Here is a 72,089-nt window from a genome sequence, read left to right as displayed (position 1 = left end):
ACGGAAATTTCTAGGGAATTTTTTCACTACAAGCAAACTTTCTGTTTTGGAACAACAACTCCTAAACTTGTAAATTAAGCATGGTAAAGGCTAACCATTGACATTTTTATTGAACTAAATGATGCAAAACATTAATGTAAATAAAAGCAAGCAATTTCTACTAAAAGAAAATGATGCTCCAGGCAAAACACATATCATGTGGTGAATAAAAGTATAGCCCCAAGTAAAGTTACCGATGGATTGAAGACGAAAGAGGGGATGACTTCCCGGGGCATCCCCAAGCTTAGGCTCTTTGGTGTACTTGAATATGGATTTTTGGTGCCTTGGGCATCCCTAAGCTTAGTATCTTTCCACTCCTTGTTTCATAGTCCATCGAAACTCTACCCAAAACTTGAAAACTTCATAACACAAAACTTAACGGAACTTCGCGAGATGGGTTAGTATGATAACGAGCAAATCAATCACTTGGGTACTGTCAAAACAAGACTCATAATTATTTTCAAAAAATGCCTACTGTATCTTACTATTTCCTAAATTTATATTACTCAATATAATCTATGGAAACACCAAAACAAGCAAACTATGCATTGAAAACTGAATCTGTCAAAAATAGAACAGCCTGTAATGATCTGAATGATAACCATACTTGTGCACTTACAAAAATTCTGAAACAATTATGAAATTTAAGGCAATTTGTATATCATGCAGCATAAAAAAGAATCAACCTAAAATCACTCTCTGGATAGAAACTAGAAATGATTTCGTGAGCGCAAAGTTTCTGTCTTTTTCAGCATGATCAAACAACTATCACCCAAACTAATCATAAAGGCTTTACTTGGCACTTTATTGAAATAAAAGCTATAAAACATGATTAATACAGTAGATTAATCATGTGAACACACAAAAACAGTAAGGATACATATTGGGTTGTCTCCCAACAAGAACTTTTCTTTAATGCCTTTCAAGCTAGGCATGATGATTTCAATGATGCTCACATAAAAGATAAGGATTGAAACATAACGGAAGCATCATGGAGCATATGACTAGAACATTTAAGTCTAACTGACTTCCTATGCATAGGGATTTTGTGATCAAACGATTTATTAGAGCAAGAATTAACTAGCATAGGAAGATAAAACAAACATGACTTCAAAAGTTTCAACACATGGAGAGGAAGCTTGATATTATTGCAATATGTAGAAGCATATGATCCTCTCTCATAATAATTTATGTAGCATCATGAATGAATTTAACAATATAACCAGCACCTAAAGCATTCTTTTCATGATCTACAAGCATACAAATTTTACTACTCTCCACATAAGGAAATTTATTCTCATCAATAGTAGTGGGAGTATCGTAAAAGACTTGAACACTATGAATTGTTTCCACATTAAAAGAGTAATGTTCAGTAAAAGGGTACTCATAATTGTGACAAGTTTTATCATCTTTCTTCTTTATAACATAAGTATCATCACAATAATCATCATAAATAGGGGGCATGCTTTCATCATAATAATTTTGATCATTCAAAGCGGGGGAACTAAAAAGATCATCTTCATCAAACATAGCATATCCAAGCTTGTGGCTTTGCATATCATTAGCATCATGGGTATTCAAAGAATTCATACTAACAACATTGCAATCATGCTCATCATTCACATATTTTATGCCAAGCATTCTATGTAATTATTCTTTTAGCACTTGAGCACAATTTTCATTTCCATCGTTTTCACGAAAGACAATAAAAAGATGAAGCATATGAGGTAACCTTAATTCCATTTTTTTGTAGTTTTTTATTAATAAACTAAACTAGTGATAAAACAAGAAACTAAAAGACTAAATTGCAGGATCTAAAGATATACCTTCAAGCGCTAACCTCCCCAGGAACGGCGCCAGAAAAGATCTTGATGTCTACTAGGCAACCTTCTCCTTGTAGACGTTGTTGGGCCTCCAAGTGCAGAGGTTTGTAGGGCAGTAGCAATTTCCCCTCAAGTGGGTGACCTAAGGTTTATCAATCCGCAGGAGGCGTAGGATGAAGATGGTCTGTCTCAAGCAACCCTGCAACCAAATAACAAAGAGTCTCTTGTGTCCCCAACATACACAATACAATGGTAAGTTGTATAGGTGCACTAGTTCGGTGAAGAGATGGTGATACAAGTGCAACATGGATAGTAGATATAGGTTTTTGTAATCTGAAAATATAAAAACAGCAAGGTAATTAATAATAAAAGTGATCACGAACGGTATTGCAATGCGTGGAAACAAGGCCTAGGGTTCGTACTTTCACTAGTGAAGTTCTCTCAAGAATGATAACATAATTGGATCATATAGCTAGCCCTCAAGAACAAAGAGTCACTCCAAAGTCACTAATAGCGGAGAGCAAACGAAGAGATTATTGTCGGGTATGAAACCACCACAAAGTTATTCTTTCTGATCGATCTATTCAAGAGTACATAGTAAAATAACACGAAGCTATTCTTTCCGTTCAATCTATCCTAGAGTTCGTACTAGAATAACACCTTAAGACACACATCAACCAAGACCCTAATGTCACCTAGATACTCTATTGTCACCTCAAGTATCCGTGGGCATGATTATACGATATGCATCACACAATCTCAGAATCGTCTATTCAACCAACACATAGAACTTCAAAGAGTACCCCAAAGTTTCTACCGGAGAGTCAAAATGTGTGCCAACCCATATGCATAGGTTCCCGATGTCACGAAACCCGCAAGTTGATCACCAAAACATACATCAAGTACTCACACGAATATCCCATTGTCACCATAGATAGACACATGCAAGACATACATCAAGTTTTCTTAAAGACTCAATCCGATAAGATAACTTCAAAGGGGAAACTCAATTCATTACAAGAAGGGGGAGGGGGGAGAACATCATAGGATCCAACTATAGTAGCAAAGCCCGCGGTTCATCGAGATCATGACATCTCAAGAACACGAGAGAGAGAGATCAAACACATAGCTACTGGTACATACCCTCAGCCCCGAGGGAGAACTACTCCCTCCTCGTCATGGAGATCGCCAGGATGATGAAGATGGCTACCGGAGATGGATTCCCCCTCCGGCAGGGTGCCGGAACGGGCTCCCGGTTGGTTTTTGGTGGGTACAGAGGCTTGCGGCGGCGGAACTCCCGATCTAGGTTTATTTTTGGAGGTTTCTGTATTTATAAGACCAGATGGCATCGAGAACAAGTCAGGGGACCCACGAGGGAGTCACGAGCCCCCCAGGCGCGCCCAGGGGGGTGGGCGTGCCTCCCTGGCTCGTGGCTTCCTCGGGACTCCTCTCCGGTATCTTTTTCTTCTGGTATTTTTTATATTTTCCATAAAAAATCACAGCAATAGTTTTATTCCGTTTGGACTCCGTTTGATATTCCTATCTGAAAATGTCAAAAACAAGGAAAAACAGAAACTGGCACTGGGCTCTAGGTCAATAGGTTAGTCCCAAAAATAATATAAAATAGTATATTCATGCATATAAAACATCCAAAGTTGATAATATAATAGCATGGAACGATAAAAAATTATAGATGCGTTGGAGACGTATCACTGTCCAAGCATGTGTCATCCTCCATCCGCCATCTCCATGTGCACCACCGATAAGACAAATGAAGTAAAGGTGCGGTCTTCGGAGAGGAAGAGTAGAACATGAGAGATGGACCGGCCCACATGGGACATAAGGCTCCGCCGCCTCCCATGCTCTACTCATCCTTGGAGGAGTTGGGCAGTGTCTGTTGCCGACAAACGTGAGGTCCATGAGGAAAATGGTGGCGTCTTGGCTCTCGTCGTCCCACCGGGCCGCCTGATGGTTCATCAGCAACAAGTAGGAGGTGCAGTTGCCGTTGTTCTCCTCCGCGGTCGCCTGCAACTGTGCCTCCGTGGCGGCAACTTCTTGGCGAGCGACAACTTGGCAGCAAATGGCAACGTAGATGGCACGCTGCTCCACGACGAAGTTCGGGTTCGTAGCGGCCATGGTCGCCAGGGCATCCTGGCTCGCGCGCTCGTCGTTGATCTCACTCAACGCGAGCCGATGTTGCTCCAGCAAACGCTCTAACACCGACGTATGCTCCGACCCAGGTTGCCCCTCCACCATGTCGATGTTGTAGTGCGCCTGTGCCTGCATCATGGTGTAGCCGAAGAGCATAGGAGGCGATCCGGGGTGTGTCATCGGAGCCCGTAGCGGCCACCTCCTTCTTCAACTTTGGAGAAAGGTTGTCCCACGGAGCATCGTCGCGTGCAATCATGGCGGATGTGGTGCATGGCAGGAGGATGTGGAGCGGATGTGAAGCGGATGCATTGTGTTGTGGAGATAGCTGGATGTGGACACCCTTAAAAAAGGGATTCAGGTGAGGTCAGACGTCAAAGCGGGAAGCGAGAGTAGGTTTCTTGGCCGATGAGTCTGCTTAATGGTGGCATACGGACAGACGAGGCGTCGAACGGACGTGATAGATATGAGTGAGAGGTTGCGTCCGCTCTCCAAGGGAAGCGGACGCTCTACAACGGCATGAACGCGGACAACTGGCGTCGGGCGGGAAGCGTGCGTGGGAAGGGGGGAGGGTTTTTTGGTGGGCTAGGACGGTCAGAATGGGTCTAAGAAGCGGCCCGGACTCACGCACCTCCCCCACATTTGTCTCCGGTTTACGAAAAAAATTACGTCCAAACAGATACAACACCGCGTGAAATGACTTCCACAGTCCGAACCACATGATCAAACCACCAGGGAAGGTTTACATGTCCATCATGCAGATGCCATGATACCTGCCACGGGTGGCAATGTTTTCTCAAAAATGAATGGACAGAAGAACTTGTACATAAAGTATGACGTCCTTTTCTCACTATTATGCGCACGCTTTAGGTACTAGGCTCTAGAATACACATTTGCTTCGTCACCGCTTATTATGACACCAAACTTCTGGTACTTTATGACATCTTTGTTTTATTAAGACCCCGACACCTACCGTCGAAAGCGAGAAACAGAGCATCATGCGAGCTGAGCTGAGCTCACATCACAAGCAAGAAACAGAGCAAACAAAGCTTAGGGAGGCTTGTCTTAGATTTCATCGCATAGCTTCATATATTCCACCACGCTGTCGATCGAAGCACATCCGCAACCAGTCGAGACAAGATGACCACGAAGGAGCCGATCCCGCTGCTGACGCCGCACAGGATGGGGAGGTTCGAGCTCTCCCACCGGGTGGTGCTCGCGCCGCTCACGCGGTGCCGCTCCTACGGCAACGTGCCGCAACCGCACGCGGTGCTGCACTACTCGCAGCGGGCGACAATGGGCGGCCTGCTCATCGCCGAGGCCACCGGCGTCTCCGCCACCGCGCAGGGGTTCCCTGATACCCCTGGCATCTGGACGCAGCAGCAGGTCAACGCTTGGAAACCCATCGTCGATGCCGTCCACTCCAAGGGCGCTCTGTTTTTCTGCCAGATTTGGCACGCCGGAAGGGTCTCCACAAACGGTACGTTAGGAATCCGTGACATTTTGTGTTGATGAATTTTACCAAGTACGGTGACACTTTTTTTTAGCTGATCCTGCAATTTATTTGTGGCTGCTAATTTCGGGTTCTGCTAATACGGCAAACAAAGTAGATTTCCAGCCGGATGGGCATCCGCCGATCTCCAGCACGGACAAGCAGATAGCGCCTGATGCTGAGTCCGGCACGGTCTACTCCAAGCCTCGACGGCTTCAGACAGATGAGATATCGTTGATCGTAGATGACTTTAGACGAGCCGCTGCGAATGTCATTGAAGCGGGGTTCGATGGTGTGGAGATCCACGGAGCACATGGGTTTCTCTTGGAGCAGTTCATGAAAGATAGCTCAAACGACCGTACTGACGGGTATGGTGGCAGCCTTGAGAACCGATGCCGCTTTGCCGTGGAGGTGATTGATGCTATCGTCCACGAGATCGGTGCGGATCGTGTGGGAATCAGATTGTCTCCATTCGCTGACTACATGGATTGCTTCGACTGTAATCCGCATGAGCTTGGTATCTACATGGTACAACAGCTCAATAAGCACAAAGATTTTCTTTACTGCCACATGGTAGAGCCTCACATGACCACTGTGGATGGTCGCATACAGATACCCCGTGCACTATTGCCCTTTAGAAAAGCATTTAACGGCACTTTTATTGCTGCCGGAGGGTATGATCGAGAGGAAGGAAACAAAGTGGTGAATGATGGTTATACTGATCTCGTTGCCTATGGAAGGCTATTTCTTGCAAATCCGGATTTGCCAAAGAGATTCGAGCTAGATGTCCCCTTGAACAGGTATGACCGGTCCACCTTCTACACACAGGATCCTGTCATCGGTTACACGGATTATCCTTTCCTTGATGGCTCAAATGCAGAGTAGTTCATTCACCCAAATTCAATTACTGATGTGCTTCGTTAATATAGTATGCGATCATTTATTCAATTTGTGAGTTCGCGTGCATGTGCATTTTATCATTTTCACACACAAAAAAATTGTTTTCCAATGTAATGTCATTATATACATATCTTCATCTTGTGACAAATTTTCCTACGTATTTGTTTTTATTTCGTAACAAATGTGGATTCAAATTGTTCTTCATTTAAAAAATAAATGGGAGAGATATGTGGTTGCAGTATGTAATGATTTCGCTCACTCATTCAAATTGTTCTTCATTATTTAGGTTCTTGAAGTGATGGTTTTGGATACACCCATCCATATTTATTGGGATTTATCCCTCAGGTAGGGTAGAGGAAGGAGGGCATTGGGCTTGGCTACCGATGGTGTAGCCACATCTGTAGTAGAGTAGCGGTAGCGACATCACTGCGATTCTCGATGCCCATATTTCTTCCGTCGCTCAATCAACTATTTATTGAACATGCATTGCTTTGCCAGAAAACTAGTTAGGTCCACGGAGCTATACATGTTCTCATCTTGCGATGAGGCACCGAAATAACTCAGTGGACTTAAATACCACTTTCTCCCCTTCACGAATCATCTTGCTCTAGGACAGTTAAGCCACAAGATAGAAACTTAGGCTCTAATACCAATTGAGGAAATTAAGATGGACATAGAGGGGGTGAGTAGATATAATTAAAATAATTAACTACTTATTCACAATTTTATGGACGTGTGGGTTATAAATGTGAGCCTAATAATTGCTAAGGCTAGTCAATTTCTAGCTATATGGTGAGCAAGCAACACAATATAATAGCAAGTGCAAGGTTAAGTAACCAAAGTAAACCACAAGTAAGAGTTAGGGTTAGCGATAACCGAGACACAAAAACATGGATGTATCCTAAATTTACTTGCTTGGAGGGAAACTAGTCACCGTTCAAGGAATGAGTGTTACCACAAAGGCACAACAACACCGCGTAGGCTCATCCTATTCTCCTTGAGAAATCACCACCAAGGCGATTGTCAACCGCTAGTGGTATACATTGAGGGGGCGTCCAAAACTTCGACAAACTCTCCGTGGATAAATTACAAATTGATTACTCACCAAAAACTCCTACCACATAGGAGTCTTCAACCTTCAAGAATACAAGATAAGAGGAAAATGCTCAAGACTTGATCAAATCATAAATTTGTTTGAGAGAGAGAGAGAGAGGGAGAGAGAGATGGAGAGAGGGAGGGAGAGAGGGAGAGGGAGGGAGGGAGGGGGAGAGGAAGGGGGAGAGAGAGAGAGGGAGGGAGGGAGAGAGAGAGAGAGTAAGAAAATGTGGATAAATGCTTGGGTGATATCCCTCTCAAGAACTCTCACAAATATCCTTGGAATCTTCTAATTTTGTGTGGGGAGAAGGAGAGACAACTTTTCACAGATCTAGGCTTCTCCTTTTTGTGTTGGTCAACCCCTGCACGAAGTGGGAGAAACGGTGGATGGGTATATATAGTAGGAGAAGAAGACTATCCACTTGGGCTCAAAATTTACAGCTCGAGGAGTCCAACCAGTTTTCGCTCAGACGAACCATCCGCTAAGGCAGGCTTGGTCAAAACTGGTATGCAATGGAGAAATACCAACCGCAGACAGTCCGGGAAGATGCCAGTCTCACAAATGGTTGAATAGACAACCCTTTAACCTCTCTCTGACACAATGTCTACCTCCAACATATTCCTCTCAGTTGTTGAGTGTGAGTAAGTTAGACAGACTAACGACTACCGATACAAAAGTTCTCTCTTTTTCTTAGAGAACGTTCGCACTTCATTGATTACTTAGACAATATTACAAGGAGTCTCCGGGATACAATCCGGAGCAGAATGAAAAACACTTAAACTAACAGAGTTCATACATGACTTAGCAAACAAATGTGTCGCTACATTCAAATGCCGACGAAGGTGTTTGAAGATCACCAAATCAAAGACTTTTCTTGTTGCATACTTGATATAAACCACAACCGAACTAATAGAAGATCAATCTTGGATAGAAGAATTCAACCGTTGCACCAGTGGCAAGCAATCCGAGGCGAAAATTTAAATAACATCGGAGAAATGTTCATCACGCACCAAATAAACTGTTCTTCGTATAGCAATTGCTTCTACCATCTCAGGCTCAAGAATACCAGAAATTGGTTAGCTACATGCAGCCACACAATGCCCCTCACAGTCCCTCGCAACGACCCCGACTCCCGATCTATTTAAATCCGAAAAAACTGCAACATCTGAGTTGAAGAAAATAGTACCTAGCGGCGGCGGTGATCACTCCGAGTTGGAGGTATTGATCTCACGCGTGTGCCCAACAGTAGGACTGTATAAGTGCTGCAATATCATAAAAATATAAGCTTTGATCTTCTATGCTGTGCAACGGGGATGGGGGCATCAGGATTATTTCTAGCATAGTTGCGAGGTTCCCAAATATGCCAGAATGTCACTGTAAGAACTGTAGCCTCCTGGTCAGAAGATCTGGACATAAAATCATGCAGCCGTAATTTTGGTGACATGAAAGCACATCGTTGCAAATTGATGCCATATGTATATCTAACAATCTCCCACACGTCCCTCGCCGTGCGGGCAGAAGAGCGGTGCATGTTCAACAGTTTCAGGACGTCCACAAAAATAACAGAGCTCGGAATTAGGAACCTGGCATCGTGCAAGTTGAACACCAGAAGGAATACGGTCTTGAGCAAAGCGCCACAAAGGAACCTTCATTTTCTTAGGTGCCTTCACTTTCTAGATTGACTTCCAAAACATCTCCTCACCTGATCTATTTGAGCTCTGGCCATATCCATGCTTTCAATGAGACAATAAAAACTTTTCTAACCTAGCCATGTTATATGCAGATCGTACAGAGTATTCACCGAAACGAGTAAATGTCCAGCTAGCAAAATCATCCCCTCCATGTCCGCTAATAGGGATACGAAGAATCTCAGAAGCCACATGATTAGTAAAGAAAACACGTATAATACCTTCATTCCAACAACCAATATCCTCATCAAGAAGATCGTGTACTTTCGCATTTTCAGGAATAGGCCAGGTAGGTTGAAGAACATAAGGCGGAATTGAAGGAATCCAATGGTGAGACAGAATATTAACATGCTTGCCATCACCAATTCTCCATATGACTCCATGTTTCAAAAGTTTACGACCAGCCAGAATGCTCCACGAAGTAGCTGATGTTGATCTAGGAGCATGAGCATTCCAAAAATTAGTATGAGGGAAATGTCGGCCCTTTAACACAGGAGCACACAAGGAAGACGGGTCCGTGAGTAGCCGCCATCCTTGCTTGGCCAACATGGCAAGATTGAAGATGGCCATATCACGGAATCCCATGCCGCTAAGATCCTTAGGTGCTCACAACCAATCCCATTGTCCCACCTCTCTACCCCACCACTCATGAGCCACAATTTGTCTAAAAGTTTCGCACGTGGCCATAGGAAGTTGGAAGCAACTCATGATGTACGTCGGAATAGCCTGTATAACAGATTTCAACAAAGCTTCCTTACTGGCTCTAGATACGGGACGATCAGACCACCCATATATATTGCCCCAAGCACGATCAATCAAGAATTTGAAGATGCTAGTAGGTGATTTGGCCACCTGAGTTGGCATACCAAGATATGTATCATTGAATGCTTCATTGGAGATACCCAACCTCGTCTTCACCCTTTGTTTGACACCCTCCGGACAGCCACGACCAGAAAATAATGAGGATTTCTCCTTATTGATTAACTGACCAGAACCATTACAATAAAGGTTGAGGGTAGACTCCAAAGTATCCGCACTACAAGAATCGGTTCTTGCAAAAAAGATGATGTCATCGGCAAAAAAGAGATGTGAGATAGGAGGACCGGTATGAACATTCCTTATACCATGTAGCTCCCCACAATTCTCCTTCTGAAATAACTGACTTGAAAGGCCCTCAGTGCATAAAAGAAACAAGTAGGGGCTGAATGGGTCTCCCTGACGAAGCACCCTCAAGAGCACAACCGGATTCGTAAGTTCACCATTGACTCTGATAGCATATCAGACATTAGTCACACACCTCATCACTGAACTGATCCAAGACGTATGAAAACCGAGCTTGGAAAGGCAACCATGAAGATAGCTCCATTCAACACGATCATATGCCTTCATCATATCAATCTTCATGGCAAAAAATGGCTGCTTAGCTTGTTGTTTTCTGATGGTATGCAAGGATTCATAAGCAAACAGAGAATTATCGATGATCAATCTACCAGGCACTACAAAACTTCTCTCTGTGTAAACGTCCAACGCTTGGTCTAACTCAATATATATTTTTTCGGATATTTCACAGAAACTAGGCGAAGGGGTCCCTCCTTCTAGCCCATGTTTTTGTAATGATATTTTCGTTGGACAGTTTGGCAACTGAAAACTGTATTTTTTTGCCCTCAAATGAGTGCGGGACACTAGTAGAGAAATGGATATCCACAACTTATGTTGGTGGTGTGCCGTTTCCAAGCAATGCCAATACTATATTTTCCAAATAGCGTTGGCGTAGCCCATTTTTGTACGCCATACATTGATACTGTTAGGTGTTATACAAACGGTTTTTAACCCCTTTTCACAACGTAGTTCCAAACCATGGCCATGCATGTGTTGGTGATAGGGGGCCCATCCCACACGACACCGAAACATCGTCTGTGATGGGGCGAAGGCCTGCTGACTATTCACTTAACGTAAGTGTATACAAAGTTGTAGCCTATCCCAGATGCCACACTTTGACGTTATATTTGTGATCAATTACACATCCGAGACGATGGCAGATATATTCGCGTGCGAAATATGGATATCACAAACATTTAATTCAATGACCTGTTTGCGATAGGTACATTATGACATAAAGTCTGAAAACTTTAACTGTGTGCGGTGGCTCTACTATCGTGAACGTGCCAATTTAATAATCATGTGCGATAGTTATTGTGATCGCACATCTGCTTCATATGTCAACCATCTTCTTATCGTCTTACATTACGCACGCACTTACGATTGGAACCGCTTGCGCTATTGATGCCAATCGCACACCGTTACGGCTGGCAAATGCGTGTGTGATATCACGCACATCACAAACGTGCAAAATATGCGACCGTTTGTTGTAAAGTAATCACACACGCTATTCTTCAACAATCGTGTGTAATGTATGACACCATCGCACATTATTCATTCTACATGTGTGCACTGTAATTTATTACCTAATAGCTTATTTTTATTGATTTATTATTAGAATTGGACATTTCTAATTTTAATTATGAAACGTGGATTTCACATCCATCAATACATACCTTAATTATAATGGTTCAACAACCAATGCATAAATTAAAAGATCAGTACATGTTCGATTGTTACATAGTTCAACAGAATATTAAATATGATGAACCATAATATATAGTACTATAGGTGGTAAAGGTGAACAGAGAATTGTAAATTCTTTTGGCTGTTGATGGTGTTGAAGAAACAGAATACCCATAATATGCCCTCCTCCATGTCGAAAGTGCGCACAACTTTTGTCCAACCGCTTGTGATGATCATCCATCCATCCTTCACCGCATACACGAAGACTTCTACACAATTGTCATGGTAGCATGAATTATACCTTCGTTGCCTCCATTTCGATCAGGTAGTTTGCATGGTAATCTTGAGTAAATTCCTTCGGAAACCACTAAAAAGAGACAACTTTGAGGTATTCATGTCTAACAGAGTAACTTGTTCTAGGAAGAAAAAGAAGGCAACAGGTTACTTACCATCCTAAAGTTCACCGATGTCCCGGATAAAGTGTAAATAAAGAGTTTAATTCCGATCATATGTCTCTTCTACTTAACATTTTTTCTTAGTTTCCTCACTTGATGCTTGTTCATGTTTATATCATTGCTCCATATGCAAAGGGGGTCGAAGCATGGATCAGTACCGCTCACATATGTACCTACAAGCAACAAATAAATATTAGAACCTAAGATGCAGTTGTACAAATGATGTAAAATACAACAATGTGATGTGACTAACCTTGATGGTAAACAACAATATCGCGCATTGTAGCCCTACATAAGCACATAGAGTGGCGTGTTAAATACAACAGGTTTAACATCCACCAAAAATAGCAAATGTTAATTACACGATAGTATCTCAGTGATATTTTCATTGCGAGGAGTAGCACGGTAGCAAAGGGACATGTATTGGTGAAATTGAACTGGGCAGTTCATACTTGGTAAATTCCGAGGGGTAGTTGTCACGCCCAAGATGCGACCCTATCCTCAATTTGGCACGAAGGCCTCGTCACGGATAGAAGCGCATCTCGTCGTGTCGCAAGAATGGATATCGTTACAAGTACATGTACTGCAAAGAATATATATATATATATATATATATATATATATATATATATATATATATATATATAGAATTGGCTTACACTCGCCACATGCTACATCAGAGTCACAATAGTACAATACATTAACATCATGAAGAAGAGCAGGGTCCGGCTACGAACGAAAACAAACGAGAAAAGAAGAACAACGTCCATCCTTGCTATCCCAGGCTGCTGGCCTGGAACCCATCCTAGATCGATGATGAAGAAGAAGAAGAAGCAACTCCAAATGAACAATCAACGCGCTCGCGTCAAGTAACCTTTACCTGTACCTGCAACTGGAGTTGTAGTAATCTGTGAGCCACAAGGGACTCAGCAATCTCATTTCCAAAGGTATCAAGACTAGCAAAGCTTATTAGGTGAGGTAAGGTTAAGTGGTGAGGTTGCAGCAGCGACTAAGCATGTATTTGGGTGGCTAATCTTATGAGTACAAGAAATAAGAGGGGGAAGATCTACGCATAACGGACGTGAACTACGGATGATCAAATGAATGATCGTGGACACCTACCTACATCAGACATAACCCCACCGTGTCTTCGATCGGAGCAGGGGCTCACGAAAGAGACAATCATGGTTACGCACACAGTTGGCATATTTTAATTAAGTTAACTTCAAGTTATCTAGAACCAGTGTTAAACAAAGTTTCCACGGTGCCACATAACCGCGGGCACGGCTTTCCGAAAGATTTAACCCTGCACGGGTGCTCCAACTAGTCCATCACAAATTACCACAAGCCGCATAGAAATCCTCGATCACGACACTCGCGATCTCGTCGGATTCCTTAGTGGAAAACCTCAACTCTGAGATTACCCAAAGCATCATCGGAATCCCGATGCACAAGATATCTCGTCAAAGGTAAAACTAATCCAGCAAGGCCGCCCGGCGTGTCGACGATCCCGATAGGAGCCGCGTATCTCGTTCTCAGGACACGACGGATGAGCGACGCATGCGATGGCCTGATAGAAATCACCCAAGTTGCCCTGGGTTGGCCCCTGATCTTTGTTGTGTATCCCTTGCAACGGCGCCAGAAATAGTTGTGTCAACGGCACGAGGAATCCTACAGCTGCGGCTACACCTTAAGGGACTTCCTAGGCAAGTATGCAAAGGATTTGCCCCGTGACCTTGGAGCCTTGCATTGGTGTTCCCTCGAAGCGGAAAGGGTGATGTAGCACAGCGACGGTAAGTATTTCCCTCAGTTTGAGAACCAAGGTATCAATCTGGCGGAAGAGTATCTCAAGATCCTGCACAAACACAAAAGCTTGCACCCAACGCTATGGAGGGGTTGTCAATCCCTTATAGATTGTTTGCCAAGTGAGAACTGAAAGCAACAAAGTAACAAAGCAAAGTAAAAGCGGAGATGTAAACGATGGATGTGAATAGACCCGGGGGCCGTAGTGTTTACTAGTGGCTTCTCTCATGAAAGCAAGTAGACGGTGGGTGAACAAATTACTGTCAAGCAATTGATAGAACCGTGCAAAGTCGTGACGATATCTATGCAATGATTATATCTATATGCATCACGTCCGAAACAAGTAGACCGCTATTACTATTACTCCACACGTCGACCGCTATCCAGCATGCATCTAGTGTATTAAGTCCATAAGAACAGAGTAACGCCTTAAGCAAGATGACATGATGTAGAGGGATAATCTCAAACCAATGATAAAAACCCCATCTTTTTACCCTTGATGGAAACTACTTGATGTGTGCCTTGCTGCCCCTACTGTCACTGGGAAAGGTCACCACATGGCAGAACCCAAAACCAAGCACTTCTCCCATTGCAAGAATCATAGATCTAGTTGGCCAAACAAAACCCAAGACTCGGAGAGACTTACAAGGATATCAAATCATGCATATAATAAATTAGCAAAGACTCAAATATATATCATAGATAATCTGATGACAAATCCACAATTCATCGGATCTCGACAAACACACCGCCAAAGAAGATTACATCGGATAGATCTCCATGAAGATCATGGAGAACTTTGTATTGAAGATCCAAGAGAGAGAAGAAGCCATCTAGCTACTAACTACAGACCCGTAGGTCTGAAGTGAACTACTCACGAGTCATTGGAGGGGCGATGATGATGATGAAGAAGCCCTCCAACTCCAAAGTCCCCTCCGGCAGGGTTCCGGGAAGGGTCTCCAGATGAGATCTCGCGGAAACGGAAGCTTGCGGCGGCGGAAAAGTATTTTCGAGGCTCCCCTGATTTTTTGCGGAATATTTGGGAATTTATAGGCCAAAGACCTAGGTCAGGGGGAGGCCAGGGAGGCCACAAGATTGCCCACCGCCGCCTCCCCCTGGTGGCGTGGTGGGAGCTTGTGGGCTCCCTGGAGCCCACCTGGCTTGGCCCAAAGGCCCCCTGGTCTTCTTCCGTCCGGGAAAAAATCATTTCGGGGTTTTAATTCCTTTTGGACTCCATTCCAAAATCAGATCTGAAAAGAGTCAAAAACACGGAAAAAACAGGAACTGACACTTGGCACTGAATAAATAAGTTAGTCCCAAAAAAGATATAAAAGGTACATAAAACAACCAAAGAAGACAAGATAACATCGTGAAACCATCAAAAATTATAGATATGTTTGAGACGTATCAGCCCCGCACAGTGCTCTGTTTTGGACCAGCACCATCAGCACTGGTCCTCCATGTATTATGTAGAATTACTCCTCGGGTAGCGCTAACTCCCTATGCATTTCAGTATTAACAAAATTATCATGTTGGGCAAATAGTACCAATGTTGGGCCTTGCCAGACCAACCTTAATCTAAAACGAATTATCAATTATGGAGCGCTCAATTATGGAATATAACACCGGTAGCCGAAACTAAGGAGGCAAAGGTGGAACAAAACACCGGGCTAGAAAGGCTGATCCTTCCACCTTTTACCAAGTATATAGGTGCATTAAATTAAATAACATTTAATAGGGTGATATACTAAGGGACCCATGTTATCACATGGAAGCAACTGCACCTGCAACTAGCAACGCTAACAACATGGTTAAGCAAGCAGTAACATAGCCAATCACTGGTTTGCTAGGTTGAATAGTTGAATGTTTCATGGCATTGTTGAGAGGCTGATATTTAACATGTGGTAGACAACGAGACATAATCGATAGAAGCGATAAAACTAGCATGGCAATGATAGTAATGGTATCTGGGAAATGGCATTTTGCCTGAGATCCCGCTTGGAAGAAGAATGACTCCGTGAAGCAGACGAACCAATGTAGTCGAACGGGTCCTCACAATCCGACACGCTTGCGGAACTCTATCGAGACAAAGGAAACCGGAAACAAGAATCAACACACCATATACACCACACGATGCACAACACATATGATGCATGAGCAGCTGAACACAGGCAAGACATGGCATGACAAATCACAACACTCAAACACTACACATTAAGTGAAGTTCAATATGCAACGAGTTGCATATTGACAAAACTCCATGTTAATTATTTAGTTCTATCCCGATTAAATACACGGAACTATTAAATGTGGTTGAACATGGCAAGAGATGAAGCGCAATTAAACTACCTACCTAGGCATTTTAAATGAGGTCGGAAATGACGTATAGAATCTTCGAAACGACCTCACATGTCAATTTACAATTCTGTCCAGATCTGAACGAACACATTTAATGGGTTATTAAACAGAAAAACAAACAGGTTCACGTGATCCTACGCGTCGTTACAAGCAATTTACACATAGAGATCATCTCCAATGGAGCTACGGTTCAAAAGATACGGGCACCGCAAGATATGATGGCATGAATGCAAAATGTGTGCAACGACGGTCACGAGCACTTCAAAACATACAACCAGCAAGATAAAATGAAACTACACGATATTCTAAGCAAGTTTCATATAGGACACAATCAAATTGGAGCTACGGTTCAACAACTACGAGCAAAACAAGAAATCACTACAATATGCCAAAATCAGCCACATAGCATTTTCTACGCCCCACAACTACGAGCTACAAAATCCCAACATGCTCAAGCAAGGCATGAGACGATAGAGGGCAAGAAGCACTACAACATACAACCAACAACACCTAGCATGGCATCATGGATCACTAGGAAAAGAAGTCACAAAATGGCTTCTCACACACAGTTTCAGACTTAGTGAAAATTACACTTCATGAAAGTGCAGTTTTCGATCTGAAGCCATATGGACAGCAGCAAACCCAAAAGCTACAGGACTCCAAATGGCGTGAAAATTCACAGCATGCTAGAGAAACACAAGGTATAGAACTAACTCCATTGCACCAACCTCAAAAGAGCTACAGAACAAAAGATAGAAGCCAGACAAGACAACAACAAAATATAACAGATTCCAGACTTAGAAATATTTCAGCACCTCCAAATCAGCACTATTTCTAGCAACTTGAGAGCAAGCAAACCACACCTAAACATGCATTTCTATTGCAACCAAAAATACCAGGGGCTAGAGTAAACATCAAAGAACAACTCCCTAGTTGACAACTTAATCAAACGAAGCACGGAATAAATCCTATGAAAACGATAAGAGGGCAACATGGCAAAATATCTCGCGAACCAAGTTGCTCAAAAGCTAAAACTAATTGCACAGAAAAATTCTACCCCAAAAACATATAAAACATGTGGAGGTTGCAACACAAAAAATATTGCCACACGTAAATGCGAGATATAAACCTAAACACGAAAAATAAGCTAGCGGCAAATCCCTACACGCAAAAATACCAATGACTACTCTAAAATAAATGGAAAAGTGGTTCCTAAAACATGGACTTTTCTACTACGGCATTCGAGCAATCCGGTCTTGCGCGAAAAATAAATACGCGCATCTATCCTATTGGAACAACACGTTAATCTATGCATTTGACACGGCAAACCACGTCATACAAATATGCAGGTTTTATAATCGGATTGTACGCGCAAAACTACACCAAATACATATGCTACACGCCTCGTTTCGACACACGAAATAAAAATTACGGGCGTTTAAATATCCGTCTAAATCCTGAAATATAACTAAATTCGAAAATCCCTAAATAACTAATGGGCCGCGCAGGGGGCGCAAGATGCTAACCAGCGCAGGGGTCGGGAAATAGACTTACCTTGGGGCCGCTTGGGCCGGACTGGAGGGAGACCGAGCTGGCCTGGAGGTCAATGGCCGAAGCTGGGCCGAAGGAGGCCTCGTGGCGAGGCAGGCCCAAGTGCCTGCGCACAGCACGGCCCAGCGCGGGGCGCGGCCCAGGTGGAGGGGCCTCGATCTCCCAAGTAGCGCTGCTCGTTCCCGTGCATGCCACGAACGGCGGCGGGTTGACCTCGACGGGCAGGACTCCGGCGATGGAAAACGAGGGGCGGTGCCGGGCTGGACGGGAGGCCGAGGGGAGATAGAGAGGGTTAGGGTTTGGCACAGATTTCGAGGTGGAAGAAGAGGGTTGTCTAAGAAAAATACCCGGGGTCTATTTATAGACAAATGGGGGGCTAGATTATCCGGAATTGCGCCCCGATTTCAACCGCGGGGTCGGATTCGAGTAATTCAGAACGCGGTATGGACTAAATGATCGTGTAGGTTAGTTATCCAGAGACGAGAGGGAAAACGGGCGGCGCGGCAATGATTTTTGAATACACCGATAACCGTTCGACGGTAGACCGAATACGGTGCCGCTACGATCGACTGTTCGGGTACAAGACGAACTCCGATCGCGACGAAATTCAACAGGCGGCCTGGCTATAACTAATTACGACCGCATGCCAAGTTTCACCCTGATCAGAGAATGCTTTATGCACACTTTTAAAACAGGGTTTGACGATGCCGCGGGCGCGTGCGGGTGCGGTCGGGCTCAGAATGGACAACGACGAGAACCGGCAACTAACAACGGATGCAAGTTTGAAAACTGGCGGCAACGGAACGCCGATGCAATGCTGATGATGCGCATGATGCGATGATGATGCGACAAAAGAAAAATAGACTCACGACGAAAACGGAATAGAAGGGGAATCTTCTGGAACGTCGGCATCGGGCTGTCACAACTCTCCTACACTACAAGAGGATCTCGCCCTGAGATCCAAGAATGAAAGGGGGAGAGGATGAGAAAGAACAAGAGGTAAAAACTTAGTCGCTTCTTTGACAAACGAGTGAAACCAACGATCCTTGAGGGTAGCAAAGAGATGAGGAATGATAAGAGAAACAAGCAAGAGTTCACGGAAAATTTCGGCAGCACTTCGGTAGGAAAATGGGACAAAAAATTCGATAAGAAGAGAGAATTAGACAATATTCATAACAAACAACAAAATAGAACAAGGGAACACCATGATCTTGGTATAACAACATAATAGACCCAAAAGAGCAACATCACAAAGCCTCCGGAACAAGAGAATATGAACTAGCTCATACGGAAGAAGAGAATGAAGAGAGAATGACAACTACTAACTCCAATGAACTTGACAAGCACCCTTGCGAGAAGAATTGAATAGAGTTGTTGGAAAAAACAACAACGAAAAGAACAAGACAGTAGTGGGCTTATGGAAACCTTTTCAAACTAATGAAGTGACAAGCAGCCACTAACAGAAACAAGGATTGATTGGGAGAAACAAGATATGAACAATTACTTACACCAAGAGGATACATTGAGTACTTGGATTAATGACAAGCCCCATGATAGCAACAATCCATAGGAAAAGCTTTAGGTGAAATCCAAACCAAGATAGCTCAATGAAGAAATCATGAGTTGAAAATATCTCATGATCATAGAATTGGTGGGTTTAATTATCTCATTCTTGAAAGGAAAGCTCTTCGAGACTCCTACACTAACAAGAAGGCTATAATACCACCTCAAAGGATAAAGGAAGAACAAATACACTGAAAATGGAAGAGAAAGAATACTTGAGGTATTCCAACAGGAATCTTGAAGAACACTTTGAGAAAAAAATCACATCCTTGAAGAACCACCATGATGAGCCTCCGTATCAAAAGGATGATGCAAGATATGAAGGATGAAAGAATAAGATTAAAGGCCTTGCAATGATTTAGATGAAGCCTCACAAAGAGATACTTAAAAGAACTTGGAACTCCGGAAAAGAAAGATAGGCACTTGAGAAAAGAATTGATATCATGAGCCCTCCGGAAGAAGAATTGAAATCTCTTGGAAGAAGGGAGGACACTAATAAGAATTATTGTTATGCTCATCCTTCATCAAATTAAATTGATGACAAGCAACGGATCTAGCATACAACTTATTTTTCTGAAAAGATTGAGGAGAGATATGAGCACAAACTAGAAGAATTGTTGCAAGAAACACCGGTGGGAATTGAAATGAACGAGGCAACCATGAATGAATGGAGATACATGAGAATGAAGAGCTCATGAGCCACCTGAGAGAAAACTAGAACAAGGCACCAGAATAATTGAGAGACGAACGAAGAGACAACAATTGAGAAGAATTGAGGATGAAAGCTGAAAGCTGAGAACGAAGAATCTTCTGAAATGATGGCCTTCGGAGGAACGAGAAATGAACACAACATTGAAATGCATCGAATAGCAAGAAAGGGATTACTCATGATTGGAACAATTAAGATGATGTCACAAAGCTGAAATGACGAATCTGTAAGAGAATGGACCAAGATTGAGAGAAACACCCCTTCTGCCTTCAAAGCTGGAATGATGAGGAGAACACCACCAAGAATAACTGAGACACTCCGGAATAAGAACAAGGAAAAAATTTAGCCAGTGACGACAAATAAATTTGGAGCGATCTTGAAGAAGGAATATGACTGATGAAATTCATACTTATGTCAGAGTTGAAAAGAATTAGAGATCTCCGGAAAAAGGTAAAAGGGCGAGGAAAGATCCTGGGAAAGAACCTGTGGGTTATGGGCCTACTCAAAGAAATCACCGTTAGAAAAGATTGCTTAGAAGAGAGATATTGCACCAGTATGAAGAGAACTAGATGAGGTTAGCACCTCGAAATAATTAAAAGAATTGAAAACAAGAAACTACTGAAATATCTTTAACACTCCGGATAGAAAAGAGAGGAATGAATAACAAGATGGGCTGATAAGAATCTCCAACATAGGAAAAAAATATCAAGGACGAAAAGGATATGATGAACACAGACAACTGAATTAAATTCACCGGTAAGGATGACAAGAATGAGCAAATATGACACGAATCTCTTGAGAATCTTCACAATGAATCACCGTATAAGAGAGAAAAGAACAGATAGCGGAAGCACAATGAAAAGAAAACTCTTGGATGAAAACTAATCACTGAAGAAAAGGGTGGGATGGCGGGGAAAAACAAAGACAACTTGGGCTAGATGAGATGGACTTTTGAATAAAATGAGAGAAAGATCTTGCAAGTTGGAGAGGATTGAATTCACTTGGAGAGAAACACACCGGTTGAATAGAATTGATACGATGACTCCAGTTGACAAGAATTGAAAAGACACTTTGATTGAGCAAAAGAATTAATTAGCATTCCCATAGAAATATGAGAACTGCTCTTCGAAAGATATGAAATCACCACTTGACATCGAAGCAACTTGAATTACCATATTCAACAAAACAAAGGATGCGGCTTACAATTAGCCAGAACAAACTGTTGAGAAAGATTTCGTCCAATATTTTCGTGCACAGGATTGCACGGGCTCGATCCTTACAGTAGCCATCAAGTGCAAGGCAGTGCACCCGACATACGAATTGTCCTCGAGTCGTAGCAAGCTACAAGGACTCTTTAAGACACAACTAGAACCGCTGTAAGTCGACCGTCAAGAAACGAATCCACTAGATGTCGAACCCCAACCTAACATCATGCATTTGTTGGAAGATTGTCCTATAAGTAACTACTTGAATTCCCACCTAAGAATTCCTGAAATATCTGGTCATGCAATCTGGTACACGGATACAAGGAGTAATATCACAAAACTCCTATACTAACCCGTCACCTGTATCACATCCGTCAACACACAACCAGAATCTCGGACCTTCATCTACAACAGACCCTCGTGATCACAACGATACAAAGTATGGCAGTACTCCTGAACAATCTGCACCAGTACTGGGGACATCGGGGTTATCTCGCCACTACTCGTATTGAAGCAATTACGAACATCCTTCGTTCTGAGATACTAAGAAATCTGAATGATAATGATGTGCTCGAGAATCCCGTGGAGCTCAACTCCCCGGAAGAAAATCAAGTCAGACAGGAGGCACCAAGACTGAACTCCATCGGCATCATATAGATTCCAAAATTATCCGCGTGATCCTAAAAAAAATTGAGTGAGAAGAGGAGTAGAATAAAATATTGTCAAGATTCCTCACCAGAGCATAGAAGAGGAGAAAAAAGAATCCTACTCTCCGATATATAACTAGACTCAAAGTTGTTTTTCACTAGACTCGACTCGCCAAGTTCGATCAATCAAGGGGGCTCCTAGGTCGGTACTGCTCTGATACCAACTTGTCACGCCCAAGATGCGACCCTATCCTCAATTTGGCACTAAGGCCTCGTCAGGGATGGAAACGCATCTCGTCATGTCACAAGAATGGATACCGTTACAAGTACATGTACTGAAAAGAAGATATATATATATATATAGAATTGGCTTACACTCGCCACATGCTACATTAGAGACATAGAAGTACGATACATTAACATCATGAAGAAGAGCAGGGTCCGGCTACGGACGAAAACAAATGAGAAAAGAAGAACGACGTCCAACCTTGCTATCCCAGGTTGCCGGCCGAGAACCCATCCTAGATCGATGAAGAAGAAGAAGAAGAAGCAACTCCAAATGAACAATCAACGCGCTCGCGTCAAGTAACCTTTACCTGTACCTGCAACTAGAGTTGTAGTAATCTGTGAGCCACAAGGGACTCAGCAATCTCATTTCCAAAGGTATCAAGACTAGCAAAGCTTATTAGGTGAGGTAAGGTTAAGTGGTGAGGTTGCAGCAGCGACTAAGCATGTATTTGGGTGGCTAAGCTTACGAGTACAAGAAATAAGAGGGGGAAGATCTACGCATAACGGACGTGAACTACAGATGATCAAATGAATGGTCCTGAACACATACCTACGTCAGACATAACTCCACAGTGTCCTCGATCGGAGCAGGGGCTCACGAAAGAGACAGTCATGGTTATGCACAAAGTTGGTATATTTTAATTAAGTTAACTTCAAGTTATCTAGAACCAGTGTTAAACAAAGTTTCCACGTTGCCACTTAACCGCGGGCACGGCTTTCCGAAAGATTTAACCCTACAGGGGTGCTCCAACTAGTCCATCACAAATTACCACAAGCCGCATAGAAATCCTCGATCACGACACTCGCGATCTCGTCGGATTCCTTAGTGGAAAACCTCAACTCTGAGATTACCCAAAGCATCACCGGAATCCCGATGCACAAGATATCTCGTCAAAGGTAAAACTAATCCAGCAAGGCCGCCCAGCGTGTCGACGATCCCAATAGGAGCCACGTATCTCATTCTCAGGACACGACGGATGAGCGACGCGTGCGGTGGCCTGATAGAAATCACCCAAGTTGCCCTGGGTTGGCCCCGCACAGTGCTATGTTTTGGACCAGCACCATCAACACTGGTTCTCCCTGTATTATGTGGAATTACTCCTCGGGTAGCGCTAACTCCCTATGCATTTCAGTATTAACAAAATTATTATGTTGGGCAAATAGTACCAATGTTGGGCCTTGCCAGACTAGCTTTAATATAAAACAAATTATCAAGGGGGTCCCCATAACAACCCCGATCGTGTTAGGAGCGCTCAATTATGGAACATAACACCCGTAGCCAAAACTAAGGGGGCAAAGGTCGAACAAAACACCATGCTAGAAAGGCCGAGCCTTCCACCTTTTACCAAGTATATATGTGCATTAAATTAAATAGCATTTAATTGGGTGAGATAACAAGGGACCCATGTTATCACATGGAAGCAACTGCACTTGCAACTAGCAACGCTAACAACATGGTTAAGCAAGCAGTAACATAGCCAATCAGTGGTTTTCTAGGTTGAACAGTTGAAGGTTTCATGGCATTGTTGAGAGGCTGATATTTAACATGTGGTAGGCAACGAGACATAATCGATAGAAGCGATAAAACTAGCATGGCAATGATAGTAATGTTATGTGGGGAAATGGTCATCTTGCCTGAGATCCCGCTTGAAAGAAGAATGACTCCGTGAAGCAGACGAACCGATGTAGTCGAACGGGTCCTCACAATCCGACACACTTGCAGAACTCTATCGAGACGAAGGAAACCGGAAACAAGAATCAACACATGATATACACCACACGATGCACAACACATATGATGCATGAGCAGCTGAACACATGCAAGACACGACATGACAAATCACAACACTCAAACACTACACATTAAGTGAAGTTCAATATGCAACGAGTTGCGACGAAACTCCACGTTAATTATTTAGTTCTATCCCGATTAAATACACAGAACTATTAAATGTGGTTGAACATGGCAAGAGATGAAGCGCAATTAAACTACCTACCTAGGCATTTTAGATGAGGTCGGAAATGACGTATAGCATCTCCGAAATGACCTCACATGTCAATTTATAATTCTGTCCAGATCTGAACTAACACATTTCATGTGTTTTTAAACCGCAAAACAAATAGGTTCACGTGATTCTACGCATCGTTACAAGCAATTTACACATAGAGATCATCTCCAACGGAGCTACGGTTCAATAGATACGGGCACCGCAAGATATGATGGCATGAATGCAAAATGTGTGCAACGACGGTCACGAGCACTTCAAAACATACAACCAGCAAGAGAAAATGAAACTACTCGAGATTCTAAGCAAGTTTCATATAGGACACGATCAAATCGGAGCTACGGTTCAAGAACTACGAGCAAAACAAGAAATCACTACAATCTGCCAAAATCAGCCACATAGCATTTTCTACGCCCCACAACTACGAGCTACAAAATCCCAACATGCTCAAGAAAGGCATGAGACGATAGAGGTCAAGAAGCACTACAACATACAACCAACAACACCTAGCATGGCATCATGGATCACTAGGAAAAGAAGTCACAAAATGGCTTCTCACACACAGTTTCAGACTTGGTGAAAATTACACTTCATGAAAGTGCAGTTTTCAATCTGAAGCCATATTGATAGCATCAAAACCATAAGCTACAGGACTCCAAATGGCATGAAAAATCAAAGCATGCTAGAGAAACACAAGGTCTACAACTAACTCCATTGCACCAACCTCAAAAGAGCTACAGTACAAAAGATAGAAGAAAGACAAGACAACATGCATTTCTATTGCAACCAAAAATACCAGGAGCTAGAGTAAACATCAAAGAACAACTCCCTAGTTGACAACTTAATCAAACGAAGCACGGAATAAATCCTACGAAAAAGACAAGAGGGCAACATGTCAAAATATCTCGCGAACCAAGTTGCTAAAAAGCAAAAACTAATTGCACAGAAAAATCCTAAAACATATAAAACATGTGGGGTTGCAACACAAAAAATATTGCCACACGTAAATGCGAGATATAAAACTAAACACGAAAAATAAGCTAGAGGCAAATCCCTACGCGCAAAAATACCAATGAGTACTCTAAAATACATGAAAAGTGGTTCCTAAAACATGGACATTTCTACTACGACATTCGAGCAATCTGGTCTTGCGCGAAAAATAAATACGGGTGTCTATCCTATTGGAACAACACGTTAATCTATGCATTTGCATGGAAAACCACGTCAAACAAATATGCACGTTTTATAATCGGATTCTACGCGCAAAACTACACCAGATACATATGCTACATGCCTCGTTCCGACACACGGAATAAAAATTACGCGTTTAAATATCCGTCTAAATCCTGAAATATAACTAAATTCGAATATCCCTAAATAACTAATGGGCCGCGTAGGGGGCGCAAGATGCTAACCAGCGCAGGGGCGGGAAATAGACTTACCTTGGGGCCGCTTGGGCCACCGAGCTGGCCTAGAGGTCAATGCCCGAAGCTGGGCCGAAGGACGCCTTGGGGCGAGGCAGGCCCAAGTGTGTGCGCACAGCGCGGCCCAGCGCGGGGTGCGGCCCAGGTGGAGGGGCCTCGATCTCCCGAGTAGCGCTGCTCGTTCCCGTGCACGCCAGGGACGGCGGCGGGTTGACCTCGACGGGCACGACTCCGGCGATGGAAAACGAGGGGGTGGCGCCGGGCTGGACGGGAGGCCGAGGGGAGAGAGATAGCGTTAGGGTTTGGCACAGATTTTGAGGTGGAAGAAGAGGGTTGTCTAAAAATAATACCCGGGGTCTATTTATAGACAATGGGGGGGCTAGGTTAACCGGAATTGCGCCCTGGTTTCAACCGCGCGGTCGGATTCGAGTAATTCCGAACGCGGGATGGACTAAATGGTCGTGTTGGTTAGTTATCCGGAGACGAGAGGGAAAACGGGTGGCGTGGCAACGATTTTTTAAAACACCGATAACCGTTCGACGGTAGACCGAATACGGTGCCGCTACGGTCGACCGTTCGGGTACGAGACGAACTCCGATCACGACGAAATTCGACCGACGGCCTAGCTATAACTAATTACGACCGCATGCCAAGTTTCACCCCGATCAGAGAAAGTTTTACGCACACTTTTAAAACAGGGTTTTGACGATGCCGCGGGCGCGTGCGGATGCGGTCGGGCTCAGAAGGGACAACGACGAGAACCGGCAACTAACAACGGATGCAAGTTTGAAAACTGGCGGCAACGGAACACCAATGCAATGCTGATGATGCGCATGATGCGATGATGATGCGGCAAAAGAAAAATAGACTCACGACGTAAACGGAATAGAAGGGGAATCTTCTGGAACGTCGGCATCGGGCTGTCACAGTAGTTGCTGGTGTTAGAGCATATTTATCCATATTTGGTTTTGCTAACTGATGACAATTCCTATGGACTAATGGTTTCCTTAAGTTATATTTGTAGAATTTTTCCATAGGCACTTCTTGAAGTCCATCTGTTGGTTTCAAGGAGTTTATATGATGACCAAGGTGGTATTCAAGGCTTTATCCAAATATTGGTCATAAAGACACAAGGTTGATCAAGACTAAGTCAAAGAATAAATCAAGTTGATCAACACACAAAGCGTACAAGATGTACCGAGAGGGATCAAGTGATCCCATGGTATGGTAAGCATTGTCCATTACACTTTTGTGGACTAACCCATGATCTTCGTGAGAATTCTATGTAGGGTTAGATGTGTTTCCATGAGCTTGCATCAAGAGGAAGATCTCATACAACCCATGGAGGATGACGTCAAGTGGTGATCTTTATCAAGATTGTAGTGTGCAAGTTCAAGTGGAGCATCACGAAGATATCATGCTTGAAGCTTGCCGTCCATTGTGGTGGCAATGGACTTGTGAAGATGTGCTGAAGAGCTCATCCATAGTGAGTATGGGGGAGCAATCAACTAGTCTTCATCAAGCCAACGCAATCAAGAAAGGTGGTCCATCTTGAGGAAGTCAAGATTGTCATCATCTAGTTCAGGTGGACTATGTGCAAGGTATAGGTTTGCCCTTGATAGGTTCTTCTATTTTAGGATAGATTTACGTACTGTCAAGGGGGGATCTCAAGTGAGTAGCTTGACTGTATCGTTCGTTGAGATCTCAAACCATTTGCATCCTTGCATCATCTTTCTTGGTTCTTGTTTGGCGACTCTCTTTGTGAGTTGTAGAGCTTATGGTCATCTTTATGACAAGCTTGAGTTCATCGAAAACGTAGTTCATGTGCATCTTCTATGATGTTTTCGATGTTGGAGTTTCTGTCATTTCTTCATTCATAGAGGTTTCACATCTCTATATCATTGGTTGTTGGATAGCTCTTGTCGTCCTCAATCCAACAAGCTTGAGTTTGCTCAATCCGGAGGTCATTTGCACAAGTTATGGCAGTTCTGGTATTTCCTATTTTCTTCCACTGGTTGTACCGCTGCCTGTGCGGTTGTACCGCCCACACCCTAGATGGTTGAACCGTCCCAGTACCGTGCTTTAGTCGAACACGATTCTGTTGAGCTCCGGTTGTTGGGTGGTAGTGGACTGGTTGTACCGCTATATTACATAGCCCGGTACAACTAGTGTTCCATGCGGTTGTACCACTTGGGACTTTGGCGTGTCCAACGCTCGTGTTGGGCGGTGGTTGGGCGGTTGTACCGCTTCATCGATTGTACCGCCCGTGTCACCGGTTGTACCGCCCGTGTGTATTTCTGCACATAACAAGCAGATTTGTGGGGGCCTATTTAAGGGAGCCTATTTAAGGAGCTCACAATGCCCCTATTGTTGTCCTTCTTAGAGCTTGCTAAATCTCAATCCATCCAATGATTCTTTGCTAGTTCTTGAGGGAAAAGTGAGAGGAGATCTAAATCCACATTTCCACCAATCACTTTCTCCTCTATGTGAGGGGAACCCCTTGGATCTTGATCTTGGAGATCTTTGTGAGCTCCTTGTTCTTCCTCTCATATTCCTCCATAGCTTTTGTTGTTGTGGAGGGTTTTGAGTGTGAGGGACTTGACCACTTCGTGTGTTCTTGCCATTGTATTAGTTGTTGAGTTCTCCATGGTAATATGTGGAAATGAAAAGGTGTGAGAACTTATTACCGTTGGGTACTTGGTACCCTAGAAATTGTTCTTCGTGGATGCTTTGGCATCCTAGAAGCTTGTTGGTGCCTGGGAGCTCAATCATTGTAGTGTAAAGCTCCGGGCAAGCTTCGGGGGTCTCCAATTACATTGTGGAGATTGCCCCAGGCATTTGAGGTTACCTCGAAGCCATATTCCATTGTGGTAAGGCTTCGTGGTGTTGTTGGGAGCCTCCAGTTAAGTTGTGGAGATTTCCCCAACCTTGTTTGTACGGGTTCGGTGACCGCCCTCATGGGTCCCTTAGTGGAATCACAACATCTTGCATTGTGCGAGGGCATGGGGAGATTATGGTGGCCTTAGTGGCATCTTGGGAGCATTGTGCCTCCACACCGCGCCAAACGGATATTGGCATCCGCAAGGGTGTGAACTTTGGGATACATCGCCGTCTCCGCATGCCTCGGTTATCCCTTAGACGAGCCTTTTACTTATGCACTTTACTTTGTGATAGCCATATTGTTTCTTGTTATATATCTTGATATCACTTAGTTTTTTTTCTTGCTTAGCATAAGTTGTTGGTGTACATAGGTGAGCCTAGTTGTTTTAAGTTTTGTGCTTGACAAATTAAACGATAGTTTGATTCCAAATTTGTTCAAGCCTAAACCATATTTATTTTAAAGCGCCTATCCACCCCCTCTAGGCGACATCCATGTCCTTTCAGCTGGGGCACTTCAGCTTGGCAAGAGCCCGCCCAAAGTCAGTGGCAAGGTGTTGCGGGTCGAAGCATGGATCAGTACAGCTAACATATGTACCTACAAACAACAAGTAAATGTTAGAAGGTAAACTCCAAATGCACAAATAATGTAAAATACTATAAATACTGGGATGTGCGTAACCTCAATGGTAAACAACATCATCGTGCATTGTGACACTATGTAAGTACATGGAAAGGCATGTCAACTACAACAGGGTTAACATCCATCAAGAATATCTAATGGTAATTGAAGGACAACATTTCTAGTGATATCTTCATTGCAAAGAATAGCACGGTACCGAATGGACAACGTAAAAAATGGATATAACTGTTCACTACAGCAGGCTTAACAACAACCTAGGATAGGCATTGTAAGTTTGTAACTGATATTGGTGAAATTGAACTAGACAGTTCATACTTGAACAATACAGTGCGCATAATTGAAATAAACTGCGGACATGTTAACTACGGACTCGACTACACAGTATAGACAACCTAACATGGCGATTAAAACTTGTATGGGTGAAACTAAAATTGACACGATTAAACATTACAACTGGTATTGGTAAAATTAAACTAGACAATTCATACTTGGTAAATCCCGAGGGGTAGTTGCTTGGGCACTTCATCTCGACCAGAGCCCGCACCAAGTTGGTGGCATCGGCGGCAACGTGTTCGTGCGGGTCGACACGCACAGTGGCCACCGCGCCGTCGACCGTCATTAGCTCCTCGACCTCCATGTGATATGTGGTTGGGCTTACACGGGGATGCTCGGTCATAGGGGGTGGGTGTGGAGGCATGGGGGTAGTCTGTAGGCAGCATCTGAGCAATCGGGTCAGAGCGATGATGGAAATCGGTGGTTACCTCACTAGATCGACGAGTGAGGCTAGGGCAAAACATAGATTTGGTTGTAGCGGCGACGGTTTGGGCTGCAGGGCGAGGGGGTAGGGGATATGGGGAAATGTGATGAGTGGGTATGGGGTGGGAGGAATAACTTCTGAAATCACACACCTATTGAAAATTTGGCTGTGAAACTCGAACCTTGCGCGGGGAAACATGCAACACAAACGAAGCGCATAAAATAACTGTGTGTGAGAAAAGATAAAATTGGTGATCCCGCGTCGAAAAAATTATACACTCGATGAACGTACTTAAATTCATAGATCATAATTTGCTCTCAAAACTAATAGTAGGGGTAAGTACTAGTACTTGGATGCTCATTGTTAATTAAACAAACATTTGGGGGACCCACACGCAAACTGCTTCTATGATGCTGGGCAGACACCCTCGCTATGAGCCTTATCGGTGGCATCACACCTCGTGCTTGGATCTCTAGCCAGCTCTCGTCAATGGCTTTGGTAGCTACCACTGCGATCCTGATGGCATGTGGAGGCATCGGGCCATGGTCGCCAAAGGCCGTCATTCTCCTTTTCGGCCATGCCGGCGCCAAGCCACCGCGTTCGGATCTCCGCCCAACTTTCCACAACAGCGTGTGCGACCGCTTCTTTCTTGGAACGGGTGGACTCACTTTTCTTGCATGCTTTTTCCTTTTTCCGCTCAGCACGTGCGGCTTTGGCATCCGCTTCATCCTTCGCCCATTCGGCATAGGCACCTTCATAGTCCGCCCATGTTGGTGTGCGGTCGGAGGCGGCAAAGTACTCGGAGCGGTGGGATGCCATCTCCTCCTTACCAGTTAGTGTGCGATTGCGGGTTGCGATGAACTCGGCGCGGCGGCATGCCATTGCTTCCTTACCAATTTGTGTGTGGCGCGGGGGCATGATTGACGCATGGATATAGCTCTGAGGACCTGGCCGGAAAGCCGTATATTTCGGTTGTTTTTATAGCACTCGATATCGATATATACGATGTCACAGTCCGCACTCTCGTTACTTAATTTGTCACGGTGCGTCTTGGCTGTGCTTGCAAGCATGCATATTTCCAGAGCATGTGCGGTCATCGAGAAGTTGCATGGTCGTAGAGAACCTAAGCCGTCAGAGTTGCGTGCTTCCAGGCACGCGGTCTTGTTGACAGACCATATGTGGTAGCATTGCCAAGGTATTTGCAGCTGCCACTAGAAATAACTGCGGGGTGAGAAAGATCTAGCATGCACAACTCGGTATTAAAATCAAGCTCACACGCATATTACAATTCTTCTCTCTCTTGTGTGATTGTATGTTTGGCAAATGGTCCGTTATAAGAAAACGGTTGCGGTTCAAATTGTATTTTTGAAAAACTAATAGTATCCGATAGTAGAGGATACTTTGCTTGGCGTTCAAATATTTATCACAGTAAATTGGTTGTCGTACAACGACACCACGCTAGGTATCAAGTTTTCCAGGCATGTCTTCCTTTTTCTAGAGTAAAGAAAACCAATCAAGGACCTTATATATGTGTCTGCCTCTTCCGAAACATATCCTTTAAATTTATATTAATTTTCCCATTGAACACATGCAAATTTATTCAATATCATGACTATGACTTTTCAAACAGTTTTTTCACATTTCCATATACATAATGTTCCGAACTTCAATTATGAGTAGTAAATGACTAGAGAGTGCATATAAAAGACTAAAAATAGTAAACAAGGTTGGAAAAATATCAAATTTTAACACCGCGCGTTGTAGTGGGTATGTCGATAGTAGAAAATAAATCATGAAGAAAGGACAAAGGAAATATATGTTCCCCTTCAAAACATGTCGATCCCCCTCCCAAAACCATGAAATTTCATAGGTGATGGTCTGATATATGAAGAGTGTGTATGACGACATTAGCCAAATCTGCCTCCCAAATGTTTGACACACCATATTGAGGTCATGCCAAAGGCACCACACACTACTAGAAAACAGTTTTTTGCCATCTGCCTAGTCTTTGCCGTCTGCTAGCTGATGGCAAAGAGTGTCTTTGCCGTCAGCTTTAGGAAAACAGACGGCAAAGAACTGGCTGATGGCAAAGAAGATCTTTGCCAGCAGTCAACTCTTTGCCGTCTGCCGCAGACGGCAAAGAAGGGGCCAGCAGACGGCAAAGAAGCTCATCTGACCGTGGGAACCTTAGGTCAAACTACTCCCTTCTTTGTCGTCTCCTTGCTGACGGCAAAGATGCCAGAGGCAGACGACAAAGAGTATAGACCCCTTTGCCGTCCTCCAGCAGACGCCAAAGGTCCTGAATCTAGTAACGGCTGTCCCGCCCCCACCCCGACCCTCTCTCTCAAACGACCATTCTCTCTCTCTCTCCTCCCCTGACGCCCAACGCCGCCACCACCGTCGCCCGGGCACCCCCGGCGCCGCCCCGGTGCCCCTGGTGCCGCCCCCGAAGCCCCACAATCCCCTGGCACCCCTGGAGCCGCCCCCGAAGCCCCACCGTCGGCGCCGCTGGTGCCCCTGGTGCCGCCCCCGCTGCCCCACACCGGCGCCCCTGGTGCCGCCCCCGCAGCCCCACCGCCGTCCCAGCCACTGCCCCGGAGGCCCCGGCGCCGCCCCCGCAGCCCCAACACTGCCGGTAAGCCCATCCACCCCCACCCCCTTGTTATTTAGTTATTTGGAGGAAGAAGAAGAAGAGGAGGAGGAGGAGGAGAAGAGGAGAAGAAGAAGAGGAGTAGGAGGAGAAAAAGAAGGGGAAGAAGAAGAAGAAGAGGAGAAGAAAAAAATAAGAAGGAGAAGAAGAAGAAGAAGAAGAAGAAGAAGAAGAGAAGAAAAAAATAAGAAGGAGAAGAAGTAAAGAAGAAGAGAAGAAGAGAATAAGCAAAAAAATAAGAAGGAGAAGAAGAAGAAAAAAAGAAGAAGTTGATTTTTTATTGTTTGGTATTTAGTTTTTTGGATTAGATTATAACTACCGGCATGATTTTTATTGTTGTTGTAGTTGTTGTTATTGTTATTGTAGTTGTTGTAGTTGTTGTTGTTATTGTAGTTGTTGTGGCATATATAGTTTAGTTGGTAGGTTAGTTAATTAGTAGTTTTAGTGGTATTTTAGTTAGTTGGTAGATTTAGTTAGTTAATTAGTAGATTTAGTAGGTAGTTTAGTTAGTTGGTAGGTTTAGTTAGCTTGGTTAGTTAGGTTAGTTAGTTAGTTAGATTAATAGAAAGAATAGGAAGAAGAAGAAGAGGAGGAGGAGGAGGAGAAAACAAAAATAAGAAGGAGAAGAAGAAAAGAAGAAGAAAAGAAGAAGAGAAGAAGAATACCTTCTCCTCCTCCTTCTTCTCCTCCTCCTCCTTCTCCTTCTTCTTGATTTCTTCTTCTTCTTCTCCTCCTCCTATTTCTTCTCCTCTATCTTATTCTCCTTACCTTATTTTTCCCAACAATGAGATAATTAGCCCATTTAGCTACAAAATGGCATAAAAACCTTGGTTAGCTCATGAATATTGTATTCTTAACTTGTTTTCCTCTAAAATGACATAATTAGAATATTTGTGTTGATCGGGTGGATTTACATGTGATAGTTGTCTCGTCGTTGTGAGGTCTGCTGTGCGAAGACGTGCCCGTGCGTTGTACGAGCTCCACCCCTGCATTCGTGGGTCAGTACAAATTTCATCTCCTCCCCGCCCCTTCATTTACTGTGGCTCGGTTTCCGGATGAAACTTTCTAGATTTAGGTAATTAAATTAATTTATCAGTATGCGTGACCAGTATGCGTCTCCCGTTCGAAAGGGAGACATCTATAAATATGCATGTCTTTGCACATTTATAACCGTCATCCTTTCGAATTGTCCAACATTATCCATGGACAGCCCGAGTATGTGTAGATTGGGTTCGTTTTCCCGTATGCTATGCTCTGGATCCGATGCGGAATTTCGTCAGTGCCTCCCTGTTGTTCTCCGGATGCACATCCTCTTTGTTTATTGCTGAGACGTGTATCAGGAGAATAGCGGGGAGGTGCTGCCGAAATTTTGCGTTGGATCCGGAGCAGAGCATGGGAAAACGAATCCAATCTACACATACTCGGGTGGGATTAGGACCTATCTTTACCTATTAGCGTGTAGGTTGCCTGGACGTAATAAAAATGGCGAACCTGATTAACTGATGAATATAAATGCTAAATTATATATACATATATTTCTTCTGTCTTTAGTAGCTACGCAAGATGAGTTATCGTGCGTGGATGTATACCGGTCACCCTAGTCAAAAAGAGATGACAAAAGAATGGTTTGTAAAAACAAAGGAATTTGTGAAAGCCGCATTCGCAAATGGCCAGGAAAGAAACTATTGCCCCTGTCGTGGAAGCGACAACTATAAAAAGACGACAGAGGCTGTAATGATTAAACACCTGAAGAGGAGGGGTTTTAAGCCCAATTATACGGTGTGGACATTTCATGGTGATTCTATACAACGCACAAGAGCTGAGGTGGTCCGTCGTCGCACGGACGAGCATGGTACCGGGATCGAAGACATGGTGCAAGACTTTGATGATGCTCGGGATTCGGAAGATGAGATGGAGGAATCTGCAAAGGCCTTTTATGAAATGTTGGAGTCTTCAAAACGTCCTCTCCATGAGCACACTGAGCTCTGTCAGCTGGATGCAATTGCACAAGTAATGGCTCTGAAGGCTCAGTTCAACTTGGGAAGAGAATGCTACGACGCGATGATGACACTATTTGGACGTTTCCTACCCAAAGGCCATGTCATGCCTGCAAACCTGTACCAGTCGAACAAAATACTTTGTGTACTTAAGATGCCCTATGAGAAGATAGATGCATGTGAGAAAGGATGTGTCTTATTTAGGAAGGAGTATGCACACTTGGACTATTGTCCCAATTGCGAGTCTTGCAGGTATCTTGTGGTAGACAACGGTATGGGTGAGAAGAGGCAGACCAAAATCACAGTTAGTGTTCGTCGATATATGCCAATCGTACTAAGACTTCAACGCCTTTTCATGGTCGAAGAGACAGCCAGACAGATGACATGGCACAAATTGGGCAAAAGAACCGAACTAGATGCGGATGGGAATAAGATGGTGGTACACACATCGGATGGGGAAGCGTGGAAACATTTCGATGGATTGCATCAGGATAAAGCGGCAGATCCAAGGAATCCTCGAGTCTGCGCCGCCACGGATGGTTTTAATCCCTTCGGCATGACGGCAACCCAATACAATTGTTGGTCTGTATTTGTCATTCCACTCAATCTCCCCCCGGGCAGATTATGCAAAGAAAGAACATATTTCTGACGTTGATTATTCCAGGGCCCAATTATCCGGGGAATAATATGAATGTGTACCTGCAACCGCTTAAGGATGAATTGGAACAAGCTTGGGATAATGGGGTCAAGACATACGATGCCGCTAGAAAAGAAAACTTCAAAATGCATGTGTGGTACATGTACTCTATGCATGACTTGCCAGCGTATGCGCTATTCTCTGGATGGTGTGTGCATGGAAGGTTCCCGTGCCCCCAATGCAAGGCAGCTCTTCAGTTTCATTGGTTACAGGAGGGTCGGAAGTATTCTTGCTTTGACTTGCATAGACAGTTCCTGGATCCTGACCATCAGTTCAGAAAAGACAAGAAGAACTTTACCAAAGGTAAAGTTGTCAAGAACTTGGCACCACCTCCGATGAGAGGCCAACAGATCCTGGATCTGTTAAACGCCCTCGAGCCTGATCTAGAGCGTCCAGGGTATTTCAAGGGTTATAATTCAAAACACGCATGGACTCACAAGCCATGCTTCTGGGATCTGCCTTACTTCAAAGACCTCCTTCTTCCACACAATATCAACATGATGCACACTGAAAAGAATATCGGAGAGGCTATTTTTGGTACATTGTTCGACATAGATGGGAAGACAAAGGATAATACTAAGGCTAGAGTCGATCAAGAGACACTATGTCATAGACCGTTACAAAACATGCGAGAAGGCAAAGGAAAGCAGAAGTGGTCGAAGCCAAAGGCCTGGTTCAATCATGGAAGGCCAGCTATGAGGGAAATTATCTTGTGGGTCAAAATGCACTTGATGTTCTCCGATGGGTATGCAGCGAATCTAAAGAGGGGAACGAGTCTTGAAAAAATAAAAATCTTTGGTCTCAGGAGTCATGATTGGCACATATGGCTAGAGCGGGTAATGCCGGTGATGTTACATGGCTTTATTCCTGAGAATGAATGGCTAGTACTCGCGGAGTTGAGCTATTTCTTCCGTGTTCTTTGTGCAAAAGAATTGTCTCCTGGCGTGGTAGAAGACATGGAGGAGTTTGCACCGGAGTTGTTGTGCAAGTTAGAGAAGATCTCTCCACCGGGCTTCTTTAATCCAATGCAGCATTTGATTTTACATCTACCGACCGAGGCAAGATTGGGTGGGCCCGTGCAAGATCGTTGGTGCTATGCAACTGAGAGGATGCAGAAGACCCTTCGAGCTAAATGTAAAAATAAGCGTAGAATTGAAGCATCGATGGCTGAGGCATTCATTACTGAGGAGGTGGCAAACTTTGTGACAGCACACTACAAAGCCAAAAATCATCATTTGCATAATCCGAAGCCTCGGCACAATGATGCAGACCCTAAAAAGGTGGGTCCAACCTCAGCCTATTCAAAGGGAAGCTCGCACCAGCCGGTGCTTCGAAACCAATAACGTTGGATGTCGAAGAATGGCGGAACATTTCGTTGTATATCTTCAACAACCTAACAGAAGTACGGTCGTACATCGAGTGAGTTCTCGGCACATTTTCCCGTAACTTCTAATTCATTTGAACTGCTCTTATTCCTGGATATTTCAAACAGCCGTTATGTAGCCAAATTCTCGGATGGAGCGGTGATCTAAAATGATTCCGTCGAAGAGTATGAGCTTCTGTCAAAGACAGGAGGCGGCTATCCCGGTTTCATCTCTTGGTTTAAACAAACGGTAATTAACAATAATGGACCATTTCATTTCTTGGTCTAACTTGCGACTAATGAACAATCATTTCGTATTAAACTTGTAGGCTAATTCAGAGTCTATGGACGCCGAATTGAGACAAGTCGCTAATGGTTTTGACTATAAGGTCCGTTCATTTAAGAAATACAACATCAACGGGTATCTCTTTCGTACCTTTGGCAAAGAGCTATCTATGCCCGACCGGAAATCTACAAATTGTGGTGTCTCTACTATCGGCGAAGGTGTTATCGAGTATTATGGAAGAGTTGAAGCAATTTATGAACTTCAATTCTATGGTGAAAACCCACCGAACGTCGTAGTCTTCAAATGTTATTGGTTCCAGCCGAAGGAGACTAGAAGGACTCATGAACATATAGGACTTGTCGAAATCAATCCAAACACCCATTTAGATGTTCCCGATGTCTATATTACGGCTCAACAAGCGACCAAGTTTTCTATCTACCGTGGGTAGGCCAAACGGATAAGAATCTGGAAGGTTGGTATGTTGTTTATGAAGTGCCGTCACATGTCAGACCACCTCCCCCAAGTGAACAGGATTACGAACCTCACATTAACCCAGACACATATGATGGATAATTCTTCCAAGAAACACGTCTTTCCAAGAAACATTTCAAGAACCGCCGTGCTTCACCCAAGAACATGGAAGTAGACAGCGACAATGAATCCGACTCCAGCCCTGAGCCGGAACCAGAAGACCTGGAACTCGTAGAGGTTACTCATGCGGATGACCTGTCAATACTTCAACGATTAAAGAAAGGCCTTTCACAACTTCACGCCGTTGAACCCGACGAGCATGTCATTCATGAAGACATGCGTGATAGTGATGATGATGATGCATTTATTGATGATGATTATTAGTTTGTAAGATTCACAACTTAAATTATATATATTTTAATCTTTTTTATTAATGTACATATTATTATTCATCTCAGTTATTCAATTTTTTTATGTTGTACTAATTTCTTTTAATCTTTATCATGACAGGTCACCAGGTGTTGAAAGATGGTGGGCGCTGGTCCAGATCGCTCGACGGGTTCTTCCCACGTGCCCCGCACGAGGGGTGGTACTTCCCTTCCACCCCTATCTCTCCGTAGAGCCTTGGTAGACAGTCTGTCGACACCACCCGTGGGTTCTTCTTTGTCGGCAGCATTGCCCATTGGGAGAGGTGCTGGTCGGGTAGTTGAGAAGGGGAAGGGTACAGGGAGAGGTGGTGGCCGCGGAAGATCTAGGAGGACTGTTGAGCCATCCTCGCCACCACCACCAGCTCATTCACCCGAGCATAGGACTACTATGGTCGACGAGTTTGCGGAGGAGGCTACGGGGACTCCGTTCCAGGAGCCTGGTGTTGACGGGCATTCGTCCCATGAGACTCCGGCCCAGGAGCAGCCTCGGGTCGAGGTGCATTCGGCCCACGAGACTACGGTTCCGGAGGCTTCACCCGACGTGGAGAGGCCCGGATGGGAGACCTGGCCGGATCGGACCGAGTTGCCGGATTGGACCGAGGGTCCGGGTAGCTCAGGGGGCGGGGATGGCGGGGATGAGCTTATGGATAGTGAGGGCGATGTGCAGGTGGACGGGGCCACCGTGTACAAGCGTGGTAGTACACGTCTCCCAGTCGTGTCGGCTACCCACGAGCAGAGGCCGGTGATTAAACCTGAAGGAGATAGGCAAGTACATTTACTCTTTTTTCAGATTTTTCCTTCAAGTTTGTTCAAATATCTAATGCATTGACCTTATCATACTGCAGGGGATTGGTACACCCTCTTGGAGTCCGCAGGCCGAACTCCGTCATTGGTGTGCTTTGCCAGACAAATTTCCCGGGGTTTGTCACGTTGCCTGGTGAGGGTCAGGTTCCTACACTAGGATTTTCCTGGGAGCACTACCAGGCTGCGCAGGCCCCGCCGGAGGATATTATAGATGGTGTCTTGTGCAACACGAGGGCCGAGATGGTGATCAAGAGCTTTTGGGTAAATTATCCTTTTACACAATCTAAAATAAAAAATATAGCTAATTATTGTACAAATCGGTGTTTTCACGTTTGATTGCAGACCTTCTATAGGTGTGAGGATGGATATGAGGAGGAGGCGGCCAGGGTTCTCGAGGCTGAGTGTAGGTGGTTACTACAGAACTTACGCCATGAGGCTCGGCCGCAGGCTATTCGAGACTACTACGCCACGCGTGGTATTAAGAAGCAGAAGAAGGATTGCCATGGAAAGTTTTTGAAGAAGGAGCAATACATGAAGGTAATTACCTATTCTTAAGTCCTTCTACGTAGTTTTCTTGATTTCATTCATAGGTGTAGCGCTCAAAATTCTTTCTAATAACTTACAAGTGCCCCCGCGATGGTGTGCAGATAAGATGGATTGTTTGGAGGCGTTTGTTGATGAGTGGTGCACAGGCAGCTGGCGAGCCATCCACGAGAATGCGAAGGATCGGCGTAGCCAAATGGTTGGTGTGCCACACTATCAAGGCAGCGCCAACTTACTTCAGTTCAGACGAAACTGGGTATGTGATTTGCTTCATGATTCATGCAATTCATTCATCATGCTAATATTTTGTTCCTCTCTTTTAGGCGCATCACAATAAGATGGAGATGCCACACTTGTACGACCTTTATGGCATGGCCCATACTGCCTCGTACAAGAAGGCGAAGGCATTCTCTGAGTCTGACCTGGATGATCCCAATAACTTCACCAACATATCATCCCACCAGAAGCTCGTGGCATACAGGGACACGGGGAAGGCTACGAAAGGGGATGACTTTAACCCTAGCCAGAAACCTTTGGATCCAGAGCTGGTGATGATATCTGCTGGCGGGAGGCCCCATGGCTCGATAGCCATTGGAGTTGGGATAATACGTTGTCCACTCACTCTCCCAGAGATCAAGGAGCGCTAGTCGAGCAGCTGTCCTGAGATAACGCTTCGTCCACGGCGAGTCGATCTTGCCATCGAGGTTAGTTGTACGGACTAAGAACACTTTCATCCATTTCATTATGTGTGTCACCATAGATCATTACTGTGGTAACGAGGCATGGTGTATTGATTGAGGAGGAGAGATCCCGGAATGAGGCGGGTCAACGGGCCCTGTACGAGCTTTTTGTGGTAAGTTTTTTCACATTAGCCAAATCATGTGTGTAATGTCTGTTTCATTACTAACTAATACGACCCACTCTTCAGGGTCTGTGCGAGAAGAGCGGTCAAGTCCTCCGCCGATGCCCGTCTTCTCTTCGATTGGCACGGTGAGTTTCATTATAAACTAGTATTAATAATTGAGTGTCATCATGCTAACTGAGACATTGCAAAATATCTATTCTGCAGAATAACTCCCGAGCGGCATCGCACGACCCTTCTCCAGGTGTTTCTCCTCCTTGATGACCACTACGGTAAGTTTCTCTTCTCCTCTTTCATATTCTCCTTGCCTTAATTTCCCCAACAATGACATAATTACCCATTTAGCTCCAAAAAGACATAGTTAGCTAATTTAGCTCCAAGAAGAGGAGAAGAAATAGGACCTATGAAAAGAAAGAAGAAGAAGAAGAGAAGAAGGAGGAGGAGGAGGACGAGGAGGAGGAGGAGGAGAAGGAGGAGAAGGTCAAAGACCTTCTAGTCCTTCTCCTCCTCCTCCTCCTTCTCCTCCTTCTCCTTTATTTCTTCTTCTCCTCCTCCTCCTCCTCTTTCTTCTCCTCTTTCATATTCTCCTTGCCTTAATTTTCCCAACAATGACATAATTAGCCCATTTAGCTCCAAAATGCCATAATAAGCTCAAAATGGCATAAGAACCTTGGTTAGCTCATTAGTATTATATACTTAGCTTGTTTTCCTCTAAAATGACATAATTAGCCCATTTAGCTCCAAAAAGACATAGTTAGCTAATTTAGCTCCAAGAAGAGGAGAAGAGGAGAAGAAATAGGAAAAATGAAAAGAAAGAACGAAGAAGAAGAAGAGAAGAAGGAGAAGGAGGAGGAGGAGGAGGAGGAGGAGAAGGCCAAGGACCTTCTAGTCCTTCTCCTCCTCCTCCTCCTTCTTCTTTGTTTCTTCTTCTTCTCCCCCTTCTCCTCTTTCTTCTCCTCTTTCATATTCTCCTTGCCTTAATTTACCCAACAATGGCATAATTAGCCCATTTAGCTCCAAAATGTCATAATAACCTCAAAATGGCATGAGAACCTTGGTTAGCTCATTAATATTATATACTTAGCTTGTTTTCCTCTAAAATGGGATAATTAGCCCATTTAGCTCCAAAAAGACATTGTTAGCTAATTTAGATCCAAGAAGAGGAGAAGAGGAGAAATGAAAAGGAAGAACAAAAAGAAGAAGAGAAAGAGAAGAGAAGGAGAAGGAGAAGAAGGAGGAGGAGAAGGAGGAGGAGGAGGAGGAGGAGAAGGCCAAGGACCTTCTAGTCCTTCTCCTCCTCCTCCTCCTTCTCCTCCTTCTTCTTTATTTCTTCTTATTCTCCTACTCCTCCTCTTTCTTCTCCTCTTTCATATTCTCCTTGCCTTAATTTCCCCAACAATTACATAATTAGCCCATTTAGCTCCAAAATGCCATAATAACCTCAAAATGGCATAAGAACCTTGGTTAGGTCATTAATATTATATACTTAGCTTGTTTTCCTCTAAAATGGGATATCCCATTTAGCTCCAAAAAGACATAGTTAGCTAATTTAGCTCCAAGAATAGGAGAAGAGGAGAAGAAATAGGAAAAATGAAAAGAAAGAAGAAGAAGAAGAAGAGAAGAAGGAGGAGGAGGAGAAGGAGGAGAAGGCCAAGGACCTTCTAGTCCTTCTCCTCCTCCTCCTCCTTCTCCTCCTTCTTCTTTATTTCTTCTTCTTCTCCTCCTCCTCCTCTTTCTTCTCCTCTTTCATATTCTCCTTGCCTTAATTTCCCCAACAATGACATAATTAGCCCATTTAGCTCCAAAATGCCATAATAAGCTCAAAATGGCATAAGAACCTTGGTTAGCTCATTAATATTATATACTTAGCTTGTTTTCCTCTAAAATGGGATAATTAGCCCATTTAGCTCCAAAAAGACAGAGTTAGCTAATTTAGTTCCAAGAAGAGGAGAAGAGGAGAAGAAATAGGAAAAATGAAAAGAAAGAAGAAGAAGAAAAAGAGAACAAGGAGGAGGAGGAGGAGGAGGAGAAGGAGGAGAAGGCCAAGGACCTTCTAGTCCTTCTCCTCCTCCTCCTCCTTCTCCTCCTTCTTTATTTCTTCTTCTTCTCCTCCTCCTCCTCTTTCTTCTCCTCTTTCATATTCTTCTTCTCCTCCTCCTCCTCCTTCTTCTCTTCTTCTTTTTTCTTCTTCTTCTCCTCCTTCTCCTTCTCCTTCCCCTCCTCCTCCTCCTCCTTCTTGTTTTTCTTCTCCTTGTTCTCTTCTTGCTTCTTCTCTTTCTTCTTCAATTTAGCTTATTTGTCATATATATGTTGTTGTTCTTCTTCTTTTGACTTTCTTATTCCTATTTTGCAGATTGGATGTACTACATGCATGGAAGCTGGCATTGGAGTGCTTTAGTTTCCGTTTTTATTTGAGTTGATGAATAATGTGGAACTATATGTATATGTATATATGGATGAACAATATATGTGCAACTATATGTATGTATATATGGATAAAACTTTGTATGTGTTGGTTCTTTTGATATATGGGATGTACGTTGATGAACAAATGGCATTGATGAGCTTTATATGTATATCATATATGTGTTGTGACCTATTTATCATATATGTGCTATGAATTATATGTATATGTGCTGTGAAATAGAAAAAATAAAAAAAATGTGACAATATAGGCTCTTTGTCGTCTGCCAGCTGATGGCAAAGGCCTTTGTGATCAGCTGACCGACGACAAAGGTGCCACGTGGCGCCCAGCTGTGCAACCTGGGCAGTAGCAGCTGGCCGTATAGTATCTTTGTTGTCTGCTTCCAGGGGGGCAGACGGCAAAGAAGAGGACACAGAGGAGGGGGTGGAGGACGTGGAGGCTGACGGCAAAGAAGAGGGGAGGCAGACGGCACATATGAGGGGGGAGGCAGACGACAAAGAAGAGGGGGGAGGCTGACGGCAAAGAAGGGGGGAGGCAGACGGCAAAGCCTCCGTTAGCCCCTAACGGAGGCAACGCGTGTCGGCTTCCGTCTCGACCACTTTGCCGACTGCTCATATGAAAAGCTGACGGCAAAGCTCTTTGTCGTCCGCTTTGGGAAGACAGACGACAAAGAAGCTACAATGCCGTCGTAGGCTGACGCAGAAATTTTGCCGGCCGTGAAATTCTTTGCCGTCTGTGATATTCTCTTTGCCGTCCGGGATTGACTCTTTGCTGTCTGTGATGGCAGACAGCAAAGAAGCTAATTCCTGTAGTGACACAAGGTATCATGTTTTTCACGTATGTTCTCCATTTTTCTAGATTTTAAAAACCCATAAAGGACACATATAAGGTTGCCTCTACCTACACATATCATTTTAATTTCTTGTAAAATTGATGAAATGTTATTCAATGACACAATCATGATTTTTCAAATCGTTTTTACACTTTTTGCATGCACAGATTGTCTGAAATTGAATTATAAGCACAAAAGGCCTAGAAAAATGCACATAAAAGCCTAAATATAGTAAACGAGTCTAAAAAATGTAAAATTTAGACACGGTGCATTGTAGTGGTTATGATGGTCGTAGAAAATAAATCAAGTTGAATGGACGAGGAAATATGTGTTCCCCTTTCGAAATATGGTGATTTCGCTCCCCGAACCATGAAACTTCAAAGGTGATGGTTCGATATATGAAAAATGTGTATGACGACATTAGCCAAACCTCCTCAAATATTGACCACATCATATTGAGGCCCTACCAAGGCACCACACAAGGTATCATGTTTTTCATGCATGTTTTCTATTTTTCTAGAGTTACAAAACAATAAATGACACATCTGTGGTTGCCGATTCCCACACGTATCCTTTAAACTTCAATTAATTTCCTCTAAAATACACTAAAGTTATTCAATGATAAAATTATGATTTTTCGAACCGTTTTTACAATTTTTTTTCATGCATAGATTGTCCGAAATTGAATTATAAGCACAAAAGGCCTAGAAAAATGCACATAAAAGCATAAATATAGTAAACGAGTGTGAAAAAATTTAAATTTGGATACAATGTATTGTAGTGGGTATGATGATCGTAGAAAATAAATAAAGTTCAATGGACCAGGAAATATGGGTTCTCTTTTCAAAACATGGTGATTTCGCTCCCCGAACCATGAAACTTCATAGGTGATAGTTCGATATACGAAGAGTATGTATGAAAATATTAACAAAACCTCCTCAAATATTTACCACATCTGAAACCTTTCTGAAACCTTTTCTGTAAATTACAACAAAAGTTATTCAATGACAAAATTATGATTTTTCGAACCCTTTCTGAAACCTTTTCATGTACAAAACGTTCGAACTTGAATTATAAGCAGTAAACGCCTAGCAAGTGCACATAGAAGCCTAATAGCAACAATCTTGAAAAAAGTCAAATTTGAACATGGTGCATTCTAGTGGGTATATTGATCATAGAAAAAAATCATGGAGAAACAACTAAGGAAATATGGGTTTCCTTGAAACTTTGTGATTAATTTGGGTAGACAGTTACTTTGTGAAGGTCGTGTGCCTTCTAGAACCTTGTGCATTCACACTATTTTGTGTTGTGTTCTGATTGGCTAGAACCTCAGCCACATGGAGCACACATACACACCGTAGGATGCACCATGACTGAACGACAATCCACACCTCTCCCATCACACCCATATACTAAGTTGGGATTTAATCCATACATGGACTAAATTAAGCTACCAACAAAAACTTGCAATCAAATGTTTACTAAGAGTATATCATAATGACATCAATCACACACATTTCCTGTTTACGAACCGTTTCCGACGCACACCCTTGACCCTTCATCCTCATCCGCACTGCTGTATAGTTGCTCGTTCTCGACCTCGGTCGAGCCAAATCTTTGAGCTCGACGATGCTTGTGGTAGCCGGCTGCCGTTGACGAACGCCACCACATTTTGTTTCATGTCCACGACGGCATTGATAGTATATATTTGGGCACCGATAGGCGTCGACTTTCTCGACGTTGTTGGATTGGGGATTTCTATGTGATTTTCTATGACTTTGGGCCGGGTTTTTTTTTCTAATGGAGAACCAGGTAATTAATTTTGCAAAATATTTGAGCATCCCTTATCGCACTTCGTATGTGCGTGTCATTTGCTCGGGGGGAAATAGTCGTCGATGATTTTTTGTAGCTGATTCGAGGGTTTTCATTCATAGTGTCCATAGTGCAAGCACAAATCATGCAAGTGTGGCGGCGACGTCGAGATGGATAAGAAGTTCTATCTCACCATACCAAACGACTTCAGGGGGCGCACCATATGTTCAATCTCACCCTACCATGGTTGGCATGGCCTAGTATTCTGACCTTGTACTATGCATTGCTAAATTTGGATAAAAGGTGTCACATGCAGCATAGACGTCAAAGATGATTTTTTTTCTATATTAGGGAAATTTATGTTGTGTTGTTCTTTCAATTACCCTCATATTTGAATGTCATGTTGGTTACATTATCTATTTAATTACATATTTTTGTACTTTTGTTCCATCTATTGTTATGTTATGTTCTCTCAGATTCTTCCATATTTTATTTGTTGCTCTATTACATGTAACGACCTTATCATTTCCCGCAGTACATCCCCTACTATGTAAGAACACACATACACAAAATTCTTGGCCTTTACTTAGTTGATTACTCCAATTAAGGACAGTAAAACTGAACTGTTTCCCAGCCCTCTCACGCTCTGTGCAATTTTGGCCGTTAGCTGTCGTGTGCAGATCGTTCCTGGCCGTTCGATCGCTCAGTGGGCTAAGCTGTCCTGAGGGAGCCTACTCCGGTGAAAAAATCGGTGCAACGTGGTTAACTGGACCTTTAGCCGGAGGCCCGGTTCCCGCAGGAAGCCCATCAAGCAAGTACCACGAGTCCACGACAACTGGATCCGAGTCTGGATGCAACGCCCCCACCACAAGCGATGTCCCCTCTCCCATCCCCATGACCGGCGACGAACATGGAGTGACCGGTAAAATCAATCCAAACGTCAGCGAGCGGCCTCCTCCTCTGCCTAAAGCTCTGAATCCCCTTATCGCCGACCACTCCTCTACCTCCGCTTCCTGCCCCACCATAGCGATGCTGATGACAACAATGATGGTTCAACATCGGCCATGGCGTTGGTGACGAAGGGAAGACGGAGAAGGAAGACATCGAGGCCTGACAATACAGCCAATCCGTCGACCGAAGACATCGCCTCTGCCCTGGTGCCATCCCACGTGTGGCGGGCGAGGATACTGAGGTAGTAAGATCAACGGCACCGAACCGTCGCCGCTACACCTTCAGGCTTCGGCTGCCAACCAGCGAGACCGCGTCCACCCTCGTCGTTTCCCGCATGCCTGTGGCCAGCAACATAGTATCCAGAGCAATCCTGCCGCTTGCTGCTGCACCCACCACCGCCAGGTCATTGATTATCCTGCCGTGGGATCCCGACTTCCACGTTACGAGATCTGCGTGTCAGCGCCAGTGCCTCCCCCTCACTCACGTTCTCCCGACGAGGACGGGCGTTGGTGCACCAGTCGCTTCAACCAGAAATTTTTTTGTACTCAGATTGCTGCAGATTTCCCTTCCCCGCTCAATGTTCGTACTTAGTTCTGGCTATTGTTGATGTAGTTTATGCTCTTAATTTGTTTCAGGTTCGTTCTCCCAGGTGCAGGAGACTGGTTCTGGAGTATTGGTTCAACGAGTTCCTCGAGGCTGGTTATGAGTTTTTGGTTGCGAAATTCTTCAGCTGATGATCCCCAATGGTTGCTGGTCAGGTTAGTTCAAGTGGAATGCCATATCTTATCCAATAACCAAGTATACTTTCATACGATTGCTTTGTTTCATGCTTATGTGTTCGCAATAACTCATGAGATGCTACTATTGGCTATAATTGTTGTTGTATATGTACCAGGTAATTTAGGAGGGTAGATCCATTTTCCATATGCAAAACACAAGCATAATTTTGTTGTAGCTCTTCCCAAACACATAATTCATCTCCAATCTGATCAAATGATGTATCTACTATTTGTACGGATCCTACAAAGAAGAAAGGATTGTTGAACATTTCATGCTTCCAATGTATGCTTCATTGTGGGCCTTTTTTAGCAACTTCGGTAATTTCTAGAAGATCTGAATACAGTATGATGTTTATAATTTTTTCTGCATAAGAGCTTGCTGACAATGTATTTTACTTGAGGTTTCAGAGATAAAATTTACCATTCCATTAGGTGAGAACAAATACATATTCAGGATTGTCCAATATTAACACAACAATGCAACACCTTCTCCAATTGTTGATAGATAGCTTGAGCCATTGCGTCACCAACACTACTTATGCTACCTAACCAGAATTCATATGGTGGCAATGAGTGTTTAATCTGTACATGCTATATTTTGATATGGCAGGTCAGGCAAGTACTGTTTAATATGTACCTGCTACATTTTTGGATTAGTCTCTATATATAAATTTACTTGACACTCGAATGTAAAATCTGTTAAGATTTTTTTTTCTCGGACACTTTCTTGGGTTTTCTACCTGTACTACAAAGCTTTCATCCAAGTCAATGCTCATGAAGGTGAAACTAGAAGTGTCTTGCTCCATATTAGTTTTATCATACTTGTGCCCCATTGCTACCGAGGAATAGCAAGCCATGTGAGTGGGTGCAAAAGGTAATACAACTAATTATTTTGATAGGAGATTATAAGAATAAAATTAATAAATTATTGATTGTTTTTTATTATTCTTAATTTCTCACCTTCATGAGGTTCCCTTGTCTTAGATATAACTTCAGATAATAACATTGGTTGATAATGTGAAATTTCAGGTGAAGATAATCAATCGTTTTCATTTATGTACCAAAAATGGTACCACTCCTCTAGCCTGACAACAGTTTTTCTCTGAAGGTTGCTTCAAATGCTTACCCATGGATGATTGTACAGATTTGAAGTAGCCATTGATTTCAACGGTTAAATTTAGTAGTAGGATTGTAGCCTCCTAGGAGGATTGTAGCCCAAGTCTATCTTTTAAAATACAAAGACCCTTTACGTTCTCTCGAGAAAAAAATAGTTGAATTTAATATTCTCTATGGAAGGCATAAAAACATAATACTTTGTTATTTAATTGAGATGAAGTAATATCAATGTTTATACTTTGATGGAAATTCCACTAAATCTACTCAATGTACTCGGGGTAACAGAAGTTAATGCACTTGCTATTTTGTGAACACAATATTTTCTATTTAAAATTGAAGTGCACTAAAGTAGTTTTTATTGGCATATGATCCTCCACCTTGTCCTTTGGTTCAAACGTACTGATCTCGATACATGGGAGATGAATCACTGGAACAGAGTTCCACACGAGGTTGATCCCTGAGAGAGAAGACGAGTTCATACCCCATGAGTTTTACCTAATCATTCTTGTGTTTTGTGAGGTGGATTGAGAGCGATATGGGGTTGATTAGCTTAAGTTCCTTACAGGTTTCAAGAGGATATCGGCAAACTAATTATGCTCTATAATAATATAGGTCATTTAGCTTCCTTTTGTCATTGTGGCCATACATCTCCCTTATTAAATAACTATCACACATATCATCTTAGAAGAACCTCCATGACACGAGATGTACAACTTGAATGGACCCCTTATTTCAAAGTATCTCGCTATTTCATGTCACATTTTTTCTTTAAAAATGCTAGAACTAGACAAGGAAGTTTTTTGTAACCTTGATAAAAAAGGTAGTTTTAGTTTATAACTCTGATCAAAAGAGAAATCCACCGTCTTATAAAGCATTATGAACGAACTATGCTATATTGTGCTCGATTCAATATCAACCTTTCAAGTCCCTTCACTCCATGCCTATACCAGCTTATAGTAGCTATTATTATTTACATTCAAATTCCAAGCTCAGAAGTTATAACAATATTATCAATGTACTAAAGTTCTATATATTTATTCCTGGTATGTGGCAAATCTATAGCCTATCATCCACTATAACTTTTTGTTTTCTTAGATGCCCCATCTTTGTTTTTGAATTTTTCTATTGTTTTATTGAACAAAAGGACGGGCGTGTCAACACCCGTCATCATGCAGCTGGAGTCATATTTTTTCAAAATTGATCAAGATTTTAAAAAATCTGAGTCCATGGAGAATTAGGAAAACCGTCACCTTGGTGTGCAAATTAGTATGATGACCATTGATCAGAGGTACACGCATACATGATTCTTCTTATAATGCATTCTACATTTGGATTTCCACATTTGGACAAGTAGTGTGCTATGACAAAGCATAGCTTTCCTTCTAGCTGTTTTGGCTAGGTTTATCGTGATAATCGTGTTTCTCCACTTTAATTTATAATGCTTGCATTTCCTGGAAATTTATGTTTTAGGTCATTGGCATTCATCCACTCAGTGAAGGCCAGCTGCTGTCCTCGACTGAGGTTTAATTTTCAAATGATTTTTGTAGTATGTTCATAGTCAAGTGGCAAGTATAAAATTGTAAGTCAAACCGATCAAGCGCTTGACATGTATGTTTTTAAGAAACTAAATAGACTTACCAACTTAGTAATGTTCTTTTAGGTTATTACTTCTCTACTGATTAGTGTACCTCTTTGTTTCAAAAGGAAAAGGAAAACCTGTGTATATTATATATATTCTATAGTTTATCTTCCAACTATGCTTGATTTCCTTTCCATGTATTTTACAGACTTTTTGATGATACTGTCATAAAAAGGGATGGGCAAGGGGGCGCATACCGTCATGGTGGAGCCTTGCCATTCACTCTATGATTAGAGGCTGCGCTTCTTCCTAGGCCAACGACCTTCTTTTCTGCAAGGTGAATGTGGAATTTCCTCCAATTATCACATATTTCCTGGTTTACGCTCATGTATATGCAGAAATTAAAAGAGGTACACAAATCTTGCACTGTAGTACTTGATACAATGGGTCCTTCCATCGCAACATTGAAGTGTTCGGACTTTGTGGCATTTCCATACTGATGTTATGTAAGTTTCCAGTTTGAGAAACAATGTTTCCTATTTATTTTTATTCGAGGTAATGGAAGCAGTTATGCCATGTTTGCAATATTCCATTGGCATGTGTGTTCAACTATTGGGTGACAGTCAACAAAGTTTGCCCATAGGTTCAGATCAGATGGTTGATGTTACTACCTATTAATCAGATGGTTGCGAGTTAATACAAATAAGAGTAATGTGGTATATGTTGGGATCCTGACTTACAAAGGCTGCTTTTGTAGTAATTCAGTAGATGTATTCATTTTATTAAGACGGATGATATTTTCTAATCAAAATAATTGCTAAGTATTGATATTGTATGGTTGTCTGCCGAGAGTGCGGGACAGTACATTGATTCTTTGGCACATAGTTCTTCATGGCTTTGTTCGTCGGGACCTACTGCTCAACCACTGCAGTCCCTCACTACTACCGATCAAAATTTAATCTCTCATTTCCATTCAATACATCTATCATTCTTTTCCAAATCTGGCTACATGTTTCGTGTCTATATAATTACAAAAACAGTATCAATCCATTCTTAAAATGGATGGGTGCGGCAACGCGCGCCTTTCATGATCTAGTAATGTCGTATTGATCACCAACCATGGATGTACTATGAAAGTAGGGTAAAAATGGTAACGTTGGCCGCCCCTATTTTGATGCGTGCCTTTGGAGGAAATTATCTAAGTTTTTTGAACTTGAAGTTGATAGTAATATTTTAATGCATACACCGAAGCCTGGTTTTAACATCGATGTTTACTTCCCTAACAACATCATCCGATCAGATTCTGATCCATGTTAGTTTTCTTTCAACTCAGTTTCCTAGGCAGCAACCAATTGGGATTTCTTCTTCTGACTCTCTTTCCAAGCCAGCGGCAACTTCTAAATACCAATGTATGCCCACTATTATTCTACACCGTCCTTAATAAATAAGCACTTTCAACCTTTTACGCAGGATATGCTAAAAATCTGCATGTTACTAACCATACCAAATTTAACTGGAAAGACTTCGAGCATGTCATAATGTTTGTTCAAAACCTACCAGTAGAATGTTTGAACGCTGGATTTCGGATGGGAACTAACCTGCCACTGGTGCACACATTGAAAAAGACCAATTGTGTCAACAAAATGTTGGTACAAAAATATTATTTTTATGTTGCTATTCATAAACTATATATAGCTTCAATCGTAGGTTACAATTGGTTTTTATTTTTCATCGCAATACAACGTATTCCCGGCGTGGTCCTATCACACTTGTGCCTACTAGGAACGCTAAAGTGATTGTAATATACCGCATTTCCCGCATAAATGGAACCGTTCAAATTAATAGGTTCTCGTTTTCCTAGCAATGCGTCCACATTTGAAAAATGGAGACACTGTTATACTCATGCTCTACCAAGAGAGTGAAGGGATCTTCCTTTTCATTCACGAGATGCCAAAATACCGTGATCAAGTTGTTTCCAGTGTATAGTTGTGGTTGTTGGCCCTGTGCTTCATAAAATGCGTTGCTTGTTACTATCTTAAGTATGTAGTTATTGATCATATGATTGTCAAGATTGTTCAGTTCGGATTTGTTAAGTACCGTGTTAACGTGTGTACACTAAAATGATGTTTGTTGAATTCTTAAATTTTCACAGAAAATATTAGTATAGTGATGACCCACACGTAATCCTTTTAATAAGTAAGAGTGTCGAACCCAACGAGGAGCAGAAGGAAATGATAAATAGTTTTAAGCAAGGAATTCTTTGCAAGTGATGTAAGTAACAGTGACAGATAGTCTTGTAGCAAGGTAATTTGTAACAAGTGACAAGCAACGATAATAACAAAGGTACAGCAAGCTACCCAATCCTTTTCATAGCAAAGGACATGCCTGAAAGTACTCTCATATAAAGCAAGTGCTCCCGAGGATACATGGAAATTTTTTTCGAGTCATGTTTATCGTACTGTTGATTCGGATTCGCTACTTTCATAATTTAATATATGGGTGGACCGGTGCTAAGGTGTTGTTGTTACTTGAAGTAACAACTTACTTATGATCAAACCCTCTCGTAAGCATCCGCCACTACGAAATAACAATTAAGATTAATCTAACCATACCATAAAACATGAGGATACAAATCAGTCCCTAATGAAGCAACACATAAACTAGGGATTAGAATTGTTCTTAAAATTTGAAAAATGTCTTTGCCTTGTAATAAATGTTCTAAATTTGAAATAGTTATCGTTTTCCAAAAACACCCATAACTTCAAAAATGTGCGGGGTTTTCAAAAAATGTTCTAGATTCTCAAAAAAAATTCTTGCTTTTCCAAAAAATGTTCTTATTTTTCAAAAACTATTCTGGTGTTAATAAAAATGTTCTTATTATCAAAAAATGTTTGTAAATTGGAGTTCTATAAAATTTCCCCTTTATCACAAAAGTGTTCACACTTTTATAACTCCAGCAAAATGAAAATGTGAATAATTTCCGAAATTTGGAACAATTTTTTTCGAATTGAATTTATGAACAAAATTTGAAAATGGTTGAAAATGGTAGCATTTTATTTAAAATGAACAAAAAAATTAATTACAATTTTTTTAAAAGAAAGATAAATTTATGAAATAAAAAATTAAATGGAAATAAAAGGAAAAAGGAAAGGAAAAACGAACCAAAAACAAAAAAGAAAGGAAATAAGCAGAAAATGAGAAAAGAAACATAAAAAAAGAAAAAGGAATTTATCAGATTCTTTTGAGACAAAATAAAAGCTGGGCCGGCCCAATAGGACGGCCACCTGTGCGGTGCGAGCGTCATATAGGAGGGGGAGTCACCAGTTATCGAGCGCTCCCACACACTGTCACTTGACGTATTTTCAGCCATCGTCACATGTCGCGTTTTGAGCGTTTCCTCATAATTTTGTTTTTTATTCTTTTGCACGCGTATTCTGCTTTAAAAAAATTCGATTTTTCCTGGTGTTTTGGTTTTTCACTGGTTTTTTCTAGGTTTTTGACGAAAAAACAATATTTTTACAAAAATACGCGTTTTTTGTTTTTTTTGCTAGAGGCACAGTTTTTCCTTCACGAGAGGCACAGCGTACCTCTCGAAAACGAAAAAAATGTGTTTCTTATTTTTATTTATTTTTGTGAGAGGCACGGTTTGATTCTGCGAGAGACACGTTTTGGTCTTCGTGAGAGACATGACCATGCCTCTCAGAAAGGAAAAAAATAACGCGATTTTTTTTACGAGGGGAACGGTTTTGCTTCCGTAAGAAACATGGTTTGTTTTCGCGAGAGGCACGTCCGTACCTATCGAAATGGAAAAATAAGGTACAATTTTATTTTTAGGAGAGGCACTATTGGAGATGTGCTTAGGTGGGCCATCTTGTTAAAGGAAAAAATGTCACTGACTGAAATTCGGAGCAAACATCCCAAGTTCCAAGCCGACCAGTAGCTAAAGTGTACAGCACACATCCCAAGTTCCAAGCCGGACCAGTAGCTAAAGTGTACAGGCACGTCCCAGGTTCGACCATGGCCACATCAAAGCAGAGCACACATCAGAATCCAGAAGCAGGAAAAAGAGTAAACCAAGGCGTAGATTGTTAGAGTTAACCTTGTTGGTTTAGTGTTTATCATACTTTGTTTCCTGCATGTAGTTGAGGCTGCGGTAGCCTGTGCATGGAGAAATATGAGAACCTGTACACATGCAAGCCAAGTTGGTTTAGTTAGTCCGGTTAGTCCTTAGTTGAGATAGTGGAGAGTGGTTGCATGTGCGGGCATCCATCCATTGAGTAGTATGAGCTCATGGCTGTTAGTGTGGCCTAGATGTGGACCGAATAATCAGCTAGAGAGGATGATGCGGTCGAATAGCGTGGCCCTGCTAAGAGAGGTTGTTACTCGTAGCCATAACTACCTGCTAGTGGAGAGGAAATAGCGGAGCAGTAGTATGTGTGTATATCTACTAAAGGACTTGTAACCAGTTATGGAGTGCGTTGAGAAAAAGAGTAAGAGAAAAGGCAGAAGTGTGTTGCCGGAAGAACTCTGTGTGCTCTTGTGTCTCGTGTGTTGTGTGAGCCTTCTTCAACGTTCAGCTCGTGCGTGTGTGTTTCTTCTTCCTTGAACAGCCCCAACATAGATTCCATCACATACCTAGGGAAATCATTCTGACTACACAACTGACTGATACAACACTTAAACCTTACGCCTGCACCATCTAGAACAAATTCGCAGAGGAAGCTCCTAAACATGTTCCATGCTGCCGACAGCCACCGGCGCCGCGCGGCGCATGCCGGTGTGCGTGGCCAGCGCCCAGAGCACGGTGACGAACTCGCCGCCCTCCGGCAGCACCTTGGCGTGCCCCATGACGTGCTCCTCGTCCCCCGACGGCGCCACGTACACCATGATCTGCACCCACAGATCAGCCAGCACCTTCCACATCACCTCCACGCCGGCGGCGCCCTTGGCCTCCTTCTCCAGTGCGTGCTCCAGGATGGCCCCCCTCTGCAGCGCCGACATCTCTGTCATTTCTAGCGCCTGCGCCAGGTTCGGCCTCTCTTCCAGGCGCATGATCTGCTCGTACCCGGAGCCCAGCAGCGGCGCCACCGCCGCCGGCAGGTGGTAGCGCCAGAAACCGACCGTACGCCTCAGATCTTCCTCCATGATCTCGAAGACGCGCTCCGCGCTCTCCTCGTTTTCCGGCAGTAGCTCCGGGTGGAAGGCTACCAGGTAGGCGCAGTACTTGGACAGCGTCGTCGCCACCACCATGTCACGCGAGGCGGACGGCGATGGAAACTTCTCCTCGAAGAGGCAGGTGGCGATGTGCCACGCGAGGATCACCTCGGCGATGCTCTCGCTCTTGCACGCACGCCGGAGCTCCCCGTACTCGGCGACCGCGAGCTGCCCGTTGCTGAGAAGCCCCCGACGGCTGCCAGTGGGGTCGTAGTGGTCCTCCTCCTGCAGCGACGTCGCTGATAAGTACTCCGCGATGGAATGCTTCACCTCCTTTGGCACGGCGATGGCCGGCAGCGTCAGCGAGACGGCCGGCATCATCCTCAGTTGGCGGCTGAGACGGCAGGACCTCAGTGCGGAGAACTGCTTCATGGTGATGTCCGGGTGGCTCATCTTGCTCCGCACCCACAGCATGCGGCGGATGGCCCAGCTGAAGGTGGCGCTCCGGCGCCAGTGGGGCTTGGCCGCGTACCCGTGGAGCATCGACACGAGGAACCAGTTGGAGAAGAGGAAGACCACAAATTCCCACACCTGCTCGTACACCAGCACGAGGAAGAGGAGCAAGGTGATGGACAGGTCGATGGTGGAGAAGAACACCGACGGCGAACTGAGGACTCTCATCAAGAGGCACCTCGCCATCCTGACCACCCCGAACGAGACGCTGTAGTTGTCGCTCTTCAGGCTGTCGAAGGCGAAGAACACGTCGCCGTTCCCGCAGAGGACGACGATGACGAGGCACAGGAGCAGCACCATGGCCGGGAGGAGCAGGTAGTTGGCGAGCAGGAAGAAGGGGCTCGCCAAGGCCACGGGGACGACGGAGTGGTAGTACTCGCTCAGGAAGATGGTCTCGTCCTTCATCACCTGGAACAGTTCCTCTGCTGCTGCTACTTCCTTCTCGATTTCGCCTCGGCCATTGCTCTGGTTGCTGCTCTTGCTGCTGCTGTACAAGCCTCCTTTGAAGAAGATGAGGCCCCGGCAGTCGCGGGTCTCGGCCTCGCTCATCGGCGGCAGGTGCTCGAAACTCCGGCGAAGCAGTTTGAAGAGCGCGAAGGAGAGACAGAGCCTCCTCAGCCGCCCATCTTGGTCGACGGAGGCAAGGAAGAGGTCATCCTCTGCAAGCTGCCAGATTTTCCCGACGGTCGTCGTCGTCGCAGCGGTGGTGATGTCACCTCTGACGCTGTAGCCAGCCGGGGTTGGCTTATTCACCAGCTTGTCTTCTCCCATCACCGCGTACCGACACCCCTTCAAGAGCTCGTCGTGGTGGTGGTCGTCGTCTCCATGCTGCTGCTGGTGATGAGGCGCGTGCATGTAGGACATGATGAGGCGCGCGTTCTTCCCGTAGGCCAGAGAGTTCTTCCCCACCAAGGTGAAGGTGACCCTCTGCACCAGCTTGGCCACGCAGAGGAGCCAGAGGATGCCCAGCATGGACTTGCGCCCGGGGCCGCGTAGGTTGAAGAAGACGAGGCTCCCGAGCCAGACGACGCGGCCGGCGCGCTCCACGGTGCCCCTGTGCCAGCCGTCGTCCCCCCGCTGCATGCGGATCTCCTCCACCTTGTTGCGGAGGAGCTCCACGAGGAGCATCCACGTGAGGATCAGACGGGCCCGGAGGGGGAGCTCGGCCGCGGCGGCGCCGCCGCACGCGAGGCCGCCGGCGTTTTTGGCCTCGGAGAAGAGGTAGGACATGACGGGGAGGAAGAGGGAGAGCGCCTTGGAGAGCACGACGCGGACCTTGGGGTCGAGGATGGCGCTGGTGTCGGAGAGGCCGCTGAAGAGGTTGAGGTTGAAGAAGAGCGCGGCGAGGAGGAACATGATGACGGTGGCGGAGAGCATGGAGGCCTCGTTGCTCTGGTCCGCGTAGGAGGACGTCAGGTTCCACACCAGGCCGCTGGTTTTCCCGCAGCTCGCGTTGTAGCCAACGCCACCGCTACCGCCATCGCCGGTCAACAGGCCCATGGTCACCGACGCCGACGGAGTGCGTGTGGATATTTTGCTCGGCTATCTAGCGGAAAAGTTCTCTCTGTGTGCATGAGTTGTAGACTATCTAGTTACGGCCGCCATGCCATGCATGAGCAAGACCATCACATTCGCTTTTCTATTTGTATGTGAAAAGTATAGACTTGGATTCAAGTCTAAAGATTGCATAGCATATGTATGATGTATCCTCCAAAACCATATTCTGACCAGGTTTGATCACCACGTGGTCTTGATGAACAGTAAATTCAAAAATAAAAATAAAAATAAAGTTATTTCAGAAAAAACAGAATTTTATTGACATCCAATATGCTTAAGTGTGTAAGGTGCGTGCAATTTTTCATGGTCTTTAGACACTCGAGGAGTTCGTGACAAAAAAGATTAAGTATACAGTATGTGCAGTAAATTCAAAACAAGTAAAACATAAATGTGTTGGTGTTGCATGCAAATTTTCTTTGTCATTGGACATTCACAAACCTCATTGCACAAGAAAAACGAACTGTAAGTTTGAAACAGATAGCCAAAAAGTCAGAAATGTTTTGGCATTTATTAGATGCTCAGGTGCGCATAAGGCGTGCAATATTTTGTTTTGTCTTTGGAGATTCACAGAGCTCATTCGTTCTATAAAGATGGCCAAAATTTCTACTTTTTGTTAGAGGCTTAGAGCTCCTCAGATATCATTTCCCAACAATAATTTGGGCGCACATTGCGCACCCAAGTAGCTTTGGTGTCAAAAAATTAGATTAAAACTGATTTTCTATTAGATTAGATTTTCCTTTTCATGAGCTCCCAGTCCTCGGCGTCCAATGTACCCACCCCCCATCGCCACCTCGTCTCTGGCCGACGGGGCTTGGTGGGATATCACCTCGGCCGCCACATACGTGGCCTGGGGCAGGCGTGCAGGACGCATTCCCACTTTGTGCCAGCTCGGGGGGCGGTGAACCCCCCCCCCCTCTCATACCTGGTCCATTGGAAGGTCTTGGATAGGGCTGTAACAAGAACAACTTGTTTCTCATTACTAACAAAAACCCGGTGTAATTTCGCTGAATAAAGGATTGGATTCCATACCTTTGGGTCGGGGGCTTGACCTTAGAGGTTCGTCGGGGAACCATCTCAAACGCTCCGAGCTCCTCATCGGAATCCGGGCCAGCGCCGAGCAGTGCGACCTTGCTCTTGCAAGGTCTCTTCAGGGCCTGAGGAGGTAGCCCCTCCTCGGCTCCCTCTTGCGCCTCCCTCTTCCTCATCTGGAAAGAGTCCTTTTCCTCCTCATCTTCTGCATCCCCCCTCGTGGGTGGAGGAGGCATGGGTGTCCCCGGACTTGGTATCCAGAGGACCCCTCGAACGGAGACCCCCGCGGGTCTCCTTCTTCTTCTTCTCCTCCGGTGCCATGTATGACACTCTACCAGCATCGCAGTCAGCAATGCTGATCGGGGTTCCTCGGGCAAGGGAGTTGGACCGTCTATGTTTTTGGCTTTGGCAAGCCAATCCTGTAGGGACGGTAGGAGAAATAATAAAACTCTTGATAAAAATTGGAGCTTTAAGTAGATATATGAGCACGAACATACCTCCAAAGGGGGGTCTTGGCATCCAAGCCAGCGTCTTCCTCCTCTGTCGGCCACTCCTGCTGAGGCTTGAGCAGCATCCGCCATAGATTCTCATGGGTGGTGCGGTAGAACTCCTGCACCACCCGGGGGTCGCATGGCTTGTAGGACCACATCGGGTTATCCCGGTGCTGGGATGGAAGGATGCGGCGATGGAGCATGACCTAGACCATGTCGGTCAGCTCAATATTTGTCGCCACCATCTGCTTGATGCGCTTGTGCAACAGCTTCACATCCGGAACCGAGCCCCAGTCTAGGACTTTCTTAACCCACGAGGTTAGCCTCACGGGGGGTCCAGATCTGAATGCGGTGGGCGTTGCCCAGTTTACTTCTCGTGGCTCCGTGATGTAGAACCACTCCTTCTTCGAGCTCTTGATGGTGTCAATCAAGGTGCCCTCCCGCCACGCCACGTATCAAAGCTTGCTTATCACGGCCCCACCACAGTCAGCGTGTTGACTGCTAACCGACTTTGTCTTGAGTTTGAAGGTTTTAAGCCAAAGGCCGAAGTGCGAATGAACCCAGAGGAAGGCCTCGCAAACAGTAATGAAGGTGGAGATGTGCATGACTGAATTTGGGGAAAGATCGTGGAAATCTAACCCATAGTAGAACATCAAGCCCGTGCCAAAGGAGTGGAGCGGGAAGCCTAGTCTCCGGCTAAGCTTGGAAAGAAGGCGGGTGGAAAGGATGGAAGATCAAATGGATCTGGGCGCTCGAGCTTGGAAGAAAGGGGAGTCGGGTTTGGGATGCATGTGGTGGCCTTTGGATCATTTTCCCTTTTTATGGAGGCTGTAAAACCAAGAGTTCCCGCTTACTACGCTGCTCACTCCGCCACTTCCTGAAACGGACGCATCGTTGATCGTGGGTGGGTTAGCGGGGATCATTATTCAAATTCCCTTAAATACGGGACACAATCTCCTCTTTGATAGGACGTGCCCAAGGGAAAGTGGCCTCGAGTCACGGTTCGAGTTTTTCGTAATTGGTTATCGTGACTTTTCGTTAGAAGGGTTGCGAGATGAGGGACTGTTCACCTCTGGGATTTTAAGCCTTTATATTTAATGATGCTTGTTTTTGAAAATGTGACGTCACCAGAGCGACCAAATCGAAGCCAGCCGAACATAAAGGGAACTCACTGCGCAAGCCGATTATTCTAAGTGTGCGGCTCCTGTAGACCGTATACATCGGGGTTGGAGGCTAGTTTGGGGGCTACTCACTACTGGAAAACAGTTTTTTGCCATTTGCCTAGTCTTTGTCGTCTGCTAGCTGATGGCAAAGATTGTCTTTGCCGTCAGCTTCAGCAAAACAGACGGCAAACCACAGGCTGATGGCATAAAGTCTTTTTCCATCTGTCACATCTTTGCCGTCTGCTAGCGGACGGCAAAGAGTCCAGAGGCAGACGACAAAGATATAGATAGGCCCACCTGACCACGGGGTGGCTAGGTCAAACTGGAGTCGGACCTTTGTCGTCTGCTAGCGGACGGCAAAGAGTCCGGAGGCAGACGACAATGCTCTAACACCGTTAACGGCTCCTCCCCCCACCCCCGCCCCTCTCTCTCTCTGTAACGGTCACCCCGCGCGCCCCTCTCTCTCTCTCCCCACCCCGCATGCCCCTCTCTCTGTAACGGCCGCCGCCACCACCGTCGCATCGCCGCCCCTGTCGCCCCCGCCGCCGCCCCTGTCGCCCCCACTGCCGCCCCTGTCGCCCCTGTCGCCCCCGCCGCCGCCCCTCTCTCTCTCTCCCCACCTCGCCCCCGTTGCCGCTGCCCCACCACCGTTGTGCCGCCGCCCCTGGCGCCCCCGGCGCCGCCCCGCCACCCCCGCCACCCCGGTCCCTCCACAGCCGCCCCTCCCGGTGAGCCCCCACACCCCCACCTCCCCCACCCGCATTATTTTTTAGTAGTTTTATTATTTTTAGTAGTTTTAGTAGTTTTAGTAGTTGTTATTGTTAGTAGTTTTAGTGGTAGATTTAGTTATGTTAGTAGTTTTAGTTAGGTTAGTTAGTTAGCTTGGTTAGTTAGGTGGAGGAGGAGAAGAGGAGAAGTGGAGGAGGAGGAGGATAAGAAGAGGAGAAGAAGAAGAGGAGTAGGAGGAGGAGGAGGAGGATAAGAAAAAGAAGAAGAAGAAGAAGAAGAAGAGGAGGAGAAGAAAAAAAATAAGAAGGAGAAGAAGAAGAAGAAGAAGAAAAAGAAGAGAAGAAAAAAATAAGAAGGAGAAGAAGTAAACAAGAAGAGAAGAAGAAGAGAACAAGAGAATAATAAAAAAATAAGAAGGAGAAGAAGAGAAAAAAGAAGAAGAAGTTGATTTTTTATTGTTTGGTATTTAGTGGTAGCTAGATTCTTTTTTAGTTACTTAGTGGTAGATTCTGTTTTTGTTATAGTGGTAGATTCTGTTTTTGTTATTTTTTGCTGTTTAGTGCTATCTAGGTTTAGTTAGCTTGGTTAGTTAGGTTAGTTAGTTAGTTAGCTTAATAGATAGAAGAGGAAGAAGAAGAAGAGGAGGAGGAGGAGAAGAGGAGAAGAGGAGGAGGAGGAGGAGGAGAAGAAGAAGAAGAAGAAGAAGAAGAAGAAGAAGAATAAGAAGAAGAATAGGAGGAGGAGAAGACAAAAATAAGAAGGAGAAGCGGAAAAGAAGAAGAAAAGAAGAGAAGAAGAAGAGAAGAAGAGAAGAAGAATACCTTCTCCTCCTCCTTCTTCTCCTCCTCCTCCTTCTCCTTCTTCTTGATTTCTTCTTCTTCTTCTCCTCCTCCTCTTTCTTCTCCTCTATCTTATTCTCCTAACCTTATTTTCCCCAACAATGAGATAATTAGCCTATTTAGCTACAAAATGGCATGAAAACCTTGGTTAGATCATGAATATTATATTCTTAACTTGTTTTCCTCTAAAATGACATAATTAGAATATTTGTGTTGATCGGGTGGATTTACATGTGATAGTTGTCTCGTCGCTGTGAGGTCTGGTGTGCGAAGACCTGCCCATGTGTTGTACGAGCTCCGCCCCTGCATTCGTGGGTCAGCACAAATTTCATCTCCTCCTCGCCCCTTCATTTACTGTGGCTCGGTTTCCGGATGAAACTTTCTAGATTTAGGTAATTCAATTAATTTATCTGTACGCGTGACCAGTATGCGTCTCCCGTTCGAAAGGGCGACATCTATAAATATGCATGTCTTTGCATATTTATAACCGCGATCCTTTCGAATTGTCCAACATTATCCATGGATAGCCCGAGTATGTGTAGATTGGGTTCGTTTTCCCGTATGTTGTGCCCTGGATCCGATGCGGAATTTCGTCAGTGCCTCCCTGTTGTTCTCCGGATGGACATCCTCTCTGTTTATTGTGGAGACGTGTATCAGGAGAACAGCGGGGAGGTGCTGCCGAAATTTTGCGTTGGATCCGGAGCGGAGCATGGGAAAACGAACCCAATCTACACATACTCGGGTGGGATTAGGACCTATCTTTACCTATTAGCGTGTAGGTTGCCTGGACGTAATAAAAATGGCGAACCTGATTAACTGATGAATATAAATGCTAAATTATATATACATATATTTCTTCTGTCTTTAGTAGCTACGCAAGATGAGTTATCGTGCGTGGATGTATACCGGTCACCCTAGTCAAAAAGAGATGACAAAAGAATGGTTTGTAAAAACAAAGGAATTTGTGAAAGCCGCATTCGCAAATGGCCAGGAAAGAAACTATTGCCCCTGTCCTGGATGCGACAACTATAAAAAGACGACAGAGGCTGTAATGATTGAACACCTGCAAAGGAGGGGTTTTAAGCCTAACTATACGGTGTGGACATTTCATGGTGAGTCTATACAACACACAAGAGCTGAGGTGGTCCGTCGTCGCACGGACGAGCATGGTATCGGGATCGAAGACATGGTGCAAGACTTTGATGATGCTCGCGATTCGGAAGATGAGATGGAGGAATCTGCAAAGGCCTTTTATGAAATGTTGGAGTCTTCAAAACGTCCTCTCCATGAGCACACTGAGCTCTGTCAGCTGGATGCAATTGCACAAGTAATGGCTCTGAAGGCTCAATTCAACTTGGAAAGAGAATGCTACGACGCGATGATGACACTATTTGGACGTTTCCTACCCAAAGGCCATGTCATGCGTGCAAACCTGTACCAGTCGGACAAAATACTTCGTGTACTTAAGATGCCCTATGAGAAGATAGATGCATGTGAGAAAGGATGTGTCTTATTTAGGAAGGAGTATGCACACTTGGACTATTGTCCCAATTGCGAGTCTTGTAGGTATCTTGTGGTAGACAACTGTATGGGTGAGAAGAGGCAGACCAAAATCGCAGTTAGTGTTCTTCGGTATATGCCAATCGTACCAAGACTTCAACGTCTTTTCATGGTCGAAGAGACAGCCAGACAGATGACATGGCACAAATTGGGCAAAAGAACCGAACTAGATGCGGACGGGAATAAGATGATGGTACACACATCGGATGGGGAAGCGTGGAAACATTTCGACGGATTGCATCAGGATAAAGCGGCAGATCCAAGGAATCCTCGAGTCTGCGCCGCCACGGATGGTTTTAATCCCTTTGGCATGACGGCAACCCAATACAGTTGTTGGCCTGTATTTGTGAAAGTGCGTTATATCGACTAGAGGGGGGGGGGTGAATAGGAGATTTTTAGAATTTCATCACTGAGGAAATTCCTTTTGAGGAAATTCCTCACTGATGACTAACTTACAGCGGAAAACAGTAAAGGATCAGAAGTGCAAAGTTTCACAACTGCAGTTTTTCTGAGTGAAGAATGTGAAAACAGATTGCAGAGTGAGGAGGCACGCAGAATACATATGTGGATTAACTGACGTGAAGAATTTGGGGTTGAGGAAATTCAGAGAAAGTCTTCAGCAAATTCTTCAAACAATTGCAGTGAAAGTCATCAACACATAATACGAGGAAAGTAAGGAGTTGAGGAATTAGAACCCGTTTCTGAGTGAAGACAATCGTTGATGACCCAGTTCCAACTGCTGTGACAGTCGTACATCTGGTTTGGAGCGGCTTGGTATTGAAACCAAAGGACACACAATCTCGGGACACACAGTCCCTACCGTATTCTCCTTGAGCTAAGGACACACAGTCCTCGCCCAACACTCGTGGTAAGTCTTCAGGTCAGACTTCCAAACCCTCACAAACTTGGTCACCCGGTGATCCACAATTGACTGCTGAAAAGCTCTAGACCATGACGCCTAACCGTCTGGAGGATGCACAGTCCTCAAAGGTAAAAGGCTTCAGTCCCACACAGGAACAACTTCTTCAGTGATGCTCAATCACTAGGTTTGGTTTGTGGTTTCGGTGTATGGTGTATTTCCTCACTGATGAATTACTCTCGAAGGCTCTGAGGAATTGGGTTGCTCTTATGACAAGTGTCTTTTTCTAACGGAGCAGCCAACCAGCTAGTGGTTGTGGGGGTTGGCTATTTATAGCCTGGGAGCATCCCGACATGATTTGACACTTATGCCCTTAAATAATATGACCGTTGGAATGGATAAGACCAATGACTTTGCGTGGCTATCGAAACGGTCAGGACCCTCAACTGTGAGAGTCCTCATGTCACTCGTATTCCTCACTTGAGGCTTTTGGTAGGATTTAGGCTTGGGTTGAGCATCATGAGGAAATTCATTCCATAGTGTAACTTCGACCCCCTTTAACAGTACGGTGTTCCTATTACTCAAATACGAAGAAAATAAAACAGAAAGTGTTAATCTTCATGCTTCAAATTCTTCAGAGTGATTTTCTTCAGTACACACCGGACTTCTCAATATCAGTATCTTCATGAGGAATATCAATTTCATCGCAGATTCCTCGCGATTCATTTCTTCAGCTTCAGACCAATTTCTTCAACTGAAGACATACATTTTTAGGGGTCGATATTCTTCAAATATCTCAAACTCCTCAATGATTTATAGATCTTTTGTACACTCACAAACACATTATATACTTAACCTACAAGTCTTCAAACCACCAAAATCACTAAGGGGCACTAGATGCACTTACAATCTCCCCCTTTTTGGTGCTTGATGACAATTAGGTTAAGTCTTCAACAGGGATAAAAAATATGAAGTGTAAATACTCATTTGAGTAATTTGAAATCAAGATTCAGAGAGACTCCCCCTGAAGATGTGCATATCTTGAAGATTTTGCTTTTCACAGCAAATGCACATTGATGATTTATATCATGGAGATCTCCCTCTGAGTCTTGTAAATCATGCATACTTGTAACGTATCATATGAAGAAAATGAAAAATGCATGATGACAAATGGTATCTGACGAATTCCAACATGTGTGCATTAAAACTTGAGGAATAAGCATGCGAAGAAAAACGTTCAAAAGCGTCAGAGTACCATCGGGCTTAAGTTACAACTCATTACATAAAAACTTCAGAAGAGCCAAGAGTTTGTAACTTAAATATAGTTCATAAGCCCCAAAAATATCCCGCTTGAAGACTAACTCTCAACTTTCTCCCCTTTGTCATCAAGTGACAAAAAGGGACAAGCTGAGGACTAACGTCCGTGAAGACTTCACTTCGTGGCAGTTGAGGAAGAGTCGTGATTCTTCTTGGGAGTAGTCTTCTTCCTTGGACCGGTAGCAGTGTCGAGCTATTCTTCATCAGTTTCAGCAGTGCGGAATGAAGAAAAGGAGCTGTCTTCAAGGTCTGGCACTGGAATAGGCCTGAACTTCTTCTTGTGAGGCCACGACCATTCAAAGTCTCGCTCAAAGTCCATTTCTTCAAGCTCAGTCTGAGTCTTCAGATGTGCAAGTGTAGCCCGGGTGCGATCAAAAACCTCATGCAGATAGTGATGGTTGCGCTTCACAGAGTTCTGTGTTCCAGTGAGGGTTTTCACAATGGCGCCAAACTAGCATTTGACCCACTTGTGATTGCGATCCACCTTCTGGTGAAGACTGGGGAGGAGCTCTCTTGGATTCATCACGCGAGGAGGAACGGGGCTTGCCGGACGAGTCTCAGTACCATCCCATGAGGAATAAGCTTCTGGCTCTCTGAACTGACCATCAAGGGGCCTACTGCCTTCTTCAATCACAGATTTGCCTTTTCCTTCAATGGACTCGAAAGTCTTCTTGTTGACCCGGATAGGAGGCATATAACCAACATGGTTTTGGAAATCAGCGTGGAAGTTGATGCCTGTCCTTGTCCTAATGAATCTCATGATCCATGGGGCATATATCTTGTGATCAAAAGGACACATAGCATTGTCGGCCAAAGTCCTCAATAAGAAATCATGGATGTTGATAGGAATACCATGGATAATGTTGAAGAGGATATTCTTCATGAGGCCTACAACATCTTCTTCATCATCATGGCCTTTGATCGGTGCGAGCACACTGCAGAGGATTCTGTAAACAGACCTGGGTGTGTACTTGAGCTCGTGGACGAGGAAGGTTGTTCTCGGAGATTTTCCTTCAGCCAAAGGTTTCATGAGGACTTCCACCATCCCATTGGGCAGCTCACGCTCACCATAAAGCTTCACAGCCTCTTCTGAGGGAATTGGTACAGGCAGTTCTCTGAGGAGTTCAGTAGCAGGAGCTTTGTAGTGAGTGTTTTGTGACATCCAATCAAACACCTAAGTGTTAATGTCTTCAGGGTTGCCAGATATGTGAAGAGTGGCATAAAACTGAAGAATTAGCTTGTTGTTCCAGTCAGAGATGTCGGAGCACATTGGGAGTAAACCAGCATCTGGAGTACACTGAGGACTGGCTCCAGGCAAGGTATGGCTTCAAGTTCAACATGAGGAATATGCCTGTGCTGGAATATCTTGTTTCATCCACATAACACAGAGGCATAGTAGTTCATCTGAGTCCTAGTCCAAAACTTCAGATGCCTCATTTGAGGCTTGTCATATGGGTTCTCTCCAATGAAGTACATGCGTTCTTCAAAGAAGTTTTCCTTTTGAAACTTAGGACGCTTGGAGAATGGCTGACGCTGAACTGGCTTAAGATTTTGCTGAGGAATTGGAGGGGAGACAACAACGGCAGTCTCTGGGTTGAGCATGATGAATGCATTGTCTTGGTCAGGTGCATTCTCCTCAGCATTTTCCTCAGGGTGAGGAATTTCAGCGGCTGGTTCTTCAGGCTGAGGGGCTTGCTGTGGCTGTGCATCAGGCTGAGGAATAGCTTCTTCTTGCTCAGTTTGAAGAGTTGGGTCAGCATGTTCCTCATCTTGAGGATTCTCCTCAGAGCGTTGAATTTCATCAGCTCTAGGATTTTCAGTTTGTTCTTCCTCAGCTGGCTTGGTGGCAGATGCAGTTTCATCAGCTGATGCAGCTGATGCTTGAACAGTGTCTTTCTGAGGAATGAAGGGCTGAGGACTTTCGTCTATCTGAATCTCCTCATCAGTGTGTTCCTCAGAGGCGGCATCCTTCATTTCCTCATCTGCCTTTTCGCTGGATCATCAATGATGACCATTTCATAGGAAGGAGCGACATTCAGTGGCACAGGGTCCAGAGGAGTAGTTTCTTCAAGTGCTTTGAGGTGCTTGGCCTCTGTTTCTTCTTCTGCTGAGGAGGGCTTTCTCTTCTTGGCTTCCTTCTCAGCACCCTGGTTTTCTTCACGTATGATGCAGACGGAGTCATCTTCTTCACCGTTGAAGCTTTTGGTGAAGGGGTTTTCTTGACAGATTCTTCAGCTGGTATTGAGGAACCAGCTGGAACAGAGTCATCAGCTTGCTTTGGCGAAGCAACTGGGCCAGGGGCAGTCTCATCAGCTGCAGCAAATTCATCAGCAGGAGTTTCCATGATGATTTCTTCAATAGCCGGTTCATCCACACGGCTTTCTTGGTGTACTTCCTTAGCTTGAGGAGTTTCCTCATCATGAGGAGATTCATCTGCTGGCTCCTCAATCAGGGGCTGAGAAGTTGGTGCTGGGGGTGCGGCCTTCTTATTGTATTCATCAACAGCACTAGTGGCCAGCTTGATGAAATTGCTCTTGAGACTTTTGCGATCTGATAGCTTGGAGTACTTGTCAGTCAATTTCTTCAGCTCTGCCTATGTTGACACCAGTGCATCAGGAGTTAATTTGAGGAGATTCTGCTTGAGGAATTTCTCCTTTTTAATCTTTGCAAATTTGGCCTGCTTGGCCTGCTGTTCTTTCCACTTGGCTTCATTGATGAAAGTGGCCACCATGTGGCTAATGCCAGGGGAAGTTTCAAATCATCAAGCGGAGTGTTTGGGTCCTCATACCAGATGTTGATGTAGTCAAGGAGGACCTTGGGGTCCATGGCCAGAGGAATGGCACTGCCTGATGCTTGAGCTACTCTTTCCTGCTTGTTTCTGATGATGGCTTGCAGGGTTTGATCATCATATTCATCATTGCCCTCTGATGCAGACGGGACGGTGATGATTTTTCTAGGGCTTGGCAGAGTTGCACGTTCAGCAGACACCTGAGTCTTCACAGGAGGTGGTGAAGACTTTGTCTCCGAGCTGGTTGTAGCTGGGAGTGAGGAGCTGGAGCTGGCGGTCATAGGCTTCATGACTTGCTTCTGTACTAGTTTCTCTTGAGGCTTTGGTGGTGGTGCTGAGATTTTGAAGCTGAGGAGATTGGCACTGAGGGTTTTGGCGTTGATGGTTTTGATGCCGAGGGTTTTGTAACTGATGCCTGAGCAGACTTCTCTTGAGGCTTTGGAGCCCTTAGCTTTGATGGCACATACTGCATTTGAGGAATTTCTGAACTAGAGGTCTCAGCGGCAGAGGAAGTAGCAGCAGCTGAGGATTCATTGAATTTCCTCACTGCAGCTTCTGCCTGCTTCTTGAGCTTGGCCAGATGCTTTTCCTTCTCATCTGGATAGTCATCAATGGTCTTGAGGCTTGAGGGATGTGCTACTTGATGATCCTCAAGTGGGGCCCGTCTGCCAGGGAGCTTCATAGTGAATTTCTTCGCATACTTGGGAGTCACAAACCTGTATTCCTTCCATTCCTTCGCCCATCGGCTTTCTATCTTCTGCAGCCGTATCTTTCTCTTTGCCATTGTCTCATTTTCATCAGGCGTGCAATAGTCCAAGTAGATATCCTCAAGGATATCCACAGCTGTGTTTTGCTCAAGTTTCTTTCCTCCCTTCCGTTTTCTGTCATCCTCTATTTTCTTCAGGTGAGGATTTTGCTGATGAGATTGAACTCTTGAGGATTCTGATGAGACTTGAAGATTTTCTTCCAGAAACGCTGTAAATGAGTTAATGTGATGAGAACCGAGAGATTCATCAGCTGACATGCATGTACCTGTGAACAGAGTATAGTTGCGAGGAATTTGGAGAGGTCATATGCGTTCTCAGATTTGAAGAAAATGAAAAAGTTTGACAGTTTGAGGAATATAACCAGTGGTTGAGGAATTTGCCTAAGCATACTGTTCTTGGGTTCCAGAGTTGTACAGATCCGAAAATTCGCACAATTGAGGAATCTCGTGAAAATCTTAGATGCTTAGCATAGTTCATCAATGATGTGGTGATAGGCAGTGTTTGAGGAATCAAGTGCTTATCTTTTCTTGAGGAAAAACAGATTTCACATAGAAGATGTAAAATTTTAGATCTAATCTTGCGGCAAAAAGGGAATTAATTTACCCTGGAAGGTGCGCACGAAGAACACAGAAAGGTGTGTGTGGAGAAGCTCTTCGGTCGCGTGTCCAATGCACCCTAACCCGGCGACAGAGGATGTCTACGGCGGCGGCGGACGAAGATGGTCCGACTCCGGCGTGGTTCCGGCGATGGAGAAGTCGAGGCAGTGAAGCTCTTCCTCACCGGCAACGAGACTACCAGCGATGGCGCTAGGGTTCGGTGGTGTTTGCTGTAGCAGGAGAGCGATGGAGCGAAGAAGAGTTTGCCGAGGGGGATAAGGACATATTTATAGCCACACAGTTACTGTTGGCGCGAAGATTTCGGACCAAACAGCCCCTGCCTCTACGTCTCCGCAGGACACGTGTAGTTCCCGAACAAGGCGGTTGAGATAGTGGAGATCGTGGTTATCCGATCGTGGGAAGTGGGGTTCAGTTACTGTGCATTAAAGAAACAATTTTTGAAGATTTGAGGATTTTCGTTACAAAATCATCAGCTGACAAGGATGCAGTGAGGATTTTGAACAAAGTTTCAAGTAGAACGCATATGAAGAATTGAATAGACTGGATGAGTATAGCATAGAGGGCAAGTAGGGCCCGATCACATTTACTTAGCAGAAATATCAACTTGAAGAAATAGCTATAAGTGAATGCTGTTGAGGACTTGAAATCACAGTCTATCTAGTCAAATGAGAGTCATCAAGTGTTTTTGAAGATTTTGTGATAAATCATCACACTGAAGAACATCTGTTTTGAAGAAAAACACATTTTGAGGAAATAGAACACTTGAAGAAAATCAACTTGAGGAATTTCACATTGGGCGGTGGCGTGACCCACCATATAACAATGTTGATTACACACGCCGCGTACAATTGTCGTAGGGCCCTGAGAATCAATTTCTTCGTTGATTTCTTCACATTCAGAGTGACATTCTTCATTAGTTGAAGAAAATCGATTCATCATGTGTTGCACATCTAAGTCATCAATTTTGCATAAGTGTTAGGATGTGTGCATGTTTTTACAAAACATTTGAAGATTCTAAGATATTTAGCTCACACCGCAACTTGCAAAACCTTTTCTCATCCAAGGGCTTAGTGAAGATATCTGCTAGTTGATCATCAGTCTTCACATGGTCGATGAGGATATTGCCCTTGAGGACATGGTCCCGAAGAAAATGATGACGAATCTGGATGTGCTTGGTCTTCGAGTGCTGTACTGGGTTGTATGCAATCTTGATAGCACTCTCATTGTCATAGTAGAGAGGCATATTCTTCATGTTGATGCTGTAGTCCTTGAGGGTTTGCTTCATCCATAGTAATTGAGCACAGCAAGAACCAGCAGCAATGTACTCAGCTTCGGAAGTGGAGAGTGATACGCAGTTATGCTTCTTTGAGGACCAGCAAACTAGTGATATTCCGAGGAAATGGCATGTGCCAGACGTTGACTTGCGATCCACACGGTCACCAGCATAGTCGGAATCAGAATACCCTACCAGATGAAGATTTGAGCCCTTGGGATACCATAATCCTAGTGTTGGTGTGTGAGCTAAGTATCGAAGAATATGTTTCACAGTCTTATGGTGTGATTCCTTCGGTTTTGCTTGAAAACGTGCACACATGCAAACACTAAGCATTATATCTGGCCTAGATGCACATAGATACAATAAAGAGCGAATCATAGAACGATATACCTGCTGATCAAAATCTTTACCATTTTCATCAGTGCCGAGGTGGCCGTTGGTAGGCATTGGAGTCTTGGCACCTTTGCATTCATGCATGTCGAATTTCCTCAGAACATCCTTGAGGTATTTCTCCTGTGATATGAAGATTCCATTGCTTTGTTGACGAATTTGAAGACCTAAGAAGAATTTCAGCTCCCCCATCATGGACATCTGATATTCTTCACTCATCATGTAAGCAAATTCATCACTGTACCGTTTGCCAGTACAGCCAAATATGATATCATCGACATATATTTGACACACAAATAGCTCATTATCATAGGATTTAGTGAAAAGAGTTGGATCGAGTGAACCAGGTTTGAAGCCTTTCTTCATGAGGAATTCCTTCAATGTATCATACCATGCCCGAGGGGCTTGCTTGAGACCATAAAGAGCCTTTTTGAGTGTGAGCAACATATACTTCTTCCTCAAGCTTACCATTGAGGAATGCACTTTTCACATCCATTTGATATAAGATGATGTTATGATGATTAGCATAAGCAAGTAGTATTCGAATAGCTTCAAGTCTAGCAACAGGTGCAAAAGTTTCATCGAAATCTATCCCTTCAACCTGGGTGTAGACTTGGGCTACAAGTCGTGCCTTGTTCCTCACCACTTGACCGTCCTCATCTTGCTTGTTTCGGAAAATCCACTTGGTGCCGATGATGTTGTGCTTGCGAGGATCTGGTCGTTTGACGAGCTCCCATACGTCATTCAGCTTGAATTGAAGAAGTTCGTCTTGCATAGCTTGGATCCACTCCGGTTCCAGAAAAGCCTCAGCAACTTTTGAGGGTTCTGTGATGGATACAAAGGAGAAATGCCCACAAAAGTTAACTAAGTGTGAAGCTTTTGAGCGAGTGAGAGGACCTGGCGCGTTGATGTCGTTGAGGATTTTGTCAAGTTCTACTTCATTTGCAATCCTCAGATGAGCTGGTTGAGGATTTTTTCTGGGCTGAGGAAGTGGTGCTGGTGCAATTTCCTCAGGAGCATCTTCTTGATTTTCATCGGTGATGGGGATCGTTTCTTCATCAATTTCCTCAGTTGGGACAATGTCTTCAGTAGGCTTGAGCTTTATTGCTTCCTCAGGAGACAGCTTATCTGGATCAGAAGGCGATTGCTCTCTTTGCGAGCCATTAGTTTCATCGAACCGCACATCTACAGTCTCAACAACTTTGTTGTGATAGTTGTTGAAGACTCTGTAAGTGTGCGAGTCCTTTCCATAACCGAGCATAAAACCTTCATGTGCCTTAGGTGAAAATTTTGAGCTATGGTGAGGATCTCTAATCCAGCATTTTGCACCGAAGACTTTGAAATAGCTTACATTGGGTTTCTTGTCAGTGAGGAGTTCATATGAGGTTTTCTTGAGGAATTTGTGAAG

General features: G+C 44.2%; 2 protein-coding genes across 2 annotated transcripts; one reads left to right on the top strand and one right to left on the bottom strand.

The window, feature by feature from the left end:
• Positions 1–4,953: 4,953 nt before the first annotated feature.
• On the top strand, positions 4,954–6,697 carry LOC123409689 (12-oxophytodienoate reductase 1-like). The gene is made up of 2 exons (XM_045102554.1): positions 4,954–5,490; positions 5,621–6,697. The coding sequence occupies exons 1-2, from the start codon at positions 5,151–5,153 to the stop codon at positions 6,385–6,387; spliced, it is 1,107 nt and encodes a 368-aa protein (XP_044958489.1). The 5' UTR covers positions 4,954–5,150; the 3' UTR covers positions 6,388–6,697.
• A 47,533-nt stretch (positions 6,698–54,230) lies between these two features.
• LOC123408911 lies at positions 54,231–57,018 on the bottom strand. Its single transcript, XM_045101935.1, has one exon. The coding sequence runs from the start codon at positions 56,797–56,799 to the stop codon at positions 54,358–54,360; it is 2,442 nt and encodes an 813-aa protein (XP_044957870.1). The 5' UTR covers positions 56,800–57,018; the 3' UTR covers positions 54,231–54,357.
• Between the last annotated feature and the right edge of the window lie 15,071 nt (positions 57,019–72,089).

This window comes from Hordeum vulgare, chromosome 7H (assembly GCF_904849725.1).
Source record: "Hordeum vulgare subsp. vulgare chromosome 7H, MorexV3_pseudomolecules_assembly, whole genome shotgun sequence".
NCBI lineage: Eukaryota > Viridiplantae > Streptophyta > Magnoliopsida > Poales > Poaceae > Hordeum > Hordeum vulgare.
Note: the sequence above shows the minus strand (reverse complement) of the source record. Positions and strands in the feature narration are given on the sequence as shown.

What these genes read in the sequence shown, in the direction of transcription:
- LOC123409689 (XM_045102554.1), top strand. Translation starts at nt 5,151, where the DNA reads ATGACCACGAAGGAGCCGATCCCGCTGCTGACGCCGCACAGGATGGGG. An exon ending in CGGAAGGGTCTCCACAAACG is followed by an intron (nt 5,491 to 5,620) that starts GTACGTTAGGAA and finishes CAAACAAAGTAG; the next exon opens with ATTTCCAGCCGGATGGGCAT.
- LOC123408911 (XM_045101935.1), bottom strand. Translation starts at nt 56,799, where the DNA reads ATGGGCCTGTTGACCGGCGATGGCGGTAGCGGTGGCGTTGGCTACAAC.